At 39.5% G+C, this 60,948-nt stretch overlaps 1 protein-coding gene and 1 pseudogene across 2 annotated transcripts; both read right to left on the reverse strand.

Annotated features, from left to right (window-relative positions):
• Positions 1–17,362: 17,362 nt before the first annotated feature.
• Positions 17,363–27,828, reverse strand: LOC308694990 (alpha-2-macroglobulin-like; annotated as a pseudogene). Its single transcript has 34 exons — positions 27,649–27,828; positions 26,923–27,106; positions 26,694–26,850; positions 26,524–26,576; positions 26,363–26,383; positions 26,116–26,281; positions 25,956–26,040; positions 25,767–25,881; positions 25,573–25,693; positions 25,345–25,458; positions 25,106–25,245; positions 24,788–25,007; positions 24,492–24,704; positions 24,264–24,413; positions 23,901–24,050; positions 23,737–23,812; positions 21,047–21,152; positions 20,740–20,965; positions 20,534–20,657; positions 20,344–20,465; positions 20,214–20,265; positions 20,036–20,119; positions 19,771–19,947; positions 19,585–19,660; positions 19,342–19,498; positions 19,197–19,270; positions 18,817–18,979; positions 18,555–18,739; positions 18,265–18,486; positions 18,067–18,188; positions 17,882–17,963; positions 17,720–17,803; positions 17,539–17,644; positions 17,363–17,460 (listed from the first exon to the last, which is right to left on the reverse strand). The product of its transcript is annotated as an alpha-2-macroglobulin-like (transcript).
• Positions 27,829–55,134: 27,306 nt separating this feature from the next.
• LOC308694999 (putative inhibitor of apoptosis) lies at positions 55,135–56,079 on the reverse strand (the record flags this gene model as incomplete). Its single annotated transcript, XM_081372886.1, has 1 exon — positions 55,135–56,079. One exon carries the CDS (start codon positions 56,077–56,079, stop codon positions 55,135–55,137), a length of 945 nt encoding a protein of 314 aa, XP_081229012.1.
• Between the last annotated feature and the right edge of the window lie 4,869 nt (positions 56,080–60,948).

The raw sequence follows: 60,948 nt of genomic DNA on the forward strand, positions 1-60,948 counted from the left end.
CGTAAATGGAAACAAACTAACTTAGAGGTCTTTAGAATCGCATGGAAAGACAGTATGTCACGTTATAAAAAGGCCCTAAAAGCGGCCAGGGCTGAGCATCTCCGCAAACTAATAGAAAACAACCATAACAATCCTAAGTTCTTATTTAACACCGTGGCGAGACTAACAAATAAACAGATGTCTCCTGAACAAAATATTCCATTACAGTTTAGTAGTAATGATTTCATGAAGTTCTTCACTGAGAAAATAGAAAACATCAGAACCACAATTGTAAACGTTCAATCCTCAATCGCGCCTTATAATTCAGCCTCAATTATCACCCCGCAAGAACAATTACAGTGCTTTACAACTATAGAACAAAAAGAGTTAAATAAACTTTTTACTTCATCTAAAACAACAACATGTTTACTAGATCCTATACCAACTAAACTATTGAAAGAAGTGTTACCTGTAGTGGAAGAGCCTCTCCTCAATATTATTAACTCGTCTTTATCTTTAGGTTATGTTCCAAAAACATTTAAACTGGCAGTTATAAAACCTCTCATTAAGAAACCACAATTAGATCCGAATAATCTAGTAAATTATAGACCCATTTCAAATCTACCTTTTATGTCTAAAATACTAGAAAAAGTTGTGTCCGCTCAACTGGGCTCTTTCTTACAAGAAAATGACACCTATGAAAAGTTTCAGTCTGGGTTCAGGAGGCATCATAGCACTGAAACTGCGCTCGTTAAAATCACAAATGATTTACTTTTAGCTTCTGACCAAGGCTGTATCTCAATATTAGTTTTACTTGATCTTAGTGCTGCGTTCGATACTATAGATCATACAATACTCTTAGATCGACTACAAAATTATACTGGTGTTCAAGGACAAGCATTAAGCTGGTTTAGATCGTATTTATCTGACCGCTACCATTTTGTTTATTTAGTAAAACTCCAGTAAACTATGGAGTGCCGCAGGGATCTGTGTTAGGCCCTCTATTATTCTCAATATATATGCTGCCACTTGGAAATATTATAAGGAAACATGGAATTAGTTTCCATTGTTATGCTGATGACACTCAAATCTATATTTCATTTCCACCTTAGAAACATTGCTAAGCTACGTAATATGCTATCTGTTTCTGATGCAGAAAAGTTAGTTCATGCATTCATGACCTCGAGACTAGATTACTGTAATGCGTTATTAGCCGGTTGTCCTGCATCCTCAATAAACAAGCTACAGTTAGTCCAAAATGCCGCCGCTAGAGTTCTAACTAGATCAAGAAAATATGATCATATAACACCGATTTTATCATCACTGCATTGGTTACCTATAAAGTCCCGTATTAATTACAAGGTATTGCTACTGACTTATAAAGCCCTAAACGGCTTAGCTCCAGTCTATTTAACGGATCTTCTATCGCCCTGTAATCCATCGCGCTCTTTAAGGTCACTAAATTCGAGGCTTTTGGTCATACCTAGGATATCCAGATCCACCAAAGGAGGGAGAGCATTTTCACATTTAGCACCAAAACTCTGGAATAGCCTTCCTGATACTGTTCGTTGCTCAGACTCGCTCTCCCAGTTTAAAACTAGATTAAAGACGCATCTCTTCAGCCAGGCATTCATATAATACTTTTAATCTTACAGTTAAATCCGACTTCTAGTTCATAAACGCCAGAGGAGAACTGGCCCCCAACTGAGCCCGGGTTCTCCCAAGGTTTTTTTTTCTCCATTAGGTCACCTGATGGAGTTTTTCGGTACCTTGCCACTGTTGCCTTTGGCTTGCTCAGTTGGGGATATTTGGGGATATTTAATTTAATTAATCAATCAACGATACTATTGATCAGCATTACCAAACGTAGACGTTCCACTAGAAACAAACATTGATGTATTGTTCTAATTTATTACTGTGAAGCTGCTTTGATACAACCTATGTTGTGAAAAGCGCTATATAAATAAACTTGACTTGACTTGACTCTTTTTCAGGAGGGGCTTGACAACTGCAGTTTTCAGGGAGTTTGGAAAACTCCCAGAGAGAAGTGAGGCATTTACCACTTCTAGAAGATCTGCTTGTGGGAAAAATGATGTGGGAAGTGTGTCAAGAGTGCAGGTTGATGTTTTAAGGTGCTGTACGGTTTCTTCCAAAATTTTGCCATCAATTTCTTTGAAATCAGACATAGTAACTACTTTCTCAGGCGGTTTGATCTGTCTGACCCCAGGGCAACTCAATGATGTGCTGATCACCTTTCTGATATTATTGATTTTCTCAGAGAAGAAAGAAGCAAACCCAGTGCACTTGTTGTCTGAGAGCATTTCACTGGGAATCTGGCTTGGGGGTTTGTCAGTCTCTCTACAGTAGCAAAAAGAGTGCGTGTGTTGTTTAAATTACAGTTTATAATATTTGAGAAGAAAGTCTGTCTTGCTTTGCCTAGTTCCATATTGAAAGCATGGATGCTGTCTTTGTAGATGTTATAATGGACTACAAGTTTTGTCTTCCGCCACATGCGCTCTGCTTTTCTGCATTGTCTTTTCATATTTTGCACTGCTGTTGAGTTTCTCCAAGGAGCTTTTTGTCTGCCACTCTTCTTCCTGACTTTAACAGGAGCAATATAATCAATTACACTTTTAACTTTTGAGTTAAAAGAATCAAGGAGAAAATCAACAGAGTCAGCAGATATACTTGGTGTTAAGGATATAGCCTTCATAAATAGTACACTAGTGTTCTCATTTAAGCATCTCTTCTTGACAGACACAGATTTAGCTTCAGTGGCAGGAGAGATCAATATATCAAAGAAAATACAGAAATGATCAGATAGCGCTACATCCTTAATAACAATCGATGAAATGTTTAGACCCTTACTGATAAGTAAATCTAGAGTGTGTCCACGATTGTGTGTGGGTCCATGTATATGCTGAATCAGATCAAAAGTTTTTAAAACACTTTTGATTTCTTTAGCCATGTTGTTTTCTGCACTATCAATGTGGATGTTAAAATCTCCAGCAATAGCAAAATAGTCAAACTCTGATGTAATTGTTGATAATAGTTCTGTAAAGTCCTCAGCAAAGGCTGAAGAGTATTTTGGAGGCCTGTAAATAATGATAAGTAAAATGCGTGGAGCACCTTTTAACACAATACCCAGATATTCAAAAGACAAGTAATTCCCAAATGATATTTGCTTACATTGATAGATATCTTTAAATAGAGCAGCTAGACCCCCACCTCTCTTAACAGCTCTGCAGACACTCATAAAAGCAAAGTTAGGAGGGGCTGCTTCATTAAGGATTGTTGCACTGCAGCTGTCTTCTAGCCAGGTTTCATTCAGAAGCATAAAATCCAGATTGTTTGTGGTTATTAACTCTTCAAGGTCTAAGGGGTTTTAAGTCCGCCTGGCACTATGTTGATATTTTGGCTTCTGGAAGGGTCAATTTTCATAGCAGAGAGAAGAGAATTTTTGGATTCTATAGACTCTCAGCTACAAGGTGGATGCATTGACAATACACTTCTTGAGAAACTTGTATGAGTTCTGATGTGATAAATCACCAAAAAATACAAAAACGGAAGTTCAAATCTTTAGTTTTTTATTATATAAAAAGAGTAAACCATAATGAATAAGGAATTTTACATTAAATATTGATTCCTCAAAGGCTTTAGAACACCTGTAATAAATTTTGTGAAAAAATATAAAGAAACAAAATAATTATTTACATTTCTGTGACTAGTCACCATACGTTTTTTTTTTTTTTTGAAAAACAGAATATTCAGTTCAAAATGAACATTTATGTTCCCTTCACATTTTCTTATAATTTCTGTCAATTTACCAAACACATCCAAAAACAACCTCTAGATGGCACTGTGCACTGTATTTGCACATCAGTCTTTGTTTCAACATCATTTCAGTAGCTTGCTACTGCAGATTGAAGATTGCAGTGAATCTTCGTTTGGCCATGTTGATTTTCTTTCTAAGAATGTAGTTTGAACTCTGTAAAATCTGACAAACAATCCAAATGTGTTGTGTCCAAAGACCGTATTTAAAAGGTTGTGTCTGGGAAGATGCGGGATTTATTCCCCCCCTCCACTTTTTTACGTTCCTAGTGTTTGTTTTATATTGGTCTGTGATTGGTTCACACACCAACAGCATTATATATCATTAGATAGGCTGAAGTAACACTTCTCCGTTTTGCGGTAAAATGCTATAGATTTGCACTCAAATACGGAAGGCTTATCATTCGCGGAAGTCAACACAGTCTACTCATTATTACGCAGACGAATGTCAGCTTTTTCATAGAAAAAAAAGTAAGTTAATACCTTAAAGGGGGGGTACAATGGTGTTTCATGTACTGTATTCAGAGTTGTTTACAGTGTTAAAGAGATGGATTCTCATGCTTAACATGGCCAAAGTTTTTAAAAAATATTTTGGACGAATAACGGAGAATTTCTGTGCCGAAAATCTTACTTCCGGGTTGGTACAAGTTTCGGCTGTTTTTTTTTCGACCGTGGATCTAATGACGTAGACCAGAGTGGAACTCCTTATATGAACATTTCTCCCGGAAAAGCTCGCCCGCGCACACGTCGACCAGAGGGAGAGCGAGACCGCGCACATCAACACGCTTCAACAGGAAATCATCGGCAGCGCTGCATAGTGTCTCCAAAGTGTGTTTTTGGATGTGAGGGAAAGCTTCCCAAAGAACCCAGCGTTAGGAACAGTGGATGCAGATTGTTGTGTGGACTGTTTGTTCCCTGCATTTCGACGATGAATGTTTTATAAACAAAGCCCAGATCGACGGATTCTCTCTATGGCTCTGGCTTCGCCCACACGGCCCGCCTCAAGACGCTCGGGTTTTTCCGGAAAGACTCGGTACAGCCTATCTTTCTTTCATAAATATAATAAAACTAAAGACTTTTTGGAGATATGAAGGATGCTATACTACTCTATAGGTACTCAAGATTAACAGGAGATTGAGTGAAAATGAGCATTTCACCCCCCCTTTAATCCATTCCGAAGCTATTAATTGATATGTCAGGGGTGCGCACTTTGACGCTCTAGAGCATCAGTCGACTTTGAAGGGTTAAGTTGTTGACTAGAAGTGATTTATTTTTAAGTGAGCGGATGTTAAAGAGTGCTAACTTAACAGACTTACTTCTCCCCACATCAATCTTAGTTTGACGTGTAATAGGCACCAGATTAGTTGGGTTTGCTGTACGGCTATTGAAGGCCTTAGACTTTCTATCTTTAGGGCCCTAAAAAAATCCGTTTTATTTTTTCCCAAATTCCGTTTTATTTTTTCCCAAATTCAGTTTTTTCCATTTTAATTTTTGCAAATTCCGTTTTTTTCCGTTTTAATTTTTGGGAATTCAGGTTTTTTTTACCCTTTACTGTTATTTTAGTCGTAAAAAGATTGTTTTTAATGTTAATGATTATAATGTACACAAATAAAATAAGAATGACCCTAAATTTATTGAGGTAACAAACAAAATTCTCATTTTAAGTGGTGTTAAATGTGGTTTGGTTTGTTTACATTAGTGAATGTATTAGGCTAACTAACATGAACCAGGAGCAATACATTTGTTACTGTATTTATTAATCTTTGTTAATCTTAGTTAACCCTAACCCTGTATTTTTATTATGTTACTTCACACAGTGCATTAAGCTAACTAATGTTAACAAATACAACTTTTCATTTAAATAATGTAGGCTACTAAATGGTGAAATTAATATTAATAAAGATTAATAAATGCTGTAGAAGTGCAGTTTATTAATAGTTAATGTTAACTGATCTAGTTAGCCTAACTAGAGTTTAATAAATGTAACCTTATTGTAAAGTGTTACCGATTTTGTTATACACCGAACCGATTCAGTGTTGGACAGATCAGTTGTTTTAATCATTCATTAAAGTGAATCGGTTCAAAGGAGTCATTAGTTCGCGAATCGGACGTATCATTAGCAGACTTGTACGCGTTGTGTGATTATCCCGGCAGTTAGGACATCGCACAAGATTTGTCAACACAGAAAACATTTCATCATTGGATAGGTTTTGTTTAGTTTATTGAAAGTGTTTTGTATGTCAGCTGAATGGGCGCAACGCTTTTCAGAGAAGAAGGCAAGGTAAATTTTTTTTTTTTTTTTTTGCACAATTCACACCCAGCAGTTCAGGAAAAAAAATATCCGAATACTCCACGTGAAACTTCGTTCTTCCGATCTTTTACCATTGTGTCAATTCTCAATTGATTTAGATTAATAAGCGCGAGGGAGTGAGAGAGAGAGCAAGACAGTTTGAAGACGCGCGCGCGACCGGGCCTCTCTCTGCTCGTTCTTTCAGTAATATGCGATTTTCCTCAGACATACGTTTTTCTCCCACACAAAAACAGAATTTTATTCTAAATATCTAAAATTCCGCGTTAATTTGCCAATTCCGCGATTCCGTGATCGCGGAAATTATAGGGCCCTATATCTTGTAATAGAACAGCAATAGAGAAAGATACAGGCACACTGGGTTCCCGCTTGTTCTGTAAACATTTGAGAAAGTTACTGTTATCAAAACGGGGACCCGACACATATCACTGAGAGCTGGTATCAGTTGTTTTTGGTTCACCTCGAGCAGATGGAGGAGGGTGTGGGCCCTGGCGTTGTGCCAGAGGCCGAAGAGCTCTCACAGGAGGGGGAGGGCGAGCTGGGCCCACAGGCTTTGGTGGTAATGGTGCCTGTCTTTTTTTGGTTGGTATCTGGGGACTTGCAGCAAAAGAGTGGGATAGTCTGGTTCCAGCATGCACCAGTTCTTCCATTTTCTGTGAGAAGCACAGAAGTGGCGATGCTGGGGAGAGGGTTAACGTGTCTGGTGAAAGGGGCTGTTGCTCTGGTGTTATCGGAGGCTGTGATATGCTGTCCTGGCTTCCCTGGCTGTTTTCCAGGAAATCGTCCTTGGGTGCTGAATCTTCAAGCAGTTCTGATATGTCTCTCTGTGGGCAGGGCTCAGCTGAGATTGTGTCCGTGAGCAGAGGTTGTTGTGGTGGAGTGGTGTTATCATGTCCATTTTGCTGCTGAAGTAAAGTCCCGTGGTCATTCATACTGTGTCCAGGTGTATGTGTGCCGTTCAGATTGAGTGGATTGGCACACACTGCAGAAGGATGATTGAGGGAGAAGTAGATATTGTCCTTTAACACTCTTGAACCAAGTTTGTTTGGGTGATGGCCATCCCGATGAAAAAGTTGTCTCTGACTCCAGAAAAGATTGAAATTGTCAATGAAGTTCACTGCTTTTATATTGCAGGTTTTTTGCAGCCATGTATTTAGCCCAAGTAACCGTGAAAACCTGTTTGTTCCTCTTGCTGGGAGAGGTCCAATGATGAATGTTTGAACTTTCAGTCTTTTAAGTGTTTCAAAAAGTTCATGGAAATCCTTCTTAAGGAGTTTTGACTGCTCTTTATGAATATCATTCTTCCCCACATGTATGATGAGTCGATTTGCAGTCTTATGTTTCATCAGAATGTTCTGAAGTTCCCTGTTTATATCAGAAGTTGTTGCTTGTGGAAGGCAGCACGTAGTTGTGTCCCTGCTGCTAATGTTTCTGATTATGGAGTCCCCCACTATCAGAGTCCTGGGCTTTAGGAGACCAGAGTTTGCAATCCTTGTCAGAGCTGTATCTGGGGTAGAGGAGGCTACTGCGGCAATATTCGAAGGCCATATTCGAAGGCCGGTTGCGTCATCGTTTCCCCGTGAAAGTAAGGATACATAAAACGGATCCTAAGTGGCCTTTCCTACCCTATCCTAAATTCACATTTAAATGTAAGTATTATGTTTTCATTTACTCAAAAACCAGAGTTAAAGTTTCTTATAAACTTCATCTTAACTCCTTCGTCATCATTGCGTGGCTTCATTTATCAGGTAGTTGGAGGCAAAACGTGTGCTAATATTAGTTTAACAACCTATTTGTAATATTTGCATATATCTCACTTGTGTATTATAAGACATATCACTCACCCTATAAAGCCCACAACAAACGGAAAGTTAATACACACGTCTTTGCTGAAATGTATTGTGCTGTTGTTGTTAACAAGCCATGGTTAATTTGCTCTGCCCTTAGGACTGCCCTGGGACAGGCGAGGGTGTGAGTGGGAACCCACTGCTGAAACTTGGCCCTGGTTTGTCCTCATGGATGAGGTGTTGGGACAGAGGCATCGCACCAACCCCCCTGTCCTCATTGCCTCAACCCCTGAGGACACACAGGGGCCGAGTTCAGCAGTGTGTGACAAGAAGAGGAGGAGCCAGGGGCACCAGCACGAAGGCGGCGAGACAAAGGGCAACTAGAGAGAGAGGCAGAGGCGAGGAGAGTACAGGAAATTAAGGAGAGGATGGACAGGCTGTTTACTCTTCTTGAGAGAATGATTGAAAATTATTTTTTTTTCTACATATTCATTACTTTTTTCACTTTTATTTTTTAAAAGGAAAGAAAAATCTGTACATTATTTGTATGCAACTTTAAATGTGTAAATAAAAGAGAATGAATTGTTCTGGACATTCTTCTATCCCTTTTTTTTTCAAATAAAATTGGTAAATGAAAATCATTTGTTCCACGGGCTACATTAAAGTACTTTTTCCAACTATTAACAACATATGTTAAACATATCAAAATCAACATAAACATTTACAGTACATAAAATAAGAAAAAAATGATGTAGACTTTTATTCAGCTGAGCAGGAAGACCCTGGTGGTGCCGCTGGACTGGGATGGGCTGCCCCTGGTAAGGCCTCTCTGCTGGTGGGACATCATCTGGGATGGTCTCCTGTGTGTTTGAGTGCATATTTCCACTATCCGCTAAGTTGACTACCAACAGGTTTGCAGGGCTGACTCAATCAATGGCTGCCATGTCACTGAGATTTTTTTTTTTTTTAGAGTATATTTCTGAAAAAAGTACTTTTAATAACTACTAATACTTTATTGGGGGAAAAACTACTAAAACCTTAGTTAAGCAAAATTATCTTGCATACTCTAATGTACTTAAAGTATCAATATGTATTCTGCAGGGGAAATAAAACCTCCTTGTCATGGTTTTTATGATGGTTTTGCATTTATATTAGGCTACTACTGCATTACTGCGTATGTTGTATTTAACTTCTGAATATTTTCAGGGTTGTTAAATTTAAACTATATACTTTTGTGTAGTTTAATGTAAAATCATATGTGAGGGAAAAAAGTACTTCAGAGGTTACTTCACATTTGTACGTGAATACTTAATGAAATATGCATTTACTAAAATGAAAGTAACAAAATGTAGGGCTATTGTCACAATATTAACAAATTGTTGCTAACTACAGCTGCGTCCCATATCAAAGGGCGCATCTGAAGCACTCGGACCAGTCTAGCCTACGGAGGATTGTTCTTGTCGCCTGGCAACTGTGACAGCTGCCGATGACGAGCGTGAGAAATACTGGACTTTATATTCAATTGGGTTTTATATTCAAACAGGGCTAAACCGAAAATACATGACCTGGCAGTGCCGGTCAATAGCCAATTCTGGTTCCATAGCTGTTTACTTAATTATATCAGATGAATTATCAGGATGGCAGCTGTCCTCTCGCACCGGTGCTTGGTGCCAGGAGCGGTGATTCACTCAGTATAATCATATATACATATAACATATCACTTCACTTCACTCAGTTCTTCACTCTCCTCTTTCACTTCACTCAGTTCTTCACTCTCCTCCTTCACTTCCATCAGGTCTGACATAAAAGAAAAAGGTTTAATTTAGTAATAATAGAAAGTACTAATAGACAACTGCTATAAAATATGATAATTCTGGTGTTGTTTTCATAAATTAATTGCATGAATGAGGTACATTGATATTTCAATTATTATTTTCAAGACATTTTAGGCACAAATCACATTTCTGAACTGAGAAATATTAAATTATTTGATTAATGCCACAATTATTTAATGTGATATTAACATTTATACAATAGTGCCAAGGGGTGTGCAATATTGAAATACAATTATCTCTCGATATTTGTTAGGAATTTTCCGATAACAATAATTTAAATCTATTTTGCTGAGTCTGTCTTGTTCGGTACAGGCCTGTCAAGGATAAATAAATATGACAATTAAACCACCACTAGGTGGCGTCAAGTCCATGTCTTATAAGATAGAAATATGAAGATAAATGATGTAAAAATGAGCCCGATGTAATAGCTGAAAGTAGACACATTTTTTAAATGCAAAGTCAAACCAATTGTCCCAACGTCTGAATCCAATGGTGTGTTAGAAGCTTTCCTGCATGCTATCTTTTCAGTGCACAAACTAATTAATTTCCAATTTATCTGACCAATTTTCCACATCCTCGAATTTAGGTTGAAACACCAATAATTTAGGTAAACATTTGATTATTCTGTTTAAATGTTTTTATTTCACTTATTCAAGCGGATGTCATTGTCACTTAGAGTTTCCCATCGGCCACTAATGTTGATCTCCCGGTAACAAATGCCCAGTGTTGGAGAAAGTTACTTGTAAATGTAATGCATTATAATATATATATATATATATATATATATATATATATATATATATTTTTTTTTATGAAAAGTAATGTTACATCACTTTTAGGTAATGTTAAAGTCTTCCCACACAAATGTAAGTAATGTTACATTACTTTTGCGTTACATTTTCTAACCTGGACTGGGCTTGCTTCTTTGTTTTTTAATAACAACAAAAAACGTTATATTTTTGGCAAATGTTAAAGGTGCAATCTGTAAGAATGACAATAAGAAAATCAGAGATTGTTTTTTCCCCGCCCCTCCTCCTCAGACTCGACGCTCACACGGGTTGCCAGTTGAGGACACAACAACAAGAACGAGCGCAATTGACAATGAAAATTGGCAATACAGCACCTTTAAGGCCCTTTAACACCAAAATTGGAATGAATAATTCTCAGGTTAAAGGAAATGCATATACTCCTATCCAGTAGAGGGCACCTCTCAAACAAACCTTTCAGCGGCTGCCGTTCTGTATTAAAGGACAATAGGAGACAGGAGAAGGAGGGTCAACTCTTTTCAACCTGACCTGTTGGTGATGGAATTCATCCCTCCTGGGATGGTGCTGCTCTTCTCTCTAGTAATATGGCTCATAGTCTTAGAGCTCAAACATGACAATCTAGGGCTCAGGTCAGGAAGCAGACAGACTGGCTAAACCGACCGTCTGCTAACAGCCTCGCGTAACCAAGGTCAGATAAATCCCATCACATAGAGTCTCTTTCACCTAGATATCATCATATAGAGACTGTGTCTGTTCCCCGAATTACGACATACAAAAAACTTTCAAACCCACCTACGGGTAAAAATCGAATTGAGGTACAACAAATAAAAAACAGATATAATACAAATTAGCAAAAAAAAAAACAAAGAACCAATTTGAAACTAGGCTCTGGCTCCGAACCAGCACCAGCTCTGCCTTGGTGGAAAAGGGGTATAAGAGAGCAGCCAGAAAAATGAAGCGGAACTGGAAGAAAACAAAACTAGAGGTATTTCGCATTTCATGGAAAGAGAGCTTGATTGCATACAGAGAGGCCTTAAAAGCTTCAAGAGCTAGATTTTTCAACCCTATTAGAAGAAAATAAACAAAACCCTAGGTATTTATTTGAAACAGTGGCTAAACTAACGAACAAGAAAGCTTCAAGCCCAGAAATGTCCAAGCAACATAGCAGTAATGACTTCCTCACTGATAAGATTGATAATGTCAGGGAGAATTTATAACTATGCAACCGTCTTAATTCATTGCTATAGAAGAGGAAGAATTCACTAAACTAAAGGTAAGTATAGGTTGAAGAAACGGTTGGAGACGATTTGAATTCACAAGCAGGGGAGCCCATCAATGAATCATCATCTCTTCAGTCAGAAACAGCGACCGAACAATGTCCAACTACAGATTCTTTATCCACTGATCCTGCTCGCTGATTGTATGTATATAATATGTTATTTTGTTGAGTTGTTTGTTCAGAATCGTGATCTCTGTTTTGATTCTCAGTTTATCAAGAATTGTGTAGCTCTAATACATAGCTTGTGTATGTATCATTTTGTTCTATTTAAAGTAATGTATAGAAGGTAGGGCCCGAAAGTGACTCAAGCCCAGGGGCCCCCACCATCCTAAGTCCTGCCCTGCTCATCCATCACAAGTATGGCATACCACAAGTCTCAGTATTAGGTCCCGCTGCTGTTCACTCTGTACATGCTACCCTTAGGAGATATCATTAGGAAGCATGGAATTAGCTTTCACTGTTATGCCGACGATACTCAGCTCTATATTTCTTCAAAACCTTACGAAACTTACCAATTCACAAAACTAACGGAATGCATAACTGATATAAAAAAATGGATGACTAGTAATTTCCTACTACTAAATTCTAAAAAAAAAAAAAAAAAAACCCCAGAGATTCTAATTATTGGACAAAAAACGTCCTCACGTAATAACCTAGAATACTGTCTAACACTTGATGGCTGCTCTGTCAAGTCTTCGTCGTCAGTTAGGAACCTGGGTGTGCTCTTTGATACCAATCTTTCATTTGAAAGTCATATTTCTAGTATCTGTGAAACCGCATTTTTCCATCTTAAAAATATATCTAAATTACATCATATGCTCTCAATGAAAAATGCAGAACAATTAGTTCATGACCTCAAGGCTAGATTATTGTAATGCTCTACTGGGTGGTTGCCCTGCACGCTTAATAAACAAACTACAGCTGGTTCAAAACACAGCAGCTTACAGTTCTTACAGAACCAGCAAGTATGACCATATTAGCCCAGTTCTGTCAACACTGCACTGGCTCCCTATTAAACTTTTAAATTTTTAAATATTGCTGATTACTTTACAAAGCACTAAATGGTTTAGCTCTGCAGTACTTTAGCGAGCTATTAACGCATTATACTCCTTCACGTCTATTGCGATCTCAAAATTCCGGCCAGTTGATAATACCTAGGATATCAAAATCGACTGCTGGTGGTAGATCCTTCTTCTATTTAGCACCAAAACTTTGGAACCTAACATTGTCCACTTAAAAGAAGTAAAAACTTTAGACCTACACTTCTGATCAACAGTTGTCCACTTAAAAGAAGTAAAAACTTTAGACCTACACTTCTGATCAACAGTTTTAGATCTGTAAGATAATTTTATAGAAGTCTCTTCTGTTCACCAATGATTTATTTGATCCAAAATACAGCAACGATAATGTGAAATATATGTACAATTTAAAATAAACGTTTTCTATTTAAATATGTTAAAGTGTCATTTATTCCTTTGATCAAAGCTGAATTTTCAACATCATTACTCCAGTCTTCAGTGTCACGTGATCCTTCAGAAATCAGTATGATGATTTGATGCTCAATAAACATTTATGATTATTATCAATGTGGAAAACAGTTGTGCATGTTTTGTTTTCTGGATTTTTTGATGAAAGGAAAGTTGCAAGAACCATATTGCGAAATGTCCAATATTTCGGAAACATGGCTGGAAACATGGTTAACTTGATATAAATGTAAAATAAAACAGCTATAATCTTTATACATTATATTATTTTGACATTTTGAAAGTTTCTCAAACCTCCCTTTACTGACCACTTGTTGAAAACGAAAAAATAATAACAATAATAATACAATTTTGTTCCCATTAAAAAAAAAAAGTGATGAAGTGCTTGAATGTTTCTAACATGAATGTTCTTCAGCACCATGAATGAATGAAGAATAAACACCAACCTCTTTGTTCTTCAGGATCTTCAGTGTGTTTCATTCTGCAGGGTTCTGGATCACTCATGTTCTCACTGTCCTCTTTAATAAACTCAGTCTTTGCAGATTTCAGCTCTTCCTGATGCTCTGATGCTCGTCTTCACTTGTAGCTGATGGGAATATTACAGCATTTATTGGAGAATTGCAGTGGGAGGAGCTTCACTGATGATGTGATTGCTGTGGGAGGAGTTTCACTGGTGATGAAATTGATGTGGGAGGAGCTTCACTGACCATGTGACTGCTGTGGGAGGAGCTTAAGTAATTATGTAACTGTAGTGCGCGGAGCCTCACTGATGATGAATTGCAGTGGGAGGAAATAAAAATCTGCCTAAATAAAAAAATGCATCACTTACTGAGTAAGTAAAGTAAATTTCTTACATTAATTTTGCATCTCTATTTTTGGTGTTTATTTTAATTTAGACAAATCTGATATTATTTTAATCTCCAATAGGGCTGCACGATTTGGGGAAAATGTCATATTGCGATAATAGAGGTCAATATTGCGATTGTGATATGCGATATATTAAACAAATGGTTTCATGAATCAACTTGCTTGGTTCTCAAGGAAAACAAATGCACACACAGATTACTGATAATCTGCCTAAAGAAAAAAAGTTCTTTAGTCAAGAGCAGTGAGTGTTTTTCTCTGTTCCCTTTGTTCTTTGATTAACTTTAGCGACAGATATAATTAGTGGCTAGTGTACTGTCCCTTTAAGATCAGCCGCTGATGTCAAAGATGCGGATCACGCGCCTCATTCTCTCACTAGTCACAACTCTTCACGTTCATCATAAGACTATGTTATGAAGATACTCGATAAAAATACATTTTGGCATAATTGTGTGTGTTATTGTTCGTTCAAGCTCGAAAGAGAACTGTATTCTGGCATGCTGTTTTGTGCGCATGCACGATATAGGCTAGTCTGTGTGTCACAGTCAGGACATTCACAGGCAGCGCGTTCCTTTTGGCATGTATGTGTGTGTTGTTCGTTCTACCGCGAAAGAGAACTTGATACTGGCGCGCAGTCTGTACGATACTGGCGCGCGTTTATCTGTGGGTTGTGTGTGTGTGTGTGTGTGTGTGTAAAACAGTCAGGACATTCACTGACAGCACATTCTTTTTTGTCTTATCGCGCATGAATGGTTTAAAACTAAAAGCATTTGCATGAATAAGAGCAGGATCATGTAACACTAGCCAAAGGATGCCAAAAATTAACAGATGCTTCAACAGATGCTGAAATTTCAATTCTCTTCGCTCTTGGATTAGCCTTAAATGTTTTAAAAAGTTATCCCATCAGAATAGATTTCCAAAGTTATCCCATCAGAATAGATTTCCACGAAGTTAAAGGGATAGTCCACTTTGAAATTAATTTTTGATATGTTTTAGCTTACCTCAAGGGCATCCAAGATGTAGGTGTCTTTGTTTCCGCAGTAGTTTTAATTTTGATATTTTTAGGTCAAACCGTTCTTGTCTGTCAGTCATTTCATGCAGGTCTACGGTCACTGTCTCAAAGAGCATGCACAAAGTCCAAATTAAAACAATTCCCCATCGTCCAAATGAAACAATTCCCCATCATAAGTACACATTGATGGCCTAAGACACGAAACGAGCGGTTTGTGTGAGAAAACGAACAGTATTTATATCGTTGTTATATCTTGAAAACAGCACACGTCCAAATGATCTGACGGCGCGGGCGGGTATAGATGTATACATAGATGTCGCCTTGGCTACGGTTTCGTTCCAATGAACTGCAGTAGCGAAGGCGACATCTAGTGTATACATCTATACCCGCCCGCGCCGTCAGATCATTTGGACGTGTGCTGTTTTCATGCTGTTTAAAACTTATTTGTGGTGTCAATGTTGACTGCACAAACACAGCATGTGACCTGTTTATAGAAGGCTCTAACATTGCGTGTCCACATTACAAATTGCTGACTGTAATCAAGTTTTCAAAAATGAACTTTTTGTAGGCTAGAATGACGGCCTCTTCTTGACTCCAGTTGTCCTGTTTTCCATCACCGTTTGACATTTTTCCTATCATACAATGAAATTACAACACTCAGTGTTTTAGTGACTGTCCAAAGTGTGTGAATAGAAGGCTCACGATTAGTTGTCATTTGCTAATGTAACCCCTCTTGGTTCGTGTGTTCTTTCATTTCAATAATGACCATGGGAAAGCAATTTTGCTGAGCACATTCACTTTAGTGTTTACTGCAACTGAGGAAATCTGGAAAAGACACAAAGAGCACCAAACAGACAATAATACTGCTGGTCCGGCCATAAAACATCCTTCTCAACAGCTTGTGTGAACTGAGAAGATGGCTGATTCAACCCATTGTACACTCTTCTTGCCTGTAGGTGTCTCCCTTTTCCCAAGATGCATTATTTAAATAACCAATGAATGGTTAATTTAACGAGAACAAATATTTTATAACTAAAACAAGCATTTTGACACTATTCACACTTAGTTTCTGTTTTTCCTTTTCCTTTCTTTACTCTGTAACATTCTACCACCACATCACTTCACACTGGACAAGTTTGGCACTGCAATGTGGAGTTAACACAATAAAATCAGAGCTAATCCTGCTCCAGAACAGGGATTCAAAGCCCCGGGTGAAAAGTAGTGTGATTGAACCCTGTTTTTAAATTACAAAAGTGAAATGCTTTACCCAGGCTTAAGAGCTGTGTTAAAGGGGTCATGAACTGGACTATTATATTATTTTAAAATGTTAGTATAATTTTTACATACATTATCATATTTTAGAAATAAAAGGCATTTTTCCTATCCTGATTTTAGCCTCTTATTTGAACACTGTTTGAAGGGGTGTGTCTGCTGTGAAACATGTAAATGCTCACTGCTGTCATTTGCTGACATGTTTGTTGGCAAGTGTCCAGATAAACTCTGATGTATGATTGCCAGCTTGAGCGATTGGAAATGGAGCTTTCTTTGATTACTTTCTGTATACATTTAATCAGTTTAAGATTATTGTCATCCTAAGTGAAACAAAGTGAAGTATATATTTTAGTCACTGGCTTGATATACAGATGCATAAACAGTCTTGAACAATGAGAAAGATTGTCTGAACTTGATTACACATCAGAAATCACTGATCAGAGATTGGAATAAATGATTACTTCCATGTTTGTGGTTTTGCTGGCAGATCCATATCGTAAAAGTCTGTTTGCAAAGCCTGTGTAGAAACTATGAATGACCAAATAATGAAGTGAAAGGTACCGGATTCTAACAATGCACTGCTGAGACGTTCTCTTAGTTACAAAAAAAAACCTTCCTAGCATTAGGATAATTTGGAAGGTAATGGCTTTGATCCTGTGTCGATCTTTTCACATCTATTCACTAACACACCAGTGGGCGGGGCCAAAGATGGTGATGTAGACAGACGTTGATGATATTCTGCAAAGGCAGTCTACAACTGCCCTGTGAGGTCACAAGTTTCCACTTGAGAACCTGTCGTTTTCTGGCCTTGGTTTCAATAAAGTGGGTTTTTGGAATAAGAGTTTTGAAACTCAGGGTACTTTTATAGTGTAATGAACTCTTAACTGTTGAAAGATCAAGGAAAATGCAGTGCAAAAGTGCAGTACGAACAAGAGGCAATAGAACTGGTTGTATAGTGGTTTTATTCAAGTCACATGTCCTACAGCCAGTACTGAATCAAATCATGGACAGGGAGATGTGTAGGACGTCTCAAACGAATCACCTGAAATGGGAACAAAACGACCTGGATCATTTAACAGTAATTCAGCCACAGCAAAGCATGATTAGGATGAAAGCATACTTGTCTGGTAGTAGTCATAAACATTGATGACTGCTGGCTTGAGATTTTCCACTGCAAGAACCCGATTCAGCTGCAGTGTGTAACTCATGGGGACACCATTGGGAACCTGCAAGACAGAAAGGATGAACAGCAGCACATGAGAAAATGGCAGCTAATGAATATACCCAGTGTACAATCTCACCTCTTTCAGATACACTAGGACATGATCATCTTCAGCATCAACCCGCTCCACTAGTGGGGCAAACGATTGGGGTGAAGAACCAAGCTGAGGGGAAGAGACCATCATTTACACAATTACAATTGAAGGAGCTTCAAGCATCTTGAGACTTTCTTAAATACAAACCAGTGACGTGTCTGCCGTGAAGCCTGACAGGAGCTTAATATCCACTAGAACCATGTTAGTGCTTGATTTCACACCATTGTATCTGAATGAGGGTGAAAAAGAGGTTTAGTCAAGATCAAGAATACAGCTTCCCTTTTTGTAAGAGTCATAAACATCAGTTGGTTTCAGGACACAATGCTGCTTACATAACAGTGAACTTCAACATGAGATTGGCTCCAAGCGGTTGGCAGTCTCCAGTCACCTTCGCTTCGACACTCAGCGTCATGGAGACTTTAACGGGTGTTGGGATGTTGTAGAAACATGCAACCTAAAGTACGAGTAGAAAATCAAAAACATTTAGATTTGGCTGTGCACAACAAATATAGATAGAGGAAGATACAGACCTGCACAGACACACAAGTGGATCCTGATGCTTTAACACTATATTTGCCTGGAACATTCTTCAGCGGCTTCTCCTGATACAGCAGCCTGTTGTCCCGATTCACTTTGAAGCTATAAGAGTCTCCTCCTACTACTGAGGACTGTACGGTAACAGTGCTGGAGCCATCCAAGCTGAACACTTGCGCAGAATACACAGACAGAGCCTGAAGAGCCACCACAGTGTCCTAAAAACAAGCACCAGATTAAAAGAAATCCTCAAAAGATTGCACTCATGTTTGGTAGTCAGAGGCACCTGGGTGGAGGAAAACCCTCCATAGGGATTCTGCTGGGCCACGAGCCAGTTGACAATGCGGTTAGCATAACCCAGATCAGCCGTCGTGAGAGGCTGAACAGCGAGAACCGCGAGCAGCACGTAAGAGCTAATCTCCACCGCCAGAGTATCACCAGATGTCGTCTGAGACCAATGGACCTTAGTGCCTTAGGATGAGATGGAGGGGAGAAAGTTGATGCCAAAGAACCTAACGAATCAACATCAAGAGGCTGGTAAATCTTACCTTCAGATATTGCAAGGTTGTCCAAGGCAGTTAAAAGCTGTGATCGAGTGGTGGTCTCTCCGGCCAAACTGAAGGTGTAGGCCAGCAGAGCCGTGGCATAAGTGTTCCCAACGTTCCCAACGACAGGCCTCAAGCATGACAGACCGTTGGTAATGACAGGACCCTTAAAAAAAAAAAAAAAAAAAAAAAAGACAGCCAGGGGTGCGTTTCCCGAAAGCATCGTTGGCCAACTATGGTCGCAAGTTCATCGCAATGTCCATTGAACTATTGGTAACGACAGAACTTGCGACCATAGTTGGCCAAAGATGCTTTCGGGAAACGCACCCCAGAACAGTAAGTTCATCTGCAAGGAGCTCATACAACTACTGGATTGGTCTTACCACGGTGGGGACACCTAGTTCAAGCAGCGATGCAACAATGTGGCAGTCATAGTCACACTGTCACCAACTCCACCCTTAAAAAAAAAAAAACCTGATTTAGAAGAACAGTTCATTGTTCCAGTGCATTAAGGAACATGTATTGCACCTTCATGTCACTATGGTACAGAGTTCCCTGCTGAATGAAACAGCCGTCTGAACCCTGCTTGCTGATCAACCAATCCTTTGCACTCTGCAGGACATGTGGATCAATGAAGACAAATTGCCTTGCTAGACCAAAAGACCTCATGACAAAGGCGGTCAACCTGGTTGTGAAAAAGGTTGACAAATTAAGCTAACTGTTTGTGCCACCACGGATTATACACAACAGTAGAACAGTGAGAAAAATCACCATGTATTTGATTCATCATAACCAAATGTACTGTATGAACCATCATCATGTCTGTAGTTCAGTTCTCCTTGGTATCCTGATTGGATCATACAGCACATGTAAGTGTTAGTCCAATGGGAAGAGCAGGACAAAGCTTCCTTGAAATTGAGTCTCCTACATATATAAAGTTGATTTGGTCATCCATACCACTCTGAAGGAAGCCTGTGGCAGTCTCTCGGATGGCTGCAGTGAGTTGCCCTGTGACCTTCAGGTACAGCAGGATGTAAATATTGGGAGCAAGAATGATCATATTCTGTTCTCCACAGCCAGATGGCATCTGTAATAACCCATTTAGATTCTTCAGCGCACGACCCATTATGTCCCCTATGAGAGGTCAAGCATAAATCCCACATCAGAAACAGTTATTCTACCAAACTTCACATGCCAGTTTCTACTGAATGAAATGTAGTACCAAGGACTGAAACGGAGCATCTAGCTGATCCTTGAACCATGTTTGTTGGAAATCTCAGAGTCACGTCTTCAGAAAGATCTCTTCCTGCAGACAAGAGAAGGGATCAGCATTTTAGAGCTAGGCTAATGTTTGGCTATACAAGGAGAACGTATTTGGGAATCACTGAGTGCAAACAAACCCTTTGGACACAGTAACCAACTCTGGGTGTTTGTCCTTTCAACTCCTTCAGGCTATAAGAGCAATAACACCACATCAGTAAAGCAGCAGGAGCTCCATGATCAAACTCCAGAAGGCTAGTTAACACTCACCAGGACAAGTAGACTTCGAGTGACTACGTCGATGCGTCCTCTCGTAGGCACAGTCACGACTTCAGTGCCACATCGAGACCGGGATGCTTCAGCTGCAGCACTGACAGTCACGTTGACAGTTCCTGCAGTGACATAGGAAGTGAGCAACACCCTTAATATAAACTTAATTTAGAGATGATCCAAAACTGACCAAGAACAGAAGCTGAGAGAACCCATTTGAAGGTTCTTCTCCCATTGGCACAAATACAGGATGTATACGGATCAGTATATGGTTTAAGAGTGAAGGCCGTGGATGAAGTTGGAGTTACTTTAACCTGCCAATGAAATGGAATATATGGAGCAAAGACACATGACCTTCTCTAAACAGATGAATTATAAGAGAAAACCATGGCAAACCATGATGCACTTGGACAGATAGCTGAAGACTGTGGCCTTCAGCTCAAAAGACTCCCCACGGACAATGGAGTACGGCAGGGTGAGCTCCAAGAAGAATGGCTGGAAGACCGTCAGCAGAGCAGGAGGAGCCAGACCAAAACCCTTTGAGGACAGGCAGAACGCCTCAGTCTCCCATGTGGTGATGGTGTCAGGAACAGAGAGAGGAACTCATGTGGATCCAGTGTTTCTGAAAGACAGGAGAAAAATAAGGGGAGCAGGAAGAAAAACTGGGTAAGTAGCTTTAGAAGGAACAAGATGCTTCACTAACCCCACACGAGCAAGCTGCCAGAGCCATGTTTCTGGAAAGTAAGTCCTGACAGTAACTTCAAAAGATGAAGGGTCACGTCTAGAATTTTGTTGTTGCCTTTGCAGCACTGATACAGAACCATTCAAAATAATCAGTAAAAGAGACAAGAAATTTTACACCAAACTGTCTTTGTATCTGCAGGATAAACAGGTTCATACTGTAACTGCCCCTCTTATTGCATTTATGGAAATTAAAACCCCACACAATTGGTTGATCCACAAAGAGTACCCTTACGAAAAAGTTTATTGAAGTGTGAAATTTATTTATTTATTTATTTATTTAAGTTTACTTACATGTATGGGCTTCTCAGAAATACACTTCAAATTGCACTTAAGTATACTTGACTAATACTGACAGAAAAGTCCAAGTATATTTGGCCTATAATTGAGCGGGATATACTTAAAGTATAATTAAGTACTCCAAGTATTCTAGGCTTGTACTAGTATTTAATAAGGTACTCAATCGAAATGGTAAACACTTATAAACTAGCAGGTTCATGTTTATACAGTATCAAGCTTTCGGGTGGAATAGCTTAGAGTAAATAAAATATGGAACTGAACCTGATCTTGTACACTGTGATAACCCTTACAAAAAATAAATCTAAGTTCTCTATTAGCATACTGATTTTCAACTAAAAATAAGCATACTTTCAGTCTACATTTTATATACACTCCTCAAATTTACTTAATTACATGTGTACTTTTATACTGCGAGAAAAGTATTTGGCCTGTACTTGAACTCAATACTTTCGTATATCTCAATCAAAAGATTAAGTATTCTAGTTTTAACTCTTGGTCAAGTAGCCTATTAAATATACTCTAACATAGTTCTTCCATATACGGTCTTATGAATTTACATCGCTTGAAAATATTGATTAAAATATTGATATAAAACAGGCTTCTAAATCAGTGTATCTGATTTTTTTTTCTGTGTAGCTGAACTCCAGTTATCCATGTTTTCACTGTTATACGGTAGGGGGCGCTATGACACATCTAGTACAGAATCTCCGGATCAAAACATAGAAGCGGAAACAAGTGATAGATTGCTCACACAAATGTAAGATAATGTGATCAAACATTAAACGGCGTATAAATCTTAACGGCTTAATATTACCACATGAAATGAAGTGTAACCCATGAAGAGAAAGCAACTGAAGCTTTTGGGGTGTTGGACTCCAACTGTGTTTTGATCATCATTCTGAACCTGATTAAAGGGATAGTTCACCCAAAAAATGACACCATCAAGTTGGTTTCAAACCTGTATGGATTTATTTTTTTCTGCTAAAAACAAGATATTTTGAAAAATGTCGGTAACCAAACAGTTGATGGACCCCATTGACCTCCATAGTTTTTTTTTTTCCTACTATGAAAGTCAATGGGGTCCATTAACTGTTTGGTTACCGACATTTCAAAATATCTTTTGTTTTTAGCAGAAAAAAAATGCATACAGGTTTAAAACAATTTTCATTTTTGGGCAAACCATCCCTTTAAGGCGTAGTCTTTAGCAAAAATGAGTTTCTCAACGGTTTAAAATGTTGCCTTAATGAAACTTACCAACATTCAAGTGTTGATTAAAAAGAGGATGCATGAAGCTAATAAAATGTTTATAAAAATTAAGTACAGTTAAAGGTATTTTGAGTAAAAAAACAACATTTGAACAGTGGTATAGGCCTACTGAAAGTGCAAAAACGATAAATAAATAGTAAACCAAGTATCCTTTAAAGTTGACTTTGAAAACTTTTCCGCTCGCACTGCCATGGTAACCAGAGCTATGAACCAGAGCCGTCTGATAGTAACAAAAGTGACTGACATGGACAACTGTAGTTCGCAATGTCTATTTGCACGCGGTTGCTGTTGTGGTTTCATTCAAACATTATGGACCATGGCAAGCAGACTTTGGATAAAAGAGGAGAACTAAAACGAGAAATATCAGCGCAGTGTTTGAGATGCCGAGAGCTCCCATAGACGGTGTATAAACGAGAGCTCCACGTCCGAGACTCCGACCGCTCCTACATGTACTTTAAACCGGTGAGCACATTTACAAAACTAACCAAATGTTATATAGTTCAACAATGATAAAATGTTAGAATATGATCTGTATGTTATTCTGTTGATCTAACTTACTGCTAGTCTCATACAAACTAACATACATTTCAACGCTCAAATGCAGTTTAGTGTGATAGTGTAATGTTAGACCAAGTGAAACAGTGCTGCATTACCTCACAAGTTTAATTTGCCTAATAAACTGACCTGAGAGTTGTAATTCTGCACTCGCATGTAGTTCGGTAGAATGAAATGTCCATATTCCTCTTATATCCGCGGGACTCGCGTCACGTGTGGAATTGATAGCTTACTCTTAACAATCCCGAACTGCTTCAGATCACAGTCATAATAAAAGTATTGATTATTCAGATCATCCATAAATATTAGATTGGTCGGCTTGACGTTGACAAAAAGATCCTTAATTCTTTGCAAATGTTATGTCAAACTACGTCTTTGCTAATGTAAAGAGGTTAGCAACCCCTAGTGGCGAAAAATTCCATACTGTACGTTTTAAGTATACTTTTCATAAGGGTAACCTCACATAACTAAATGCAAGTTCACCAAATCATGCAGAATTTCAGTGAAATAATGGCCTCTGCATAGACCTACTATCTGGGAATCTGGGATACAGCGGGCACGGAGGGGCTTGTACAGCGAGATTCGTTACGATCTTCATTCCCAGGCTCTGTCAGAGAGACAAGTCAAAACACAAGACAGATTTCAAGTCAATGACTCAGTTTGTGAACATGTAGTCACAAAATACGGTTTTCTACCTTGAAGGTTGTGTAGGCTTGATTTGTAGGAGCAGGGTAGGCACGATCTATATCAAAAGCTAGACGTGGTCGAAAACCTAGACACTCTGGTTCATCCTGAACGCTGTTTGGGTAACCTGATAGCGATCGCACCGGGAGCAAGTCAAACACCTTGAAACCATGAAAAAAGGTCACTTTTGAAAAATGTTTTACAAATTCATTACTGTTTGGAATGTTATGTCACAGAGTACATAAATGTTAAGATGTACACGAAACCTACTATCATAATAGGTTTGTTCAATTTCTCTCAGCATTACTCAAATTCTAAAGCTGAACCTGAATGTCAGTCAAGAACAACAATTTAAATCAACTGCACACGGATACCATTTTAGCACTCAGACGTCTTCCTGGCTCCAAGATCCAGACGCTCTGATCTACAGCACTGATGCCACACAGAGATCCTGCTTGAGCAGAGACAGTCAGAACATTTCCCTCAGCAGGAACGGCCGTAGCAGGAGAGAACTGTAGAGAGACCTGGAACAAGGACCCACACGCTGTAGGACATGTCATTATACCCCACTTGAAGGCAAAAGATGCTAGTGCACATCATACTTTGTTTTGGAAACATGTTTCTGTGTCAAACGATGCACTGCCAACAACAACGTTCTCACTGGGCAGAACACAGTAGACCAGAATCTGTACAACTGGAGCCATATTGACACTGACAGACAACTGGAACGACACAGAGCCGCTCGTGGCTGTATTAGAAGCCCTCGCTGTGACTGTCTGAAATCCATGGAGGACTATCAATCCTCTGGACAAGACCTGACAAAAACAAGACAAGTGGGTGCATAAAACAGGCAAGAGCAATCTATATGTATATGTAAAAAACCCTGATATCCACTCACCATATAGACAATGTCAACGCTGTAGTCTCCAGCCTCTCCAACAAAAGAATACTTCAGTCACTGGAAACACAGCACCACATTTGAGTGGCTGCTCGAGCTTCACTATAGTCAGTTCACTAGATGATGGATTGTCAGGAGAATCAGGTTGGAGAAGCTTAACAACCCTGTTATCTGTAGTGAAGTGTGGCGATCTGTAAACAACCTCTAGAGTCGCACTTGCCTGGGGAACAACAAATGGAATGGGTTTCTTGCGAGAGAAATTGAGATCTACATTTGAGTTCCGAGTCTACATTTCACAAAACAAAGAGCAAATCATACCACCAGATTCAGAGCAGCTTTAGGAAGACTAGCAGTGCTGAGGGAGAATGAGGCCAGTCCTTTCTGGTTTGTGGTCAGTTTCAGCAGCTGTTTGTTGGGCCAGCGGCTACCATCCAGGAGATAAACCACTTTGTTTGCGACTGGAGTCCCATCAAAATGAGACACAGATCTTTTGGGAATGATCAAGGTTAGGAAAGGGAACCAATGTGAAAGCTTCTGCAACAAGGAATTAATTTTACTTGCCTTCCCATTGATCATTGATCCATGCTCAAAATATTCTGGGATGTCCAAAAACATAACTCTGCCAACTTCAAACGTAATGGACACTGCTGCAGATTTTGACATCAATACATCTGGGGGAGGGATGGGTGTTGATAGATGCAACAGAAAAAAAAAAAGAAAAAAAGAAAAAAAGTGAAAACTTTAAAGCAAGTAGCTACCATTGGTCCAGATCAGCCATAGCTCACCTGTTCCCAACTCAGTGACATTCACATTTACAAGAAAAGTTTCTTGCATATCATTTTCAAATTCAGTGTTGAAAAACACTGATGTATCGACGATAAGGGAGGCACAGCCGGTGTCATTCATCTGGTAGCAGAACAAAGAGTCACATTAAAGTCAAGCAGAAGTAAAACCCTCCACTGTAAGGCAGGAGTCAAACCTCTGCGGTTTTAGTCAGGCAACGACGGGTCAACCCAGGAACCACAGCAAATGGAAAGGGATCACGGCACACTTCCACCAAGGCTTCACCGGGTACAGGTTGGCCATATGTGTATCTGAGAAACATCACAAGGAACAAAATTAAGAACTGACCAACCACAAGACAAGATGATATTTGTACATTTCTCACTTAGCACAAGCCTCAACTTTCAGTCCCACATCTGCAACGCTATACGTCTGTGGTGCGTTTACGGTCACATCAAACTTGGGCAAAACTAAGCCAGAAATAAAAACGCTGTAAGACCTCAGATCTGCCATTGAACTGTTGCACATCATTCACAATAACTTACCATATTTTTTCACTTCAAAAACATGGGAGATCATTTGGTCACCAATATAAGCCTTTAGTGTGCACATCCCAATCTGAGCCTCTGGGTTTAACTTGTGAGAAAGCTGCAAGATCCAACCCGTTGAGGAAACGTTTGTCCACTGACCAATGCGGTTATTATTATTGTCCTATTGAAACGATGAACGGCTCAGAAAAACAGAAAGTGGCAGTGGCTCAATTCAAAGACTTGGACAAGAACAAATTCTCACCTCCACCACCACCAGATTGTACTGAAAGACAAAGACAGGAATATTAAGCATTTAAAAGACACTATTGCAGCAGTCATTGAAGAGAACTGCAAAAAAAAAAAAACTATGCAAGCAAAAATAACCTGCAATAAATTTGCAATTTGTTCATGGCCAGAACTTACCATCTGATTAAGTGGCACAAATTTGGCATCCATGGTGACAACTCTGAAATTCACTGCAAAGACAGATAAACTCAAATTATTTTCATAATGCACTCAAAGACAATCAGAACTTGTAGCGTATTGGACTTTCTACACCTCTAATATTAAACCAAGGGACATTCACAGCTCACCTGTTTGTCCTGGATTGTAGATGGGTTTGTCTGTCTGGATGAAGGTCAAAGGCTGGTAACGTCTGAACATGACTTTCCGCTCTTGAGTCGCTCTGAAGACCCTCCCTTGGACTTCTACCTTCAGCATCTGCACAGATTCTCCATCTACTCGAGGAGCCTGTAAAGAAGCCCAGTTAACTCAAACCAGACAAAAATAAATAAATAAAAATCATGTCTCATGACAACAGACCTGGAAACTAAAGCATTGGTGAAATGGCTTTGAAGAAACCTGCTGCACAAGTTGAGTCATCTCATTTTCCTCATCAAGCAGAGAAACTGTCATTGTGAGACTCTCTTGGGGTTTCAGAAGACTTGCACACAATTTGGCATTAGATCCAGTTTCAATCACTGCAGGGAACGTCACCATGAATAACCTGTGAAAACAGCATTAACTTTAGGTTCAGGAACCAAAGGGAATCAGGTCAGAGCATTTGCATGTTGGCTGAATGTTCACAGAAAGTGGATGCCACAGGGTTGCCAGGTCTGTGCATCAAAATAAGCCAAAGTGGTGATCTCCATCAGCTAGTGGGTTGAAGTAGCGTATGTGAAAAAAATAAAGTAAATAAAGTGGAAAGCCTGATTTAGCAACACTGTGCCATCGTCACAAAAAAAAAACAAAAAAAACAAAAAAAAACACACAATACAGCCCTTTTTGTTCAGAAATATTTGAAGAACAATAACTCTAATAGCACAAACTCCATCCAACAGTGACTTAAAAAAAAAATAAAAAAACAAGTTAAATAATAATTTGGTGGGTCCCATTCATCCTTTGATCACTAGATTGGAAAAAGTACAACATGATCAATGAACTTAAACAGTTAATTCTTTGGTGCTTCATTTTGCCATCTTTACAACTGCATCATTCAGCACAGATTAGACATTAGGCCACTTTTCACTTCAAAGCCCATGTACTTACGGCCTTTTCTGTCCATTAACAGCAAAAAGGAAAAGGGCTAAAATGAGCCCTTTCCAAACACAAATCTCCCTCACAGCCATGAAGAGCAATCATCCAAGACTAGACAGAAATCAAGAGTCTCTTTCAGAAACCCTGCAACACTTCTGTTAAGATCCACACTGCTCTACAGCTTAACTCTATATCAGCTGCACTGATGCCAGCGTTATTTAAACGCTCTTAATAATTCAGAACAGCTTGATTTAGCACTCACAGGCAATCTGGACATCTTTAGGGCGGAGCCCTGGTAATTAATCACAGGGTTGCCAACATAGACATCTCTATATAATATCTATGGTTGGTTGCCAATGTTTGTCTATGCTTGTTTGTTTGAAATGCACCGGTTGCAGTGAGAGGAGGAGTGAGAATAGCGCAGGCAAGCCAGACAGTTCTCTCTTCTCGCAGTGGATATGACACAAAAGAAGATAGAGTGAAGAATGTTGGCATCCAGACAGTTGATGATAGCCATTGACTTCCATGGTATTTATTTTCTACTATGGAAATCAATGGCCACTGTCAACTTTCTGGTAACCAACATTCTTTTAAAATATCTTCTCTTGTGTTCAACAGAAGAAAGAAACCCATACAGGTTTGGAACAACTTGAGGGTGAGTAAATGATGACAGAATTTTCATTTCGGGCTGAACCATCCCTTTAAAGAAATTTTCATTGAAAAAAAACTAAGCTCTTTTATTCTACAAGATAAACTTGTTATTTGAATGCTATGTAGTTTCACAGAAAATGAACTGAGATGGCTATAGCTTATAGGTGTGTGTTCCTCTTCATGAAGAGTTTAGCTCCAACACCTGCCTGGAAGTTTCCATTGATCCTAATGACCTTGATTAGCTGCTTCAAGTGTGTTTAATTACATTAGGCCGTGAGACACAGGGTTGATCGGTACCATTTTAAGGGATTAAACCACATGGTGATTTTTGAAAAATGTGTGATCGCATATTCAAGGTAGTTTTTGGTTACGGAGGACGATTTTCAAACATATGTAAAGAAAAAGGATAAATGTAATTTGTATAGGAGTTTGTTTAAGAGTTTGTATAAGAGTATTGAGTTTGTACAAATTTGTATTTGTATAGTAGTCCAGGCATTTTAAGCCAAAATGGGGGTCAACCGTGAACAAATTGCAACAGAATCAAACTCAACTGATTTTGAATCCTCAATATGTCCTGAGTAAGGAAAAAAAAAGCCCAGAAGAATCCCATTAGGGGAAGGTTCAGAAAAAGACCCAAATATAGCCTATTCATACGCCTATTCATTACTTTTCTCACATGAATAGGGTAAAAAATTTAACCTTTAATAGGTAGCTTTCATTTCTCATGAAAGCTACCATGGATTGGATGCTATCACACATTTTCCAACACTATGATGTGTACCTTCATGAAAATCAAAAATCATATTGTTTAGTATATTAACATTCTTGAATGTGGCAACTGAATTGACCTGTTCTTGAGTAACCTCATGCTTTCTTTTTTCAGATTTCAGAGAACCCAAAGGAAAAGAGGCAGTAGTCTGATGTAAGACAGATTTTTAAAAACCTGAACCGTACGTTGGACCACCTGCAGTTATGACTTCAGACGTCAATTTTATTTTTAAAGGTTGAAATGCTTTTGTCCTATATATTTAATGAGGGAAGAGACGGCGCGCGCGAGCGGTGACGTCATAGACAGCCAACGGTAGATCAAAGACGCCTCAAAATAATTTTCATAGCGACTAAGCACATGTAAACATAAACATAATTACACAAAAATAACAATAAGGATTACACACCGCTTCTCTGTATTCCAGTTGCTCTCTTTCTGCTGGTTGTGCAAAGCTGTGTTGAGATGGAGACAGTAATCATGTGAAAACTGTGTGTTGTTTAAAGTTCATAGTATTTGTTCTGACTTCATGAAGCCTCATGGTGTGAATGAAACATCAAACTGACTAGAACTCTATGTATATGAAATGTATATGATACTGGATTATCAAGGGTGAAACTGTTAATAATGTAGACAGACTGCAATCTAATTCAATGTCAGTCATGTGTGGGTAAATATAATTTAATTAAACATTTAAAAGCTCATGAGAAATTTAAAACATGAAATGTGCAATAAGCAAACAATGCTTCATGACTTTCAGAAATAAAATTATTTTATTAGAAAATAAAAATGGACAACAAAATTGATAAAATGAGCAGGCCTAAAGAGTTTAATTAATTATTACAGTTAAATGTTCTTTCTTCAGAATGAGAAGCTGATGTGATTTCAGAGAAAAACCTGATTATAGGCAAAAATCACATTTCTGAAGCGAGAACTATTAAATATATTTGATTAATGACAATTATCTAATGTAATATTAACATTTTATATTGACAAAAAAACAAAACAAAAAAAAAAACAGAAAGCCTAAGCCACTTCTTCCGAGTGTGAACTCTCATGTGGCGTTTAAGAGTTGATTTGTGTCTGAAACTAGTTCTGCAGTGAAAACAAGTGGGTTTTTTCTTCAGTGTGGCTCCTCAGGTATGTATTGTCTCATGTTTATGTAAATTTTGCCGCAGTGAAAAACTCTTTCCACACACAGAACATGAATGTGGCTTCTCCTTCATATGAACTGTCAGGTGTCTCTTCAGGTTTGATGATCCAATAAATGTTTTGCCGCATTGATCACACGTGAACGGCTTCTCTCCGGTGTGAACTCTCATGTGAACATCAAGATGATGTTTGTATGTGAAACGGTTTCCACACTGAACACACATATGTGCCTTTTCTCCAGTGTGGATTTTCACATGTCTCTTAAGGGATGTTGATTGTGTGAAACTCTTCCCACACTGATCACATGTGAAAGTGTGAACTCTCATGTGACCATTAAGTTTGTTTGCTTGTGAAACTCTTTCCATACTGAGTGCAGGTGAAAGATTTCTTGGCTCTTCCTTTCTTTAAAAATATATTTTTAGTCTTTGAGCGACTCAAAGTTTTTTTTACCAGGTTTGACATGACGTTCCTCCTCCACTTCACTCAGGTCTGAAATGAAAGAAAACTTTTTCATTTAAATTTCAGCAAAATAATTTGAAGAGAGAAATATGAAAGTGAGCCCTGATGTAATAGCAAAAAGTAGTAGTAGACAACTGCTATAAAATATCCTAATTCTGGTGTTTTCATAAATTAGTTGCATGAATGAAGTACATTGATCTTTCAATTATTATTTTCAAGGCATTATAGGCACAAACCACGTTTCTGAAGTGAGAACTATTAAATATATTTGATTAATGACAATTCACCTTTGGCTAAGCCACGCCCTAGAATGTAGATTGACCAATCACAGCGCAGCCAAGAACGAGCTCCGACTGAGGTCCGACACTTTTTCACAGCGCTCCATTGACTTTAACGCAGGCGTCTCATATTTTTGGTCTCGGCAGGCTATTACCGTCGTAGTTTTATCAAAAATATGGTTAAACGTTGTGCCTGGGGCATTTGTAACACAGATACGCGTTTCCCAGAGAGGTTGGAGGGGGGTGTCCGTTTTTTTCCCTTCCCAAAACCGATTTCAAATCCTGACAAGTGTCGTCTTTGGATTAAACTGTGTGTGTGGACGTCCTCACAGTCAGCTAAACCCCTCAAGGATCAACAAGCACACTTTTGTGTGCTCTAAGGTAAATTTAGATTTTAACCTTACTGTAAAGTTATACTAGTTAGACAGTTATATGCTGTTTGTTTTAGCTAACTTTGCGTTACGTTAACGTTAGGTGTTTGTATTTTGAATAACACAGTTAGGTAACATCCAGCCGCTAGTCAAAACATACAATCCTGACTTACGTGATAACTAAACTATCGCTAAGCTTGCTTGCTAGCACCTTGATTCTTCATTAACGTAATTAGGGTAGAGAACCGAAATCATAACCTAAAACAGCATAAAACTGTCTAACTAGCATTATAACTTGTATAACTTGACGGGAAGGTTAAAATCTAAATTTACCTTAGAGCACACAAAAGTGTGCTTGTTGATCATTGAGGGGTTTAGCTGATGCGAGGACGTCCACACACACAGTTTAATCCAAAGACGACACTTGTCAGGATTTGAAATCGGTTTTGGGAAGGGAAAAAAACGGACACCCCCCTCCAACCTCTCTGGGAAACGCGTATCTGTGTTACAAATGCCCCAGGCACAACGTTTAACCATATTTTTGATAAAACTACGACGGTAATAGCCTGCCGAGACCAAAAATGTGAGACGCCTGCGTTAAAGTCGGACCTCAGTCGGAGCTCGTTCTTGGCTGCGCTGTGATTGGTCAATCTACATTCTAGGGCGTGGCTTAGCCAAAGGCGAATTATCGAATGTAATATTAACATTTATACAATACTGCCTAGGGGTGTGCAATATTGACAAAAAAAATTATAACTCGATATTTGTTAGGATTATTGATAACAATAATGGAACAATATTTTGCTGAGTCTGTTTTGTTTGGTACAGGCCTGTCATGGATAAATAAATATGAAAATAAATCCACCAGTAGGTGGCGGCAAGTCCATGTCCTAATGAGTGATTAATTGAATCATTCATTCAAATGATTTGTTCATAATTACTGATTAATTTAGAAATGAAGCTAGTGGATAGGCTTGTTCGACTTAATGCAGCTTTGCGCAGATCAATCAGTGTCTGGCTTGGAGCAGGGCATGCCTGTTAGAAATGTTGTCCGACTTGAGACTTGTAAGGTTTTTCTCCAGTGTGAATTCTCTGGTGTTGTTTTGAGGAAACTGACATAGACTGAGCAATTGACCAACAAAAACCTGGTCTAAAGTAAATGAAGCAGTATTTTTTGTTATTTCCAGACCTTTTGCTTTAGATAATGCGCTTAGATCGTTAAAACATTGCCGTTAATGTTAGAATAGCTGTATGAGAAGGGTTGGGAAACATCATGAATAATAATGTGATTCACACCTGACTCTTGCTTCTTCCCAGTGTGAACTCTCGTGTGATGCCTAAGAGTTGGTTTGTGTCTGAAACTAGATCCGCTCTGATCACATGAGGGCAGCTTCTCTCTAGTGTGTATCCTCTCATGTGTTTTCAGACTTGATGACTGATTGAATCTCTTGTCACAGTGTGAACACTTGTAAGGTTTTTCTCCAGTGTGAATTCTCTGGTGTTGTTTTAAAAAGCTCGCTGTAAGGAAAGTCTTCTCACACTCAAAGCACATGTACTCTTTCAAACCAGTATGAGTTTTCTGATGTGCATGTAAATATGGCAGCAGTGAAAAACTCTTTCTTTTTTTTTTAACTTGTTACTGACCGTTTTGCGCACCCGGCAATGTCGGGACGTCATCCTGTACAGTAGATGGCGGTAATACTCCCAAGGAGTGAGCAGTCAGTAACAAGTAGTAGTAGAAGAAGAACGCCGTAAGCTCAGTTCTCGCGCATGCGTCCTGGACTCCTGGCGCTCCCGTGAACTCTCGTCAGAGGCCCACATTGAGGAACACTAATAGTTGGATAAAGTCGTTATTTTTGTTGTTTTTCCGCACAAAAAGTATTGTCGTCGCATAATAAACTTAATGTAGTGCCACTGTAGTTACTTGGACTATTTTAACAATGTTTTAATAACTATTCTGGGCCGGTGAGTTTCGGTCACACTGGAAGCCTATGGAGGAGTCAAAATTCTGTCAGATTTCATCAAAAATATCTTAATTTGTGTTCCGAAGATGAACGAAAGACTTACATGGTTGGAACAACATGAGGGTAAGTAATTACTGACAGAATTTTCATTTTTGGGTGAACTAACCCTTTAACTGCCTGAACTTGTTTAATGTTTTACAGAAAGAGTGATTCATTCGACAAATTGGTTTAGGCTATTGAGAATTTCTTCAGAGAATAGGGTTTAGTGTTTAAGCAATTCAGAAAAACTGTAATATCGGATTGACATCTCTCTTAAAGGAACACTCCACAGAGAAATATAATATTACAGCAGAAAAGACACGATGGTGTGTGTTTCACACTGGAGAAGAAGGCTTTTAAAGGAACACTCCACCGTTTTTTTTAAATAGGGCTTATTCAATGTCTTTCCTACATTTATATAGGTGGGCAAATGCATTTTTGTCTCAGTGCATGCATTGTTTTAGTTTGGCACGCCACCGCTAGCTTAGCTTAGCATAATGAATGGAATCCTTTGTTGCCAGCTAGCATGTCCTGAGTAAAATTGATCCAAAAAAAAAAAAAAAAATTACTTCTTGTGGCCTGTGTATTCACACAGAGTACAAATGGCAATGCAGATTAAGACTATTTAAGCCAGATTTCCTAGGCAGATATTGACTTGGGACTATATTAGGGTGAAGCACAGGCGAAGCACTGCTACCTGAAGTCCTAGCGTGACCTGCACAGAGTATCTTCGCTTTTGGTTTGTGTTGAGTTTGAGAAGTTAGAGCTACAGTTACAGCAAATATGGTAATTGCCTGTATAGCAAAAAGTTGTGAGAAAACAAGCAAAGGACATACATTCACACCACCTTTTCGTGTTGACTCTCACGTCCTGAGTCTGTTGAGCGATCGCAACCTCCTGTCGTTCTCGAAATCGCCTAGTCTTAATCTGCATTGCTATTTGTACTCGTTGTAAATACGCAGAATTTTTTTTTTTTTTATCACATTTACTCACAACATGCTAGCTGGCAACAAATGGTTTCATTCATTATGCTAAGCCAGTGGCGGCCCTGTCAAACTAAAACAATGCATACACTGAGACAAAAATGCGTTTGCCCACCTATCTAAATGTAGGAAAGATGGTGAATAATGCTGCGTTCTATTATTGTCAACGAACCGACTCGGACCTCGGATTTGACGTCACTTCTACACTTCAAACGTTCTGGTATGTTTTGTGCGTCCGAGTCGGAGAAAAACATGGACGCCACCCGGAAAGCTGTTGCTATGGTAGCACTGGTCGAGTACCAGGCGCTCCAAAATGAGTATGTGCTTATAGTTTACCTTCTGTTTAGCAACGCTAGCCACGTTAGTAACACCCGTTTGAAACGAGGCTTCGTTAAATATTGCACTCACAACAAGACCGATTCCCATACCCACAGGCAGTGATACTGACGCAGTAAGGTATTGCAGTAATACGACGAGTGATTAAAATTTAAACAACCAAAGCGGTACAAAAACAATGAAAACAAGTAACACAGGGCGCAGCCATCTTGGATTCCGTATTGGAATTCTTGCTCGGGGTCCTCACGGTTGTCCAAACTTCCGAGCGGCAGAATCCGAGGAAAGGGGGCGTGTTGGTGCATGTTGCTAGGCAACGTCTGTCTTCCTAGTCGGAACTCCGACACGGATAAATAATAGAACGCAGCATAAGCCCTATTTCAAAAAACGGTGGAGTGTTCCTTTAAAAGTTTTATGGCCTTCTTCTCCAGTGTGAATTTTCTGGTGGTCTTTCAGTTCATCTTCTGTAGTAAAGGACTTCCAGCACTGAAACACACACCGCTGTGTCTTTTCTGCTGTAATATTACTAATGAATCTTCTCCTTTGTGTGAATCTTCAGGTGTTTCTTTAGAACTGATGCCCAATGAAACTGTTTACCGCACTGATCACAGTTAAATGGTCTTTAAATGGTCTTTCTTCAGAATGAGAAGCTGAAGTGATTTCGGAGCAAAAGCCTGAGCCGCTTCTTCCCAGTGTGAGCTCTCATGTGACGCTTAAGAGTTGATTTGTGTCTGAAACTAATTCCACACTGAACACACATATTTGGCTTTTGTGTGGATTCTCATGTGACTCTTAAAGTTTGATGATTCTGCGAATCTCTTCCCACACTGATCACATGTGAAAGGCTTTTCTCCAGTGTGGATCCTCTCATGTTTTTTCAGATTTGCTGACTGACTGAATCTCTTGTCACATTGTGAACACTTGTAAGGTTTTTCTCCAGTGTGAATCCTCTGGTGCCGTTTTAATTGTTCAGCTGTAATAAAAGTCTTCTCACACTCAAAGCACATGTACTCTTTCACACCAGTGTGAATTTTCTCATGTTTATGTAAATGTTGCCGCAGTGAAAAACTCTTTCCACACACAGAACATGAATGTGGCTTCTCCTTTGTATGAACTGCCAGGTGTCTCTTCAGGTCTGATGCAGTAAAAAATGTTTTTCCACATTGATCACATGTGAACGGTCTCTCTCCGGTGTGGATCCTCATGTGAACATCAAGATTTTGTTTTAATGTGAAACTGTTTCCACACTGAACACACACATGTGGCTTTTCTCCAGTGTGGATTCTCAAGTGTTTCTTAAGGGATGATGCTTCTGTGAAACTCTTCCCACACTGATCACATGTGAACGGCTTCTCTCCAGTGTGGATCCTCGTGTGAACCTCAAGATTATATTTGGTTATGAAACTCTTTCCACACTGAGTGCAGGTGAATGACTTCTTGACTCTTCTTTTATTTAAAAATATATTTTTAGTCTTTGAGCGACTCAAAGGTTTTTCTCCAGGTTTGACATGATGTCCCTCCTCCATTTCACTCAGTTCTTCACTCTCCTCCTTCACTTCCATCTGGTCTGAAATGAAAGAAAAAGGTTTAATTTAGTAAAAGTAGAAAGTACTAGTAGACAACTGCTATACAATATGATAAGTCTGGTGTTGTTTTCATAAATTAATTGCATGAATGAGGTACATTGATATTTCAATCATTATTTTCAAGACATTTTAGGCACAAATCACGTGACTGAAGTGAGTAATATGAAATATATTTGATTAATTACACAATTATTTAATGTGATATTAACATTTATACTATAGTGCCAAGGGGTGTGCAATATTGAAATACAATTATCTCTCGATATTTGTTAAGAATTTTCCAATAACAATAATTTAAATCTATTTTGCTGAGTCTGTCTTGTTCGGTACAGGCCTGTCATGGATAAATAAAATGACAATTTAACCACCACTAGGTGGCGTCAAGTCCATGTCTTATAAGATAGAAATATGAAGATAAAGGACGTAAAAGTGAGCCTGATGTAATAGCAGAAATTTCTTAAATGCAAGGTCAAACCAGTTGTCCCAACGTCTGAATCCAATGGTGTGGTAGAAGGTTTCCTGCATGCTGTCTTCTCGGTGCTCAAAGTAATTTAATTAGGTATTTATCTGATTTTTCCACACCCTCAAATTTAGGATAAAACATCAATAATGTAGATAGACATTTGATTATTCTGTTTCAATGTTTTTATTTCACTTATTCAAGTGAATGTCATTGTCACTTAAGAGTTTCCCACCAGCCACTAACGTTGATCTCCTGGAAAGATCAACGTTTTAAAAGATCCCCTGGGGTTAACGTGTCAGCGTGACAGAAGTTTGATGCTGTCGTGTGAGAACAAGCAACAGTCGGCATTTCTCCTCCTCCCGCGTGCCTCATCTTCTTAATCTCCTCACGTAAATGATTAGACCTAAGGCAGAAACCACCACAGGTTCATCAATGCCGTCATATGTATTAATTTTTTTGTTTGTTTGTTGATTAAAAAGTACAAAGTAGATAAGGAAAACTAGGATGCCGGGTGTATTCAAAGCGCCGTTCTTACGGTTTACAATGCGTGGATTGGTTGAGCGGACTTATCGCATTCTGCAGAGAAAGGAGACTGGCGTTTGTCGCGGTTTGGAAAGAAAGGGAGAAAACATGACAGAATAACACAGCGGGCGGTGTGTGTGGCGAGCTGTACCTCTGGGAATGGTGCAAAAAATAAAGAAAGAAAATGACATTGACGTAATTTTGAACCGACGCACCACTACACACACACACACACACACACACACACACACACACACATACATACATATACATATATATATATATATATATATATATATATATATATATATATATATATATATGTATATGTATATATACACACACACAACAGCAATATTGTCAGCAAATCATTAAATCTAAAGAAAAGGGAGATTATAATTTCATTATGTTAGAACATTTCAGTTCAACACATGTTTGAGTCCAGGCAGAAATAGTCAATTCCTCACCAGTGCCACACCACAAGTAGTTCAGGTAGGAGGCAAGTGTTTACAATATTCCAAAAGTTCAATAGAAATCCAGGAGTAGAAGTCCAACATAAAGTGTTTCAAACCATAGCCAAGCACCAGTCCTGGGGCCTCATTTATAAAGCTTGCGTACGCACAAAACGGGGCTGAAAACATGCGTACGCCAGTTCCTGCGCAATAGGTGGGATTTATAAAGAAAAACTTGACGTGAAAATATGCGCACCTGCACGCAAACTCTGACCCATGCGTACGCACATTTTGGAGACGGAGCAGTTTGGCGACACCGATGGTGAGCTGGAGTTAAATGTATTTTTGGTCACTTTTAGAATTTAGAATTAAAATTAAACATAATACAGAAAGATAATACAAATATAATTTCACTCACCAAACCTGTCACTTGAAGCAAATATCCATTCCTTCTTAATGTCCGCGGCAGAGAGCGCGTTGGCCGTTTAAATTTTAAATAAATAAAATAATGATTTAAACTATGTTTTACTTCTGATATAAACATTTAGATTAAATATGCCATTCAAATTATGGAGTTAAACACTTAAACATGAATTCATACTGAATAGTTACAATTTTTTTTATATTCAATCAATAGAAATATTTGTTGTGGATGCGATTGTTTTTGAACACTTTTTCTGTGGCGTGCTTTAATGTTTTAACCACAGAGATAATTGCTTATCATGATAATACCAGATTGTCTGAGAAAATAGTTTCGTGCAAATAATGCACAAGGTCTATCCGTTTCCATTAAAAATGGAATTAAAATAGAATATTAAAAATAAAATTCGGCAAGTGGAAAAGATTGAGAAAAACTGTCTCTGAAATGTATTTTACACTATTTGATTTATGTAGGCTATTCAAAAACAAGGCAAGGATAGACAACTACTTGATTTGTATTAATGTAATGTTTCTTGTACCGTTTATATCATTTGCATATGATTATTCATCCACGTGATAACGTTTAAGTTATCACGTGGATGAATAATCATATGCAAATGATATGTAGATGAGGATCTGCATAGTAAAACGAGGCGTTGTAAGCTCCATATATGGTTATTTCGGGTGGAGACGCATGTACGCACAATCTTCCGCTGACTGGGATTTATAAAGTGAATTCTGCGCAGGTTTTGGCGTACGCACGGTTTTATAAGTCTGAATATTTGTTTGCGTACGCCATTTTTGGCTTTTGTGCGTACGTACACTTTTAGTAAGGTTCCTACGCACAGTTTTATAAATGAGGCCCCAGGTAATAAACAAAGGTGTAGAATAAGAGCTCAACGTAGTCCAGATGAAGTGTCCATATTGAATGAAGCCAAAAGAGAAATCTCTGAACAAAAAGGTAAACACAAATCAAAATATGCAACTGACACATATTACAAAATATACACAACTTACATTGAGCTGTAGAACCAATAAGGTTCCTCATAATGGGGTTTCTTGCATCCGGCTCAGTTGAGCAAACACTCAAAGCCATGCCAGTAACACTCTTACTTGTCTCTCTTAAACGGATAGCCCTTCCCGTAGAAACCTCTCTAGAGCCCCCTTGAGGTGGGGAGTAGCATTACAGCACAAGAAATGGAAAAGTAATGAAGTGCTTGAATGTTTCTAACATGAATGTTCTTCAGCAACATGAATGAATGAAGAATAAACACCAACCTCTTTGTTCTTCAGGATCGTCAGTGTGTTTCATTCTGCAGGGTTCTGGATCACTCATGTTCTCACTGTCCTCTTTAATAAACTCAGTCTTTGCAGATTTCAGCTCTTCCTGATGCTCTGGATGCTCATCTTCACTTGTAGCTAATGGGAATATCCTGACTCTGAGCGTGAGCTCGTGAGGCTCCGCCCACAGTGCGTGGAACCACACCTCATTATCATTTAAAGGAGACACACTAAAACAGTGCGTTTTTCTGAGCCCCAAAAAATGACAATTTAAACATTCTGTAAAAAATGATCTGTTGGGTATTTTGAGCTAAGACTTCACATACACACTCTGGGGACATCAGAGACTTATTTTACATCTTGTAAAAAAAGAGTCATAATAGGTGCCCTTTAAAATATAACCATATTAGTGTATTATCAGAAGTTCTTTAGAACAGCTGACAGGTAATGCCCTAAACTGAACCATGTTTTTATAAAAAATAATAATGGTTAAAAAAATAACATCAAACAGATCATTGAAAATGTTAATATCAGCTTAGAGTTATAGGTGATTACCCTTTCACCAATTTAAAGTGAACAAATCAACTACAGATTCGAACATACACATTCATACTAGACATGAATGAACAAATTAATATTACAAACAGGTTTGGAACAACTTGAACCATTTTTGGGTGAACCCCTTTAATTGTTTTAGATGGCTCATTTAAGGGCATAACCTCTATGTTTTTATATTTACTTTTATAAATATATTAGTGGCTCAGTTTTGAGCATAATGCAGTGCAAAGGCAGCTTTGCAAAAAGACTGTTAATGGAATGGATGTTAAGTCTGTCAGTAAATGAAATTTCATTCACACAACAAATATGAACAGTTTGTAATGATTTCTCAAAGTTTGTAATATGGAAAATACTGTTAGCATATAAAATGAATTAATGTTAAAAAATATATTTCTAAAGCAATTTGAGTCTTGTGTTATTGACCTAGTGAAATTAAGTTAATAAAATATATTAATTTAACTTATTTTTTAGGTGTTACCAATTGAAGCAATTTTTTTTAAGTTAATCCAACTGTAGGAAAAATGTATATATTTAAGTTGGAATGCAGTGAAATTAAGTTAGACTAATGTAAATAATAGGATTGAATGAACTGAAATAATATAAGTGTGACTGACCTAGTGAAATGAAGTTGATAAAACGTGATCATTTAAGTTGAGAATTTCTTTTTTTTTGGTGTTACCAATTGAAGTAATTTAAGTTGATCCAACTGTTCACTTTATACAGTGTACCCGCTTTTTGGCGTTGTAGAAGAATTTACACTTAAAGACTCATGGACCAGATATGATTGATGAAAACATGGTAGAAAATTTTATTGGAGATAGTTTCATCAGGCAGAAGTCAGCTTCAAGACTCACAAGGAGTTCGTAGGCCGCTCTGCGTACATTTCCATAACAAGATAGGCAGAAGCATATCGTCTATCATCAATTATCCAGATCACCAAGACCCTGGTTTAGGCACAGAGTTGCCCAGCAAGGTCAAGTCTGCATTTCAACATTTTTTCAACATTAATTGTGGGAGCAAAATTGATTGTTGAGTCAATGCAGTTAAAATTGACAAATTAGAATTGATTTAACATTGTTTTGATGGTTGCTTGCCATCTGGGACCCTCATCAAACACACCTGAAGTAACTAATCAATGTCTTCAGGATTACTTGAAAGATACAGATGGTGGACAACCAGAATGAGACTTTTAATAATAATAATAATAATAATAATTCATTACATTTTATATAGCGCTTTTCTAGGCAGGCCTACTCAAAGCGCTTTACATGAAAGGGGGAATCTCCTCAACCACCACCAATGTGCAGCATCCACTTGGATGATGCGACGGCAGCCATATTGCGCCAGAACGCCCACCACACACCAGCTTACTGGTGGAGAGGAGATAGTGATGAAGCCAATCAGTATATGGGGATGATTAGGAGGCCATGATGGACAGAGGCCAAGGGGCAAATTTGGCCAGGATGCCGGGGTTACACCCCTACTCTTTTTCGAAGGACATCCTGGGATTTTTAATGACCAGAGAGAGTCAGGACCTCGGTTTAACGTCTCATCCGAAGGACGTTCCCGCGGCGGCAAAATTGGGATGTGTATTTGCTGCCTTTTACCGCTGAGTGGCGCTGTAATCACAGACTTTGAAAAGTGTCAGTTTATTCTCTTTATGACGTAATCTGCCGCGGCAGTAATCTGAGCTGAGGTCACAGATAAATTCAAGATAAATATTGTGGTTAAACGAATTCAAATTCATTCAATTTAAACAAAGTAGACACATGTTAACATTGTCCAGTTTTTCTATAATTTAGAAAGGCTATGTCAATAGGTTACTTGTCATTTATTTTAATGTGTTTGTTGATTTATTAACTGAAACATAACAGTGAAATAAATTAAAATAATTTACCGTAAAACTAAAACATTTTCAGGACTTGCAGTTACTAACCGATGTTAGTCGGTTTAAGCATTCTTTGTTATATTCAGAATTAAATAGGCTTACATGTTGTTATGATTATAAATTGAATTCTTTAATAAATAATCAACCACAATGCCTATTACTGCCGCAGCAAAAATAAACCAGTCGAATTTCAAAGTCGTTCGCGAAATGACTTCTATACCGGGTGGCGCAAGTGACAGAGCAAAACAGCAGCAACTGCGGCATTTTAAAAGGTAAGTTCCCTATCAAGGCGGAACTTCGACATTACGGATGTCGTATATGGGAACTCCCTCTCTTCTTCACATCTGCTGAAATCTTATAGGCTAACGCCAGCTGACACAGCTGGCCAATTGACGCAAAATATGCAAATACTGACAAGGCACCTGGCAGTATAAATTGCATTGAACGCGCCAATTGCATCAGAATCTCTCATTTCACGCTCAAATCAAGTGTGCTATATTTATCGACTGGAAATAAAATCAACCTTGCCATCGTTGAAGGTGCACCGAAGATACCTACTGTCTTCAGCATCCGATGGCGACCGTATGCAATCTGTGCGCGGGCCCCATCGTGCAGCCCGACTCACACCTCTTTTGCATCGCCTGCCTGGGCCTGGCTCACGCCGAGTCAGCGCTCACGGACGGCCTCGCGTGCGATCTCTGCGCTGAAATGCCCATGAGAGCACTCAAGGCCAGGCGGGATATGGCTCGTACAGTAGCGGGGATTGGGCCCACCGCCGCCAGCGAGCCGCTGGTGGGTCCCGCCACCCCCGGGGACAAAGAACGGGACGCGGTAAGCTTCCTGGATGCTTCCTTCCACCCCCCTCGCGAAGTCGCGGACTTCATCTCCTTTGGTGCGAGCGTGGAAGACGACTCGATGTCCCTGTCGGCTTCGGAGAAGGACTGGGCATCTGAATCCGTCAAGCCAGAGGAGGGCCCTGCAGACCTCCAAGAGGAGCTCTTCAGGATCCTCAGTAAGGCGGTGTCCGAGCTGGACCTCTCTTGGAGCGCTCCGGATGAGCCTACCAGGAGTAAGCTCGATTCGTGGTTCCTCAACTCGAGCCGCCGCCAGGCCGCATCGAAGAGGGGAACCCCCTTCTTCCCGGACGTGCACGACCACGTGGTAAAGTCGTGGGCTGCGCCCCAGTCTGCGCGCACCCTCGCCTCTACCCAGGCCTTGTTTCCCCACGTCGACGACGCAGAGACACACGGATATCTTCACGTGCCGCCCGTGGAAGAGACCGTCGCCTCCCATCTCTGCCCATCGACGCCTGCTCTGGGCTCGGACCGCAGCCTGCCGTCCAAGCCCTGCAGGTTCACCGCCCATCAGGCTGACAAGGCATACGGAGCGGCAGGAGAAGCAGTGTCAGCCCTCCACGCGATGGCTGTTCTCCAGGTCCTCCAAGCTAAATTGCTTAAGTCCCTCGATGACGCCGCCTCAGTCGACGCTGGCGTCATCCGAGACCTCCGCTCGGCGTCTGACCTTGCCCTGATGGCGACCAAACGCTCCGCCCAGGCTATCGGCCGCGCTATGGGTTTTCTTGTGGTCCTCCACAGACACCTGTGGCTCACCCTCTCCGATGTAAAAGAAGCGGACAGGAAGACGCTGTTAAACGCGCCGATCACCCAGGCCGGCCTTTTCGGGGACGCTGTGGAAAAAGTGACGGAGCGTTACTCGGAGACCCAAAAGCGCGCGAAGGCCATGAGCCACGTCATCCCGCGCAGGGCACCGCCACCTCAGCACCGCTGCCGCTCATCGTCTGCCTCGCGTCGCCCACAGCCCTCAGCCAGTCAGCCAGCGGCATCCCGCGCCGAACCAGATGCTCGCGCGGGACGGAGCGGGCAGTGGCAGGGACCCGGGAGGAAGAGGCTGAATCAGCGGAGGAGTCCGCGCAGAGGGAAAGTTAACGCGCCCCCCTCGGCTCCCAAGCAGTCGTCCTGACAACCCGGGCAAGAGGGAGAGAGAGTGCCAGGGAGGGCCCTCCCCCAAGCGCCGTGCTCTCATGTTCAACGTCCCTCAGATTTCTTCACTGAGCGACGAATGTGTAAATGTTGTGAGTGTTGTTTGCTGTTCAAACGAAAAATGTTCAATAAAGCATGCTACCACTTCACAAAAAGAGCTCTTTCCCCCTCTTACACCTCACACCGTGTTTCCCGTCCTGCCCGCGAGCAGCACAGGGTCGCGGTTCATACCTATAAGGCCACCTCGCGGATGCGAGGGGTCCCAAATCGTTCGCAGCCCACCGGCAGCGGCGATGACCGCACATCTAGGCACGGCCCCGTTGAGTCACTTTCAAGCCGGCTATTCCGGGCATTTCGCCGTGGGTAATGAACATAATTCGGCACGGGTATACGCTTCAGTTCAAACGCAGACCACCCCGCTTCCGCGGTGTGATTCCGTCATTGACTTTGCCCCAAAACGCCCATGTCCTGAGACAGGAAGTTCGCGGCTTGCTCGAGAAAGGAGCGATAGAACCGGTCCCCCCTGGCGAGAGGGAAAGCGGTTTCTACAGCCGCTACTTTGTGGTGCCGAAGAAGGGAGGAGGTCTCCGTCCTATACTCGACCTGAGACCCGTCAACAGAGCGCTCCACAAACGCGCGTTCAGAATGACGACGCTGAAACAGATCCTGGCACAGGTTCGTCCCGGGGATTGGTTCGCTTCAGTGGACTTAAAGGACGCATACTTTCACATCCAAATAGTGAAGCGTCACAGACGCTTCCTAAGATTCGCGTTCGAGAACACGGCTTACCAGTATTCGGTGCTTCCGTTTGGACTGGCTCTAGCCCCCCGCACATTTTCGAAATGTGTAGATGCGGCGCTTTCTCCCCTCAGGTCGAGCGGAATGCGCATTCTAAACTACCTGGATGACTGGCTGATTCTAGCTCACTCGAAAGAAACGCTGATTGGTCATGTGGAAGCCCTGCTTCACCATCTGAGTACGCTTGGGATGCGGGTAAACGTCCAGAAGAGTGTGCTCACGCCGAGTCAAACCACTACATTTCTGGGGGTGTGTTTCGATTCGGTGAGGATGCGAGCCCGTCTCTCCCCGGAGCGAGTCGAGGCTCTAAGATCATCTCTGGGTCTCTTCAAACTGGGCAGGTCGGTCCCGCTGAAAGACTTTCAGAGTCTACTGGGACGGATGGCAGCGGCTTCCTCGGTTTGTCACCTGGGTCTGCTGCATATGAGACCGCTTCAACTCTGGCTGAAAGATCGAGTCCCTCCGAGTGCGTGGTCCTCCGGCCACAAGCGTATCACGGTTACCCACAGCTGCGTTCGCGCTCTGGCGCCGTGGAAAAACACGGAGTTATTCAGCTCAGGAGTTCCCCTGGGCATCGTGACGCGAAGCATAGAGGTTTTGACGGATGCGTCGACCTCAGGCTGGGGAGCGGTCTGCTTGGGCGAACCCGCTTCGGGTCAGTGGTCAGAACTGCAGGGGAAGTGGCACATAAACCGCTTGGAACTCATGGCGGTTTCCCTAGCCCTCAGAGCTTTTCGGTCTCAGTTGAAACAACGACACGTGCTGATCCGGACCGACAACACGTCCGTGGTTTCCTATATAAATCGCCAAGGCGGAGTGCATTCGAAAGCCCTTTTCAAGCAGGCGGAGGCTCTCCTGCTATGGGCAGACAGGCACTTTCTCTCCGTGAGAGCAGCGCACATCCCCGGTGTCCTGAACCGCGGGGCGGATATGCTGTCGAGGGACGGGATCCCTCAAGGAGAGTGGAGGCTCCACCCGGGGACGGTCCAACTGATTTGGAACCGTTTCGGCAGAGCAGAGATCGACCTCTTTGCCACGGTCGAGAACACGCACTGTCAGGTGTTCTTCTCGCTGACTCGTTCCCCGCTGGGCAACGCGTTGACTTCGCGCTGGCCGAAGACCAGTCTCTATGCCTTTCCTCCGGTAAAAATTCTGCCCACGGTGTTGTGCAAGATCAGGGAGGAAAAAGCGTCAGTAATCCTTGTAGCTCCCAACTGGCCAAACCAGCCTTGGTTTGCGGACATGAAGGAATTACTAGCGGGAACGCCATGGGAAATTCCACTCAGGAGGGATCTTTTGTCCCAGGCGAGCGGCACGATCTGGCATCCCAATCCTGGGCTGTGGAACCTCCATGTGTGGCCGCTGCAGGCTCGCTGAGCGGTCAGGACGCGCTGCACTCGCGGGTTTTGAACACCATTGCTGAGGCGCGGGCGCCGTCGACCAGACGTTTGTATGCTCTGAAATGGGGTGTTTTCTCTAAATGGTGCCAGGATGTCGAGATCGACCCGGTTAACTGTTATGTGTCGGATGTCCTGCGCTTCCTTCAGCACAGGATGGATAACGGGAGTTCACCATCCACGCTAAAGGTGTATGTGGCCGCTATTGCGGCGTTTCGCCCCCCGGTCGACGGACGGTCGATCGGTAAGCATGCATCTGTGATCGGTTTTCTTAAGGGAGCCAGGAGATTATTCCCTACGCGACCGCCTTCGGTACCGCCGTGGGATTTGGCTCTGGTTTTGAAGGCTTTGTCTCTTCCGCCGTTCGAGCCCCTAGCCTCGATAGCGATCAAGGAACTCTCCATAAAAACGGCTCTTCTTATAGCTCTCGCTTCGGCGAAGCGGGTCGGGGACTTACAGGCATTCTCGATAAACGACGACTGCATTCGTTTTGGACCGGGAGACTGTAATGTTACGCTGAGACCGAGACCTGGGTATGTCCCTAAATCGCTCAATACCCCGTTCAGAGCGCAGATAGTTTCCCTGCCGGCCTTATCTGCTGAGCAGTCAGCCTCGGGTGACGCTGATGCTCAGAGTCCTGTTTGCCCGGTCAGAGCGTTACGGATGTATATTACTCGCTCGGCCGCTTTTCGGCAATCGGACCAGCTGTTTGTGTGCTTTGGCGGGTGTAACAAAGGTCGGGGAGTTTCGAAGCAGAGGCTTGCTCACTGGATTGTGGATGCTATTGCTTTGGCTTACGATTGCATGGGGGAGGAATGCCCCCTTAACATCAAGGCCCATTCGACGAGAGCGGTTGCTTCTTCATGGGCTTGGGCCAAGGGTATGTCTATTCAGGATTTATGCCTTGCGGCTGGCTGGTCTTCTCACAATACGTTCGCCAGATTTTACAAGTTGGATATACCCTCTGTAGCATCTCAAGTGCTTTCGGTGAGTTAAGAATTTAACCCTTACACAGTTACAGTTGTTCTACTCTGCGCTTTGCTCATGAGTCATCTGTGTTTTACTGTGTTATGCTTAGTGCACTGTCGCCGCTATGCGTTGAACTGTTCTATATTGAGTTGTGTTGCCCTGAATAACTGTCAGTGCATCCTCCTCCTCATTGTTTTGCCTGGGATATGCAAATTCTAGCAAGGTTCAGGTGAGCTTGCTATTGGCCAGTTTCGGCCTATCAGGGTAAGGGGCTTGCTTTCACAGTCTCGCCCTATCAGATGATCGCATCCCAGAAGGACGGTTATTGGTTGTGGGTTCTGTCAGTCTCAAGTGGTATGTTTCTCCACGGCGGGATTCTATACAGTTCCCATATACGACATCCGTAATGTCGAAGTTCCGCCTTGATAGGGAACGTCTCCGGTTACTTTCGTAACCTCGGTTCCCTGAAAGGCAGGGAACGAGACATTACGCTAGCCGCCGTGTTCGCTTCAGATTTTAGCGTTTTTCGTTATTCTGATGCAATTGGCGCGTTCAATGCAATTTATACTGCCAGGTGCCTTGTCAGTATTTGCATATTTTGCGTCAATTGGCCAGCTGTGTCAGCTGGCGTTAGCCTATAAGATTTCAGCAGATGTGAAGAAGAGAGGGAGTTCCCATATACGACATCCGTAATGTCTCGTTCCCTGCCTTTCAGGGAACCGAGGTTACGAAAGTAACCGGAGACGTTTCCTATCTGTTTATTTTAAAAAAAAACATGGCGCAAGAAAAAAAATAATAACTTTTTTCATTATTTGAACAAAAATGAGAAAATAGTAGACCTAGGCTACTCTGATGATAGCTCTGTGGTCAATGCATTAACAACAGCCTCTCAGAGCTTCAAACGATCTGAGATCGAATCTCAGTTTAGCCGACAGTGTGTATGTTTTTCCGTTCTTGATGCTTAAATATGCATCTGTTTATTAAAGTCAATCATCTTGTTTAATTATCAATTATACATTACAACATAAATTTGCTACATTCCAGTTGAGCCGCTGCAAAGACGACACATCTGATGAAGGAAGACGTCAGCCGATTGCACCAGAAAATGAAGATGATGAAGCTCGTCTTTAATCTGCTAAATTATTTTTTGTGTGTGTGTGAATCATTCACGAGATTGAGATGACTGACAGTGATACCCGGCCATAGCAACGGAAGACATTTATCAAAACAGATCGAACAAATCAGAAAAATACTTTCAATACAGTATTGCTTTCAAGTAAAAAATAAACAATGAAAATGTAAAAGAAAAAGAAAATTAATTAAGTTTAACATTTCAAGGTATGAATAAAGTGTCGGGACAGTTTATTTATTTAAACAGGGTTGCATCGATAGAGTTTATTCCCTTTGTGATGCAAAATAAGAAACACAGAATCTTATTCTTGCAACATTTTAAATTTCTATTGTCAAAGAAATTGCAGCAGTAGTTACTATAAGGGACCTTATGTCAAAATGATTTACGACTTTGACCTTTGACCTTTTGGCAGGTTGAACTTCCGGTGACCTTTATGATTGACAGGTTGAACTTCCGGATTGCGGTCATGGGATTAACCTATTGACCCTGCTAGCCTATCGATCATGTTGTATGACAGTTAGTTTTGAACTATGACCTATGTAGGACTAAATCATAATTTTGACGGGTAGTTTTGTCCTATTTAAACAAAAACAGATGTTTTTGTTTGAACTTTGTCCCATTTATATGTGCGTGGTGATTGTGCCTGCGCCCCCTCCGCAGTGAAAGTGAGAAGTCACACAAAATAATCTCATCCTTTATATAATTTATATGATATAATCTAAAACATACATTGAAACCAATTATTTTAGATGAATAAAAGTATATAAAATAAAAAGCTTACTAAAACCAATTATTTTAGATGAATAAAAGAATATAATATAAAAGCTTACTAAAACCAATAGTTTTAGATGAATAAAATTGTCTTACCTTATTTTAGAAAGTTGAAGTATACCATTGATGTCCACAAAAAATGCAATGTATGAATGGATTCAAAATTGTTTTACACAACTGAATTCACATAGTCATTCCTGAATGACCTCACACTCTCAAAACATAAGGAGCGCGCTTCTAATGTATGTGTGTCAAAAAGTAAAACACACGTGTGTGTGTGTGTGTGTGTCTATGCGCGCGCCCCTATTCCTGTGAGCTCTGACATCTGAAACACGGTGAAGTCTATATCAGACTAACAAGTTGAAAACATGCCTTTAAAAGTATAATATAAATATCTTATTGATCCAATTATTTTAGTTTTAGATGAATAAAAGAATACAAAATAAAAAGCTTGCTAAAAATAAAAATCATCTTACATGTTAGAGGTAAAGTATACCACGGATGTCCATAAAAATGCAATGTATGAAACGGAGTCGCAGGTCCCTCCTGCCTTCACATTCCTGAACAGTATATATAAATCGGGTCAGTTATTTCATATATGTCACATTCAGTTATTTCACATTCATATGTAAAACATTCTGTCCTTTTTAAAAGTATATAAATGTTAATAATATACAATAATATCTTACTAAAATAATTAAAGTTGAAAAAAGATTCTATCCTTTAAAAGTGTTTAAATGAAATCTTGCAAATTAAACTAAAGTTGAAAAACATACCTTTAAAAGCATTTAAAAAGCTTACTAAAACCAATTGTTTTAGTTTTAGATAAAAATTACATAAAACATTCTATCCTTTATATTCTATCATTTATATAATCTAAAACAATTAAGCTAAGGTTGAAAAACATTCTATCCTTTAAAAGTATATAATGAAATGCTTATACAATATATCTTACTAAAAATAAAAATCATCTTACATGTTAGAGAGAGTTAAATTATGTCCTACCATGGATGTCCACAAAAATGCAATGTATGAATGGGTTCAAAATTGTTTTACACAACTGAATTCATCTAGTCATTCCTGAATGACCTCACACTCTCAAAACATAGCGCGTCTAATGTATGTGTGTCAAAAATTAAAGGAGCCGTGCGCGTTTCTGTGTGTGCATGTGTGTGTGTGTGTGTGTGTGTGTGTGTGTGTGTGTGTGTGTGTCTGTGTGTGTCTGTGCGCGCCCCTTCACATGTGAGCTCTGACCCCTCTCCTTCCCATATTAGAGCACGGTGAAAGTGAGGAAGGGGTTTCCTAATATCACACTAACAAAAGTTGAAAAACATACTGTTCCTCAAAAGTGTATAAATAAAATGGTTATAAAAACATACTGAAACCAATTATTTTAGATGAATAAATAAAATTCATCTGACATGTTTAGAGTTACAACTCTTGAACTTACAAGTTCAAGAAGCTCTTAAAGACATAAATCACAGAGTGGTTCTCTCTCTCACACCAGCGTCTCTGACTCAGAGGGTTGTATTCAGTGATGGGATGAGACATTGTGAATGCTGTGTTGGGGGTAAATTAATTTCAAAGTTTAAATGATATCTTTTTTAAAAAATATTTGTTTCATAACATATAGATGTCCATACATTCTATGAATGAGATTGCAGTTGTAATAGAAAAGACTGTTTTTTCCTGACTCTGCTCCTCCGCATTCCTGAGCACGGTGAAAGTGATAATAATGTTTTAAATTTCACAAAAATAATATAAAATAAATACCTTGCTAGAAATCTAGTGAAATGCTTGTAAAAAGAATAAAATTCATCTCACATGTTTAGAGAGTTACGATTCTTGAACTTATGTGTTCAAGAAGCTGTTGAGAGCCATAAATCACAGAGTGGTTCTCTCTCTGTGAGAGAGAACCACTTTGTATTCAGCGATCAGAATGAGACATTGTGTTAGGGCTAAATTTATTTCAAAGTTTAAATGATATCTTTATAAAATGTAATGTATAAAAAATGTATAAAAAAGTCTCTCAAACAGAGGCCCTCGCTCGTGTCTATGCTGCATTCTGACATCCCCTCCTTTCATTTCCAGAGGTAACAGTGACACTGTGAAGTGTATCTCACACTAACTAAAGTTAAAAAACATTCTGTTCTTTATAAGTATATAAAATATATTCTCTCTCTCATCTAAAAGCATAACCTTAAAAAGTTTGCATTAGATATTTTAAAAGATTGATTAAATTAAATCTTTAAAGTTTCAATACATACTCATCTTCTATTTATCTGTACTTATGTATGATATAAATTATTATTTTTTGCTTAACGGTGACCTAAAGTATAATTGTTATTAAACAATGTCTGTTCAAAAACTGTACTTGGTCGTCTTAAATCTCATTTATACGAAAAAGATTCAAACAGCATTTTTTGTCCATGTGGGGGTTTCAACTTTTATGGTGGGGCTTTCAATAGCTATCCCGTACATCTAAACAGAACCATCACAGAAAACTACATTTTCAAAATGTAAACAAAAGTTTTAGCTAAATAAAAACACCTTATTTCCAGAGAGGCAAAGTAGTTCTTTATGCAATGATAAAAACGATCCAAAAAAGCAAATAGTTTAAGTTGTCCTATAACAGCCCCAGGCCCTTCAGTGATAAAACTACAGTGTGAACTGAAGCTTCAGGATATAGGGCGACAGACCAGATGAGTCTCGGGGGGAGTCTCTCTGCATTCCAGACTACATCCAAAGTTTACACTAATTTCTAAGCAGCGTCTGTCCAAAAACTTGAGATCTTAGATCTTTTGTCCATACAACATGAAACATGTTGTCAAAGTTTGTCACAATGTTTTAAGAAATCCTAGGACTTTACATTGCTCTTATTTAGACAAAGTTGTATCATTTGGAAAATCAAAGTAAAAATGACACATCGTATAAGATCATTTTTACTCGTATCTTCCGAACTAGGGTGAAACCCTTTACTGAGAATATACCACCGGCCATCTACTCAAAATATATGTAGAAGTTTCAAACATTTGTTGATGGTGGCCGTATGAACAGACGTTGGGGAGAGCTATAGCAGGAAGCATGCCCTTTGACCTCCTCGATTTTGGAGGCGTTTTTGTTAAAGATTTCTCCCATTGTGGTTCTCCCATCTACTCGTTTTTTTTCAACTTTGGTAAATGTGCCAAGAATCTATGACAACGTGTCTTCCGATAGCGCTTCATCGAGTTTAATTGTACATGTTCTACCGTTATGATGTACTTGTTACATGTTCTACCGTACATGTTCTACCGTACCGTTCTATATGATGATTTACACAACCGAGCAATAGACCGTACCTTTGACTTACCCGTCGAGAAGAAAGTAGATTCCTAGATAAAAGCTATCCCGATATTTATTTACATACCGATAAATTAAATTTGAATTTAGTTAAAACTTCTCCTGTGGCTCGGCATAACTATGATCCAGCATTATATTGTACCGTGCAGTGCAGCCTTTCAAATGTGGCGGGGGCAGTATCAACGCCTGCCATATGGTCTAGCGGTTAGGATTCCTGGTTTTCATCCAGGCTGCCCGGGTTCGACTCCCGGTATTGGAAGACAATTTTTTTTACATTGACAACAAAATTCAAGTTATTCAAGTTCATCAATAATCATTTTTAGTCTTAGAGGCCTACACGAACTGCAGAAACAAGCAGTTTCTTGAAGATTCGGTACCGAATCATTTTCACAAATACAATTATATTGAATTCAGAAAATTTCACGATGGAATACTTTATCATAATTTCAATTTAGTACGTCATCATTTCAACTTTTCATCTCATAATTATGACGCAGTGTCATAATTTCAACTTTTTAAGTCATCATTTCGACTTTTTGTCAATTACGCCTTTTTAATGTTTTAAAGTCATAATTTGGTTGTTGACTATAGTTGTGTTGCACCTGCATGTCCACTAACTCGCTTGTGAGAGTCAGAGTGTGTAAAGTAAACTCTCATTAGTGTTAGTAGAGTATTAGTGGACTGGTAGGGTTAGAATAAGTAATATTAGAATAAAATATCTGTTGGGGAGCATCGCGATAAAGAGTTCATGTTTAATGACAACATACCATTTTTCAACCGACCGAATCTGCGCATGAGAGGCCTTCTTCAACTTTTTAATTCAGAATTACAATGACGCCTTTTTAATGTAATGCTTAAAACGTTTTTTTAGTCATAATTTGGTTGTTGACTATAGTAGTGTTGATGATGAAACGTGCTAGTGCTTTTTGTACCTCTCTGGTATTATAGTGTTTCAAGATGGCGGAAGCCTCCTTGGACTTACCCGCCCCATGTAAATAAAAGATAAGAAATGATCTGATTTTACACCCATGAGGACATATTTATGAATAAAGACAATGATTTTAGCTAATTAAATACCATTTTTCAATCTACACATGAGAGACCTTCAGAAGTCAGAACTTCAGGGGTAGGTCCGTTGGCGAAAACACTGCGTGTGTAAAAATCAAATACTGTATGACACTTTTCAAAGTTAGAATAACCTGTTGTGTTCTGACACAAGGCCATTAACCGGTTCTTTTTTGTTTTATAAATGTACTTTGCTTATTTCTAAATATCAACCTGATAAATATGAATTCACGATTAAACAAGATAATTTTTAAGAAAAAACATTTTTAAGAAAAATAAACCATGATAATGTTTAGTTTAGTTGTTGATGATTTCTCTAACATCTCACTCACAACGCAAAACGTTGTAAATAAACATTTTCAAACTGTAATTTTATTTTATTGATTATGGTGATTTAAAGTTTTTGTTATTAACTAATACCTTTATCTTTTAACTAACATCTGACCCCAAATAAACAGATAATGGAATGTTCACAATCTACATGGTAAGATATTCTCCGATGTATCTAAGTAGTTGTGCTTAAATCTTTGGCTGTATTTTGTCACACCTTAGCGATACAAAGTTCCAGACTTTGGTAAAACCTGCTGGTAAAATTCCACAAAAGTAAATTCTAATTCTTCATCATCATGAGCCATTTAAAACAAATACAGAAAAGCCACTATAGTGATCCGTTTTGAATGTCTGTCATTGAGATCTTGTTTCTTTTTGTACAGTTTGCAAAAAGTACATAGAGCCTGGTCAAACATGTTAGGAATGTATCCTATACATTAGAGGTCCTTCTACACGATAGGCCTTTAACCGGTTCTTTTTTGTTTTATAAAAAAAAAGAAAACAAAAAATATGACTAAAAAAAATGACTAAATCTTTCTGTGATGCCTACGAAACATCGACGTAAAAGATGAGTATGGCTGTTTTTCTGTTACCTATTACGCTATAACTCGTTTAACTATTACACGGTTAAGCTAATGAATTACGGTTGATACGTGGTATTTTTACGTGAATTGATTCATTTTTTTATTCCGTCCACACTTTGACACCATTGTTTTATTCGGCAGAATGCCGAAATGTTTAATCTATCGTCAATTTCAATGGTTAGATAAATCATCTAACTATTATATGTGAAACATAGGATTCACACATTGGATTCTTGTTTATATTGAACATTGTTATTGAACCGTTTTTCAATATTATTGAAAATAATTGTTAAATAAAAGGGCTATTGTTCTCGGCCTCATCAAAGTTCACATAGTTTTCACCGTACCGTTTTTGAACAAGACTTTAAAAGATTTTGTTTGCATTTCTTCTGAAACACCCTGTTTTGAAATTGTTTAACACCACTAGCGTAACACTTATCGTATTGCCGGTTGCGATTGTAATGTTTTTTCTTTACACTTTCCCCAGGATATCATATTTGTTCATACACGACGGTATTCACATGAATTGGCTTGATTTGAGTCTTGATTTGATACGAGAGACATTTATTATATTATACTGTAAATAGCGCTAGAATGTATGTTTTAATATTTTAATCTCTGGTTCTATGTTTTTAAAGACTCTTTCTATAAGCGACCCTCAAAATCTGTGCATACAACAACATCACTTTTGTTTGAAAAACTCAGCGGGTGCTATTGAATCTATTAAACACCCCTGAATTCGGTAATGATATCACATTTTAATTTCAACTAATTTTAAAGGTCTATGAACTTAAAGCCTGCGCAAAATTATTCTTAAAAAACATTAACTTGTTTAACATTAACTAAATGTTTGTAAATCCAAAAAATGTTGTTACTGGATCGAGTGAAAATAATAAACTTCTCCTTTGTGTTTATTCATCAAGTTAAATCCAAATGATAGGAAAACTTTATGATAGGAAAGTACGGACGGCGTCTTTGACCAATCCTCTACATATGGGGCACTTGCGCAGAGAAGGCGCACATTCTTTGCACACAACTAGGTGACCACAGGGGATGAAGACAATGTTCACTTCCTTATCCATGCAAACTTTGCATGTGCGCTCCTCTTGAAGTCTTCTTAACTGTTCCTCCATAGGCAAGTCTGAAAGATCTTGACTCGGGGATGCAGCTTCATTTGTCTGGGCCGTCAGGCCACACTCAAATTCCATCTCTAAAGCAGACTCCACCACCGCATCTTCTGAACGGTCTTCTCCAGGACCCACAGCTGGATCAACACATTCTCTCGTGTCTCCATGAGTCAATAGCCGCTCAAATAGTCTTGGAAATCTTGCTTGAATCTGATGAACAAACTCTTGGCCCTTTTCTTGCAGCAGGTATTGACATCTTGGAAACCACTTGGCATGTTCTACCCATGGATCATCACCAGACTCCCAACATCTGAGTCCACCATCGCAAGAAAAGCACTTCACGTCATCATTACGACCAACATAGTAAAAACCAGCCTTAGCCAATTGGTCTGGTCGACCAGTTATTCTTGAGGGCCAGTAGACAAATGTGAGCGACCTTTCTTCACACCGTTGCATTGCCGATACATTGAAAAGGCTAGATAAAGGTACATTATCTGCACGGTCACCTCGAACGAAGGGGCAGTTGGGGTAATGCCTCTGGTGCTCTGATACTACACGATCTCCCGGTTCCCAGTTGCTAAGCTGGCCTCCACAACTGAAGCAAGCCACCCTGTCGCCCTGGCCAAGGTAGTAGAAACCACTTTTGGCAAGCTCGGCCGGACTTACTGGTGCAAGAGTCCAATTCTGAAAGGTGTCAAGGCGTTCCTGTTCCCGACGCATGCCAGGATTGTGACAAGCCGGAGGTTGCTGGTGAGACATATCCATGTTTAAGTAAACTCCTCCGTTTGGCCTGAAACGGATGCCGTGGTGGTGGAAAGCTCTCAGTTGCGAAGCGGGGAAAAGGGTGAAGACATAAAAATGGGACCACAGGGCGTGTCCACTCAAGCCCTTCTCTCTGCCGGACTAGTGTCTAGTCATCCATGGCAGAACACATCATCTTATTAAAAAATGTAATGAGAACAAGAACAACACCACAAAATGTCCTTTCTTCTGTTCTGGGCAAAATAGTTGTATCATTTGATATGATACAACTGTATTGCCGCCTCGGGAATATGGTAATTAGAAAACAAATACTGAAATATTCTAAATATTATGAGCTCAGACATTTTTTTACCAGAATTTTATTTCAACATTATACTTGCATACATTGAAGTAAAACGACAATAACGACATTTACAGATGGTCTAACCAGAATAGAAAATCTCTGCAGGCTATCATGTTTTGCTCCAGGCTATAGTTGACCAGACTTTCAACTAATTCACCAACGTCAGTTTTTGCATTTTTTGACACCAGTGACACACAGAGATCCGTTACGAATGTCCATATAGCGAGTATTTCAATGATTTCGAATTCGGCACTACATTCACGCAACACATCCAAAACTTTTCTGAGGATTATGCCGTTCGGCTCTTTGCCGTCAAAATACATGGGCGTTACATCAGGCCATGGCTTTGTCAAGCCTCTTACGTCATCCATTTCATTTTTGAGATTTGTCACACGTTTGGTGTCCTGCGCACAATCTTTTTTCATATCACACGCAGCGTCGATGATCCTGTGCATCAAGCCAACCATTTGGCCTCTAAAATAATCTTTAAACATAGAGTCCAGCATAGCTCTTAAACGACACTCTTTGCCCGTGGCACACTCACACGCCGGAGGATAATTGTACCCCGTATCGCCAGAACTCAACGGGGGGTCGTTCTCCTTTAGGTTTTGCGTCGCCATTTTTTCAGCTTTTCGTTCCTGAATCTCCTGCAATGTTCCTGCAATCTCCCTTGCGGTACAATCGTGCCTTGTGCGTTAATGCGCAGAAGTTTGTGGGTCAGAAGTTTGCGTCAGGTTCAGGACTTTCAACTTTTGTTGCAGTGGCGCAGCAGTCCGAGGCTAGTAGAGCTACAGCGTGTAATGTCCTGAAATATTTATCAGGCTGGGGTCCACCCACCCTGTTGTGTAGAATGTATGGAGGTTGGCCTCAGGAAAGCCATAAATAACTAGTTCCTGCATAACCAACAAGTCCTACATGTCGTCAGAGAGAAGTTTGAATCGTTCGAGTCATACACACAAGTGCAGCGATGGAGCGCGTGAACACGAGCAGTGTGAGAGGATTCCTGAGATCTTGCGACGATCTGACTGAGAAGATTCGCTGTTTAATACAGAAGAAACTCATCAAGAAGTACTTGAGCAGGTATAAAAATTTTATTTGTGGATTAAAGAATAGAATAAAGAATAGCCATTTCTATAATAAAAGTATTTCTCTCTCACTATGGACAACCAATCCCATGCATGCCAAACTATCATTTGGCATAACTAATCATTATCAATACATTTTTTGATAAAAGAGTTCCATGGCACTTATTTTGAGCCCTCCAAAGTTCACTTTGTCCGCAAAAAGGAACTTAGTCTTAATTTAACGAAGGCTATGGATGTTAGGTAAATACGTTTATTAAATTGTACACATTCATTATTAATGATTCTTAATATTGTTTCTTCTCCTATCACATTAAATCACAATTTAGAAAAAAAGAAATTAGAAACAAGTTGATTATTTTTGTAGTTGTATTCTGTCAAATATGAAATGTTTAGTTTGGCTACTTGCGCCTTATCTCGCACTTTGACCGTTATCAGCTATTATCAGATACTATTGTCCTAACATAGACTATTGTTTTAACTCTGGTTTAACTTGCTGTGCGTCTGTTCACCAGCCATCATGTGCTCTAACACTGCAGCATCAGCCGGTTCATTGACTTTGAACTGGTGTATGAATGTGTTAATTTTATGTTAACTTTGTTTTGCTGTACATACATTTTATTCTTCTAACTGCTTGTCTTTGGTTGACACAGTTGGAGAAGAACAACAGGGAGGTTGGAAGACACAGTAGAGGAACTACAGAATAAATATGGAGAGAAAACAGCATTAAAAAGGATCAAGTCCATAGTGAAAAAAATCAGAAAAAAGAATATCAAACGTAGGAAAAGATTTATAATTTTACTTTGTTAGTAGTGAATATGTTTCTCAATCTTCAATCTTCTTAAATTTTTTTTTAACAGATGGTGACGTTCAGATGCTGAGCATTCAAACACATTCTGGAAACATGACAGACCAACAGCCTAACAACCATCTACAACGACAGCATAATAATACTAATAATAATAATAATTCTACATCATTCGGACGGCTATTAATTCAGATCCCTAATCAGCTTACCTTCACAATTGACCAGAAGAATGGTGGGACAATAGTTGCTCCAATCATGGTAGAAAAGACAATATATGGCGATGTTAACATCAGTGTGGTGAGTGTCTGATAAGTTAGTCCATAGTCTTTACAAGAGTGTGACAAAAATATGCTGCCGTGTAAAAATACACTCAAAGATTTAAGCACAACTACTTAGATACATAGGAGAATATCTAACCATGTAGATGGTGAACATTCCATTATCTGTTTATTTGGGGTCAGATGTTAGTTAAAAGATAAAGGTATTAGTTAATAACAAAAACTTAAAATCACCATAATCAATAAAATAAAATTACAGTTTGAAAATGTTTATTTACAACGTTTTGCGTTGTGAGTGAGATGTTAGAGAAATCATCAACAACTAAACTAAACATTATCATGGTTTATTTTTCTTAAAAATGTTTTTTCTTAAAAATTATCTTGTTTAATCGTGAATTCATATTTATCAGGTTGATATTTAGAAATAAGCAAAGTACATTTATAAAACAAAAAAGAACCGGTTAATGGCCTTGTGTCAGAACACAACAGGTTATTCTAACTTTGAAAAGTGTCATACAGTATTTGATTTTTACACACGCAGTGTTTTCGCCAACGGACCTACCCCTGAAGTTCTGACTTCTGAAGGTCTCTCATGTGTAGATTGAAAAATGGTATTTAATTAGCTAAAATCATTGTCTTTATTCATAAATATGTCCTCATGGGTGTAAAATCAGATCATTTCTTATCTTTTATTTACATGGGGCGGGTAAGTCCAAGGAGGCTTCCGCCATCTTGAAACACTATAATACCAGAGAGGTACAAAAAGCACTAGCACGTTTCATCATCAACACTACTATAGTCAACAACCAAATTATGACTAAAAAACGTTTTAAGCATTACATTAAAAAGGCGTCATTGTAATTCTGAATTAAAAAGTTGAAGAAGGCCTCTCATGCGCAGATTCGGTCGGTTGAAAAATGGTATGTTGTCATTAAACATGAACTCTTTATCGCGATGCTCCCCAACAGATATTTTATTCTAATATTACTTATTCTAACCCTACCAGTCCACTAATACTCTACTAACACTAATGAGAGTTTACTTTACACACTCTGACTCTCACAAGCGAGTTAGTGGACATGCAGGTGCAACACAACTATAGTCAACAACCAAATTATGACTTTAAAACATTAAAAAGGCGTAATTGACAAAAAGTCGAAATGATGACTTAAAAAGTTGAAATTATGACACTGCGTCATAATTATGAGATGAAAAGTTGAAATGATGACGTACTAAATTGAAATTATGATAAAGTATTCCATCGTGAAATTTTCTGAATTCAATATAATTGTATTTGTGAAAATGATTCGGTACCGAATCTTCAAGAAACTGCTTGTTTCTGCAGTTCGTGTAGGCCTCTAAGACTAAAAATGATTATTGATGAACTTGAATAACTTGAATTTTGTTGTCAATGTAAAAAAAATTGTCTTCCCATACCGGGAGTCGAACCTGGGCAGCCTGGATGAAAACCAGGAATCCTAACCGCTAGACCATATGGCAGGCGTTGATACTGCCCCCGCCACATTTGAAAGGCTGCACTGCATGGTACAATATAATGCTGGATCATAGTTATGCCGAGCCACAGGAGAAGTTTTAACTAAATTCAAATTTAATTTATCGGTATGTAAATAAATATCGGGATAGCTTTTATCTAGGAATCTACTTTCTTCTCGACGGGTAAGTCAAAGGTACGGTCTATTGCTCGGTTGTGTAAATCATCATATAGAACGGTACGGTAGAACATGTACGGTAGAACATGTAACAAGTACATCATAACGGTAGAACATGTACAATTAAACTCGATGAAGCGCTATCGGAAGACACGTTGTCATAGATTCTTGGCACATTTACCAAAGTTGAAAAAAAACGAGTAGATGGGAGAACCACAATGGGAGAAATCTTTAACAAAAACGCCTCCAAAATCGAGGAGGTCAAAGGGCATGCTTCCTGCTATAGCTCTCCCCAACGTCTGTTCATACGGCCACCATCAACAAATGTTTGAAACTTCTACATATATTTTGAGTAGATGGCCGGTGGTATATTCTCAGTAAAGGGTTTCACCCTAGTTCGGAAGATACGAGTAAAAATGATCTGATACGATGTGTCATTTTTACTTTGATTTTCCAAATGATACAACTTTGTCTAAATAAGAGCAATGTAAAGTCCTAGGATTTCTTAAAACATTGTGACAAACTTTGACAACATGTTTCATGTTGTATGGACAAAAGATCTAAGATCTCAAGTTTTTGGACAGACGCTGCTTAGAAATTAGTGTAAACTTTGGATGTAGTCTGGAATGCAGAGAGACTCCCCCCGAGACTCATCTGGTCTGTCGCCCTATATCCTGAAGCTTCAGTTCAC

The sequence above is a fragment of the Scardinius erythrophthalmus genome (assembly GCF_964197995.2).
Source record: "Scardinius erythrophthalmus genome assembly, chromosome: 1".
Taxonomy (NCBI): Eukaryota; Metazoa; Chordata; class Actinopteri; order Cypriniformes; family Leuciscidae; genus Scardinius; species Scardinius erythrophthalmus.